This window comes from Pyrus communis, chromosome 16 (assembly GCF_041283825.1).
Source record: "Pyrus communis isolate YQ-2024b chromosome 16, ASM4128382v1, whole genome shotgun sequence".
Taxonomy (NCBI): Eukaryota; Viridiplantae; Streptophyta; class Magnoliopsida; order Rosales; family Rosaceae; genus Pyrus; species Pyrus communis.
Genome location: NC_142580.1, coordinates 6,926,518 through 6,983,350, shown reverse-complemented (window position 1 = coordinate 6,983,350; position 56,833 = coordinate 6,926,518). Strand labels below are relative to the sequence as shown.

Below are 56,833 nucleotides of genomic sequence, written 5' to 3'. Positions count from 1 at the left end.
GAAAGATCGGAGGCAAAAAGGATACGAGAGGAGAACTTACATGCAACGACAAAGCAACGGAGGAAAGCGATCGACCGAATCATATCGCCGGCCCCATGGGCAGTCATCCAATGGCTCCTCCATTATCAGGGAGGATGGTGCCTTGGTGTCCTTGTTACCAACAGCAACAGCGACACATGACGGCGATGGAGTACGAACGACGCAAGGCACATCGGGGTTATTACGTGTACTTGCCGTCGCCGGTGATGATCTATAAACACAGAGCAGCAAATATGAATGATATGTTCCCACCACCTTACGGTCCTTACATGCACGCATGGCCGCATCATCCGCCCAAGAACAAGGGATAACCAACGTCAATCGGTCAACTAAATTTCTTATCATCTCGATTCTCAATCGTGTTATTGTTTTTCGTTTTCTGTTTGAGTTGTTAGGTTGTTTGTTATGTTCCGTTACAAATTTAACAGATTTTTTCTTCTTCTTATAATTATGTTATCAAGTTATTAATTGACTTAAGACTCATTTGAAAGTGCTTTTAAAATGATTAAAAGTACTTTTGGTGAAAATATAGTGAATCTTGAAAAAGCACTTGAAGTTCTTTCTAAAAAAAATTACGTAATTGGTGCTTTTTGCAAGAAGAACTTCACGTGTTTATGGAACCCAAAGATATTTTTTTTTCCGAAAAAGCTTTTTCAGTCATTTTAAAACAACCATTAATATTCAGCAATAAGTAAATTACATTCGTTGGTCTCTCGTCATGCTACAAATAAATCAATGTTAGTGTTTGACAGTTTGAGACTGCTGCTGAAAAATCTGAACCGGCTAAAAGTGTTTTCTGACAATCAAAATCGCTTCTGAGGCTCTCCTGTATCAGTACTAGTAATAACACTACGATTCAAGGAACGAAAGGGAAGTTAGACTGAAGACCCGATCGCTATCGGTATACTATTCTCTTCGGGTTAGATTACACCACATTTTGCTCATTCTGGCAGTTTCGACGTTGCGCTATGAAAGGAGCCTTGCCCCTTGTACATTTCAGAATCCAACTATCAATTTTTGTTCTTACGCTGTGCGCTCTAGCTAGAGTAAGCTTCCGCCATGATTAACAACACGAGAGATGTCCAGCCGTTGAATACGCGTGCGCCTTTTCCCTTGCCGTTCCTCTGATCATATTGTTCCCAGAAGAACCCGGTTTTGTGATAATTTTTCACCACGTTTCTGCAACAGTGGAAACGCGTTTAAATTCAGTGAATATAGCAGGTTAAGCACAAAAAATAAATAGGGCATTACAAGGGTAGAAAACGTCTCACAATACCTAATCAAATTGCCTCTTAATTCATCATAGATAGTTCTCGCTTTTTCTCTGTACGGTCCATCCACTGCAACAATTCAAACAATAAGACGGTTATACATGAAGAAACAAAACTTTGTTCTACATTAGGGGAGGTGTTAAGTTGCGTACCTCGAGAGTAATGATAGAGCGATGAAAGAATCATGTAATTCATGTTCATCCATATTGGACCCCTCCAGTAAGGCGCATCATGCTCTGTGTTGTATTTCATGTACAAGGAACTGTCACGTAAAAGATTAAAGATTTAGTGCTCCTGAATTAACATGGTCTTCAGTAGTCCGAGAAAATTAACTCAACCAAGAGACCAATATGGTTAACATATCTGCATACTTGATCACCTTGTTTTGGCAAGAGAGCGGAGTCCAAAATCTGTCCATAAGATACTCCGATTCGATATAATGTCTAGCTGTTTTTCCAATATCTTTGAATCCTATGATCAAACATGAAAGAGCGGTCTGAATGGTAACATGACAATAATACTAGATAATTGGTAAAATATTCTACCAGATGAAAAAAACTTACAGCCGGTATAATCCTTCCAATGAAGGGGAAGAGACTAACAGGGCCAATGTGAGGAACCAGTCTCAGCTTGGGGCTTTCCAATACCTCCCGTACAAGCTCTCGAGTTGCATAATTGTGTCCTGTCATCGTTTCTTTCCAAACTAAACGAACCTAGTACGATCAAACGAATGCCCAATTTTAGCATGAACTATTGTAACCGAAAAGCAAAAAGGCTATCCAATAGTAGACATTCACAACCAAGAAGAAAAAAGGAATTATATTTACTACATGCAAGTAGCATACCTTTTCTGTATGATTTCCGAAATCAAGATATGTTCCATATGCATCATCATAGTGCATCTGTTCAGCATCAGGAGCATATAAGATATAACTATAAATACAATGAACTGAAAGTCTAAAATAGTAATTCACCATGAAGATGTGGTTGTCGGACATGATAATCCCCACACAAATGTGTCATGGTGAAAATGCCACAATAAACTATAGAAACAATAATGACAAACTAACCTGATTCAGTACTTCAAAATCCGAGAGTAACTTAACTGTAGCACCATATTCCTGCATAATTTTTTCTTTGTTAAGTATTTGATAAATCCAAGTAGTCTCCAGATGCATTTGTTTCCCTTACATACCTTTGCAGACTTATTTTCCTTCTCAAACAGTTCTGCAATGGAATGCAAGCAATCTGCTGCAAGTAGCATCCAGCATCTAAGATCTACATGACGCTCATCCTCACTAGGATGGGAAGCACGTGGATAATCATCCAATCCAGAAGTCAGCGTCTGAAGATGCCATAATACAATCTCGGTTCATTAGCAGTGTCTTTAAACAGGAAGTTTTACTTAATTTGATCCAAATCTGAGCAGCTGAGGTATATGATGACAAAAATAATACCACACTCTTGCAAAGTTAAAACAAAAGCAGAGACTGTTTTTTGTTTAAAATCGAGTTTTTAACAGAGTCCGAAATTCCAAAACAGAACCTTCGGGTTGAGTTCCCTATTTGTTATGTTGTCTCTCCCATGCCAATAGTAGCTGCCCACTTCCTTCCCTGTGTTCATCGAATCATACTCCAAATAAATAAAAGATTTCAAAAGTCAAAAACGAAAGTTGACTTTAGCAAGTTTGTAACACAAACACGTGGCCACAGCCACACACTCCACCACACGCATACAAGCACAAGCACAAATGTGCATGCATATACACATTTCAGACTCATGGTGTTTGATTCCATTTCCCAGAATCGTAACTTATCAAAGATGTGCCCTTGAGTAAATATATCACTCAGTAAAACAACAGACCAACACATGCATAATGGCCCTTGTCCTCCTATAAAGAAAAACCCGTGGCAGAGACTTAAGATTGACAAACCCTTATATACCTGACTGGGTAGTGTTGAACCATTGAAACCATGCTTCTAGACGAACAAAAGCCCGTTCTACGAATGAAGATATCGCATCACTTTCAGCAGCAGTAAACTTGTTTTTCTTTAAGCCGTGAACTAGGTCTGGAAGAAGCAAACTTTCAGACCACATCATAAATAATCTATACATCGAACCACCTAAATCTTCAAGTAAACAATATACATTTTGAGGGGTATGGAAAGAAACTAGGAAGTCAAGTTCAAACATATGTCTCACGACATAATGTTTCTTGAACAACTAAAGTTACTTTTGGGGGTGTGGATAACAAAATAGTCTTTCCTTAGCATAATATCACACAAAACTATATTTCCAATTTTGCACGGACAGAAAGGTTTAATAGAAGGAAAAGAAAAAAAATTCAGTTACCACGCAACGCCAAAAGCAGAGCTGGTGGATTTCCATTTGTTGGAAGCTGAGTAACAAAATCACTTGGGACTTTACTGCAGGTACACCAGAAAAAGCTTACATTCTACTTACACTGACAAAATCTAAGCTGACATATACACATATTTGGACAAGGTCACAAGAATCTTACCTTAGAGCTTCAACACCTAAAATTTGCTCACGTGGAATCCATCCATCAATATTCATCAGATCTAACCAGTGTCCTATGATGTCCAAGGAAATATGTGTATCCCAACGCCTGCTCAACATTAAGGATACATATATGAAAAAGTATCCATTTTCAAGGAAGTAGGCAGATAGTACACTGTCATAAGGTACTTAACTTCATATTTTTATAATTTTTCAGGAAATTACAAGGCGGCAGCTTAACTGAGTAAATTGGAGTAACATGCATATTGAAAAACACAACTCACCAGATCAAAAGTTGATGAAAACCTTCATCCCACAAAAATCCCCTTGGAAAAAAGGGTCGACTTGGAACAGCTGTGTAAAGCTCAGCAGGCCAATATAAGATAGAATTATCATGACTTCCCGGCTGCAAGAGGAAATGGCCAACTGTATGATTTTGTCAGATGTCCACAATGATGTGATTACCAGGCATAATAAATAATTTGGTCACTTTCAATTAACTATTCTGTCAGAAAATAGTTACTGTGATGAAAACCCACTGATATCATATTCTAAAAATATTGTAAACATCATGGTTTTTCATTCCAGCACTAGCTCATATTTGGAAGCAAAAGAGGTGGATTTCACTAACACTAAGTTAAGCAGGAACCATTAGCATGTGTGATCATGCAATTAGTCATATGATGCTTTTTTTACCTAAATTATGGAAATAAAGAGGGAAACTGGAAAATGAAGTATTTTTCTTTAAGAAACAAAATTGTGAAAACAGAGGAAAAGTAAAAAGTTTTAAAAGGAAGACCAGTAGCACATAGAGGTAACCAATAACTTACTAACATATCCCCAGAGACGGCAATTTTTGACTGGCCAAAGAAGTAGCCAATGCCACCCAACAAGTTTGCTATAGCGGCCTTACCAGCAACAATAGATTCAGAATCAAGCTGAAAGCATAGTAACAACGAGTTTAGAAGCCTTTTGTTGTACAATTATATTTAAGCACATTATGTGAAACTTCAATTCTCATGATGCACATAACTATCTCAGTTTTGTTAAATTTTTTAATGTCAGTGTTTGTAACTGCATATGTAGAACATCAGCCTCAACTGTCCTACTGAAATGCAAGACATGCCCACTAATGCCATAAAGGTTTTTCCTTGTGTGGCCAAAAGACAGTAAAGACTCCCACACTCCTATAGATACAACATAAAATTGAAAATGGCGGACAAGCTCATCAGATTAAGCTACCAGGATGGACTGGCTTATTCTTTTTCACCATGTCAACCAAAATCACAAGTATATCAATGAACAATACTCAATGTTTCATGTAATTGTGTGATTACATATTAATATTTCACTTTCAACATGACATTCAAATAGCAGACACAGTTCAATAGTTTGTAACAACATACACTGTCCTAGGAAACTGATTTCCAAAGTACCTTGTCAACCAGATTAAAGCTCTTCTCAAATTTTGTGTCAAATTCTCTTTGTTTCTCCTTCAGTTGATTGGTCAGTGAGGTACCTTGATTATAAAGTAACTAACTAAAAGTTAAGGGCAATAAACATTAACTTGGAAGTCAATCATGAAATCATGAAATGCACACACAGATATTAAAGAGTAGCAGAAAGCAAGATACTGATTTCTGGTTCTTGACAAAGCCCAAATTTGAAGGAATAGCATTAAGACTTGGACGAATAACATTGGGATCAACATTTGAGTTCATGATTGTGAAACATCAATTATTCAGTCCTCATGACCCCTTAATGGAAGCCTGACACAGAGCTCAATTTATTTAATGATTCTCACATTTTCAAGTCTCTTAGATGCTTTTGTGTACTCAGTGGAACCCTCTTGTGCTTCTATCATTGTTACTTATCATGATTATATGGAAGACGAACCTGTAAGGCTGCTGACACGTTCTTCTACTCTTGAACTTTCCAAACGAGTTCCAGATATGAATGCAACATCTGTCCTGAAAGGAGCCCTCGCAGAAATCTGCATAACAATGAGAAACCACAGGACAAGGTAGATGAGAAAGAAAAATCAAGAGTGAAAAATGATGATCAATGATTAGTTAGACTAAAAAAGTAGTACTCTTTACCACCATGTACCTGAAAAACTAGAATATTTGGAGAGTCAACAGATGTATCAGGTAGCTGCAGTCGACCAAACTTCCTTACCTAGAAACATGGAAGCGAAACCAGGCATTCAAGGTAAGAATTGTAGATATTAAAAAGCTGATTTTTATTTCTGGATATATAATAAAATGTGTCATGAAACTCTGATATACTTGTAGTCCAAGATTCTCCTGAACAAGATCTGATAAGTTGTGAATATGAGGCGTCTTAAAACCAGCATAATGAACTTCCAAATTGTCCTGAAAAGAAACACAGAGAAGTAATGGATCAGTATTGGAGCCTTCAACAATGTACAGCAATTGAAAAATGAGTAACAACGCAGATTAGGTGGAACCAGTGACGGACAAGCCATAACTTTGGGGTGTCTGTGACCTAATGCTGGGGGTAAGTTAGGATGGGGTGGGCTGGGTGGGTTTGTTGGGTAAGTTATTAGAGGGTTTTTCATTTTTTCCCCTCATGTTCTAAAGATTTTCCTACTTTGTCCAATTTGTTCCTAATTTTCACATTGGCTCTAGCCTAGCACATGTGAACCTATCTTTGCTCTGTCCCAGGCCGGAACCGACATTGATTTGTCCAAGAGACATGACGTGAAATTTTATCATAAATACTCCAGCTGTAAGAAAGGATATGAATTTTTATCCACAAATTTAACCAGATTATTAATCATTTTTAGCTATTAACACAAATACCACAAAGAGCATGATACTCTGGCAGCATTCAATGGATCCTATCTTAATGAGGTAGACCAAGAATACGTTCATGGAAATATATTTCCTCATCATAATTCATATGACTTTGTCCTTCAAAATAAAAGATATACTTTTTTTATCTGAGTCTCTTCATAACATTACCAGTGATTTTAAATGTAGCTGCCAACTTCCAATGTCCATCCGTGAACCAGATGCAAGGAGAGGGTTCTCATGAATGTCCAAGGTATCTCCACCTAAATTTAGAGTATTTCCATCTTCATCGGCCAAATAGAAAAAGAGATGTGCACTTCTTGAAGCTTCCTCATTCCCTCTAGATCTGGAAGCATGATGAAAAGAGTCAATAGAAGATTCATGTATAAAGAATGCCTGGCCAATTCCATCTATTGTTAGAAACAAAAATGCCACAACTGTGCCCCCGCCTGGGAAGGATCCCAACGCCCAACAGAGAAATTAAAAAAAAACCCTCTACGCATTTTTCTTCATTACATCAGCATACTGGTAAGTATAATCCTCTCACCGTCCAATCAATCATAAATTCACCTCACTTATGCCTATACCCTGTCCATTTAATAAAACAAACATTCCAGAATTAAGCCAGGCTATTTACTTGTGGTTCTGCACATCAATTTGAACTGCCCAATCTCCGCCATAGCCACTGTCTTCACCCTTGGATTTCAAGAAACTTGTTCCCAAGTTCATGTCCTGGTCAACAATGACTTGATGTCCAAAACTGCGCCCATCATGTTGTGCCCAACCATATTTACTCAGATCATCAGAATCTTGGCAAACATGCCGAATGAAATGCCTCCCATCCTTTATACCAATCCACATTAACCCGGCTATCAAAGACCGGGGAGTCCTGCAAGGTGCAACAGCTATTTTTTACCACCACATCATTCGCAAAGTCTAAAATACATAAAAGAAAAAGCAATGCATCCGTCAACATAGTGAAATGCGATAAAGTGCAAGATTGTGGACATCAAGAAACAAATGTTGATCAACAATTTGATCAAGTGCCTAGTTTTAGTGACAAGAGTAACAAACTTACTACCAAAACATAAATTTATGCTCAAAATTCCCGACACAACCTACGATATCAACTAAATGAACATGAATTCTAAACAAACAATTCAAGAAAAGAAATTTAAGATCGGCAATGCAAAAGGCATACCTAGCCCGGATTCCGAGATAGACGTTCGGGCGATATGTTCCCCAATACAAGCTCTCCTTGTGCTCACCTTGAAACTTCCACAACCGGTAAAATGCACAATCAACTCACAGAATTCACACATTACATAGTCTGATAGTCAACGAAGAAAAATCGAATACCTGAGGGAGGTCCATGAGCTTTGGAGCCGGGAAGGGCGTGACGACCCTCGGCGTCTGAGCTTGTTCGGCATGGTTCATGAGGTTGATGATAAAATACAAGACGGCGAAGAAGGCGATCGCGCTGAGCCCTAGCAGGACTTTGAGATCGAGGTTGAAAATTCCGATTGAAGTTTGATTTCTACCTCTGCCTCTGCCTCTGCTACCTCTCTGCGGCCGAAGATTGGGAGTTGGGCGGAGAGGAACAGCGTCTCCGTCAATGCCGTCTCTGGAGGAGCTGACTCTGCTCCGATAGCTTCTTCCAGTTCCGGCCATTTTAGACTTTCACTATCCGTTATCTGTTTCAACTTTCAAGTCTCGACTGACTCAGAGAGAAGTGTGAAAAGTTGTGGGGTGTTGCTAACGGAAATTAATGGGCCCAACTTCTTGGCCCACTAATTTGGGGCCGAAACTCCAAGGGACTTTGAAAACTCGGTCCACAAATTTTCATGTGCATGTTAAAAATACGAAGGTGGCAAAACCCTTTTAGGCGAGGAAGATCGGGATGGCTTGGAAGGTCAAGCTGATGTCGTAGGATTGGAGGAGTGTACCCCAATTTTTTTTATTTCTGATCTGTTTTTTTCACGTACGTGGACAAAATTTGACTGTCATATCAATAAAAATATAAGTAATATATTTACCACGTCATCATTTAACATTCAAACTAATGTTTTGACTAATGAATATATGAAATTGAAATAAAATAATAAGAGATGTATGAGATTGAAATGTTTTGAAAATGTTTATAAGATTGCAATTAACTACAAATCTGAGAGGATAAAATGTAATCGATGAACCATATGTTGATACTTATTGTGCAAGAAAAGCTTAGAATTTCTGGATTCTCTCGTTATAACCATTCACAATTCTTCGTCCTCACCCACAAACCCCATACTAAAATAACTTATACCATACAGATTGAACTTAGAAGTAGCAAAAGAAAAGATTTCAATCTGAACGAGTTTATGCTCGACAAGCATAGCTGCATTTCCTTTCTTCGTGCCTCATCCTGCTTAGGGGCTTTTGGACATCTCATCTATCGGAACCAAAGCTTGATATGTTATAACCCATCAGGGTCAAGTTCTTTACCATGTGGTTGTATTTTGTGGACCAGTACGCAGCTGCTGAAGCAGCCTTCTTTGTCACGCTCTGGACTTTAGGGTAGTGGTCCATCCACAACTTTGAAGATTGGTTTAAGAGATGCTGTTTATATTCGGTAGCTGCAGAATGAACAACCGTGCGTGTGTCCCCAGTTTGAGCATCCTTTGCTAATCTTTGGGTCTGTTCCCATTTTTTCTGGATAAAACTGCGAGCTTGGCTCATAACCTGCTTAGCCAAACTGGGAGGAGCATGCTGATCGAACTTGGTGACTTGATCTACCTGTGTTAATAAATAAAAACATCACTTAGTTCTACAGCTTTTGAATACTATGAAAAAATCTAACGAGATAGAGATCTATCAAGAACCCCAATGGATAATTTTGACAGGTCTATTCGTAATGATTATATAGCATTTCTAATCCCACTTTGTAGTCTATTTCTTCCTCAATCCTTCGGAATTTTAAAGTCCCTCGCACAAACATAGCTTACGTTTTCACCATGTTATCCAAAATATCAAATGATTATAGAACAGTAATTCCGTAACTACTGTAGATATTCCCACTTTCAATGAAAATATATTCGACCAGGTGCATTATACTACGAAGATGATTTCTGAAATACCTTGTTAGACAGATTAAAGCTCTTCTCAAATTTTGTGTTGAATTCTCTTTGTTTTGCCATCAGTTGACTGGTCAGTGAGGTACCTACATATTACAGAGAAAGGAAAAATAAGTTAAGGAAGCCATGGATGATGTCCCAATTGGGAGTCACTTCCATGAAATCGGGTAAATCAAACACAAGAAAAGCAGAAAGTAGGATTGCAATTTGTGGTACTCGAAAAAACCCAAAATTGATGGTAAGGTTATCAATGATTTCTGATTGTGAATCAGCAGTTTCTGATTCAGTCCTAAAGATCCCTTATGGAAAGAGTATAAATTCTTTAATTTGTTTGAAATAATTTTCTCTTTCACATTTACAAGTGTCTCTTGTATACTTTCGTAGACTCATTGGAACCCGTGTGCTTCTATCTCCGTTATCAAGATCAAATGGAAGAGGAACCTGTGAGGCCGCTGACACGTTGTTCTACTCTTGAACTTTCCAAATCAGTTCCGGATATGTATGCAAAATCAGTTTTGAATGGTATCCTTGCGGAAATCTGCATAAGAAATGGGAAACCACAGAAGGAGGTAGATGGGAAGGTACAGTTAATAGATTTCACTAATGATCTATGAAAACTAAGATGTTTCCCCACATAACCAATACTCCACAGGCTTTACCACCATGATTTCATACCTGAAAAATTAGAATATTAGGAGAATCATCGGATATGTCAGGTAGCTGCACTCGACCAAACTTCCTTAGCTAGAAACATGGCAGTGAAACTCCAAGTGGTCAAGGTAGGTAATACCATAAATATTTACGCTGAAAGTTCCTCCTAGATATATAACAAAATAATGGCATGAAAATGTCACATACCTGTGGTCCAATATATTCCTGGAGAAGATCAGATAAATTGTGAATACGAGGCATCTTAAGACCAAAATAATGAACTTCCAAATCATCCTGGAGAGAAAACACAGAGGAAGTATGCCACATATCAGTACTGAAGGCCTTAACAACACACATCAACTTAAAAATGATCAAGGACATGGAGCACGGAACTGACGGTGAAATTGGGCATAGAGATGATAGATACAAGGTGAAATTTTTTTCATAAACACTGGACAGTGAGAGAGAGCATTTGGTTTTGTCCAGAAAACTGACGAATTGGTCAGATTATTCGTTAGTGTTAGCTATAACCTTAAAGTAATTAGTACAGAGACCATGGTACTCTATGGGAGTCCACTTTTATGTCATGGAGGTAGACCAAGTATACTTGGTGGTTCATGGAAACAGATATTTTCCTAGTTTCCACCGTTATATGACATTTTCAATAAATAAATAAATAAATAAAACATTTGAACACTACAATGACGATTCCTTCCTAACATTACCAATGATTTTAAATGTAGCTGCCAACTTCCAACATCTGTACGTAAACCAGATGCAAGGAAATAATTCTTATGAACGCCCAATGTATCTCCACCTAAAGCTAGAGCATTTCCATCTTCATCAACCAAATAAAAAAAAAGATCCGCATTTGTCCGAAATTCCTCATTCCCCTTAGGCCTGTGATTGACGCATGATGGAAAGTGTCAATATAAGATTCATGAATAGTGAGTGACTAAAGCAAATGTTACCGAAAAAAGTAACTTGTGGTTGTTTACTTTCGGCTTTGCACATCAACTCGAACTGCCCAATCTCCTCCATAGCCGCTGTCTTCCCCCTTAGATTGGAAGAAAGTTGTGGCCAAGTTCATGTCATGGTCAACAATGACTTGATGTCCCAAGTTTTGGTCTTTACGATGTTTCCAACTATATATGCTCAGCTCATCAGAATCTTGGCAAACATGGCGCAACAAATATTGCCCGTCCTTCATACCAATCCACATTAATCCGGCAATCAAAGATCGACGAGTCCTGCAAGGGACAACAGTTTATAATGACCCACCACCACCACCACCATTCAGTCATTTGCCACCCACAAAGTCAAAATTAACAGAGCAGCCTAGTTCTATTGCTTGGAGTAACACAATTACTTCCGACTTAAACTTATATGCTCAAATTCGCTGCTGAAATACGCAACGAATCGCAGCCACAAAGACAAACCTGGCACGGATTCCGAGATAAACGCGAGGGCGATACGTTCCCCAATACAAGCTCTCCTTGGTATTCTCCTCATCACCTTCAAAAAACTGCCACACCACCCCAAAATGCAATCTCAGTCTCAATTCCTGACCTCTCAATAAACACACGCAACAATCGAAAATAAAAATTCGAATCGCACAATACCTGAGGGTGAGGGGTTTCCATGAGCTTTGAGGAAGCAGTGAAGGGCGTAAGAACCCTAGGACCTGGAAAACGGTTTAAGAGGTCGAGGATCAAAAGCATGGCGACGAAGAAGGCGAACACGCCAAGCCCTAACGTGCGTTTGAGACCGACGGAGTTGGAAGTTACGACTGAGGTGTGGTGGTTTCTGGTTCTGGAATCTCTGCACGGTGGCATCAATTTGGGAGGCTGTGTCTGACGGAGATCAACGCCGTCGAAGTCATCGTCGTCCTTGGCATGATCTCTGTGGGATTTGGCTCTGCTTCGAGCAATTCCTTCACTTCCTGACATTTTACTTTGCTTGACTCAAAGACTCAAAAGTCTGATTGCATAAGCGTAAGAATTCAGTGTCAGTATGATTGAGTCCGAGTACGTATCCGGGAAACCAATGCTCAAATACCATGGGAATTTGAAAAGGTTACGCTCCAATTTTTACGCACCGTCACTAAGCCACGTGTCCTGTTATATTATAATTTGATTTGGGAAGTGTTATTGGCACTTTAAAAATCTCATTCTACACTCCTCACAAGTGTATTTTTCTTTCATAATATGGAAAGTTTGAAATGTAGAATGAGATTTTTGGAATGCTAATAACAATCCCCTTTTTATTTTATTATTATCATCTTCTTAAGCTAATTGGGCCAGGTCTTCTTTGGCATTGTTGTTCTTTTAAAAAATATTGTTTCTAATGTGATAGAATAATAAATGTTGTAACATAAAGTTGTTTAGTACTTATTAAAATTTTATTGTAAAGTGCTTTTAACAAAAAAAAAAACAATGTGCGAGTGTTTGGTAAATTTTTATATAAATTAATATGAATATGTTGAATGACTAAGAAGGATTGGTATTTAATTTGATAAATAATTGTCAAAGACAATAATGTAGGAGTAAAGATTGTAATCTTAAAAAATGTGGGGGTATACTTGCCTTTGAAAATTTCATTAAATGGACACTAATTATTGTGCTTCTAAAAAAAATTTAGAAGCATGGTAGACCTTACTTCTGCTTTTCTACTATCATTGACAGCAGTTTTTTAAAAAATCACCACTTTTTTTTTTTTACAAAACACATTTGATGCTCCAAATTTTTTAATAAGTTTTTTTTTTAAAAGCACTACAATCTCAAACCAACCCTTAAAATATCAACATATGTGGAAATATGGATGCGCAAATTTTATGAAAATATCGACGGAAATTATGGTCAAGTCTCTTTAACAATGTTGTTTCACTTCACATCACATTATTGCTAGTCTACTGTGAGACTTATCTCACTTCTCTATCCCTTAGTGTATATAATGTCGTTTGTTAAAAAAAAAATGATGATCCGCATTTATTTCTATTGATTACACATCACATGATTTGTAAATTTGTTTTCAAAATTGTTTTACCTAACATTACTCTCGTCTAGATCGAGAAGCCGCACCATACCCTTGTGTGGTTCATACTTCTTTGACTTGTATTGGATTGTTTCAATCCGCTCACATGTACATTGATATACCCCGAACTATTACGTATCTAAAGGCATAATGCTAGAGACACAATGTTTTGGCTACTGCCAGCTCACATGATTTGGACTTGATCACATCACACCACATCACATCTCACTTTCTTTTCATGAATCCAAAACCGGAGATGTTCTACCTGATCCCAAACACGACGTACCCCTCAGCCACATGCTGAATGAGACACTCTCACACCATTTTAGATCGATGACGCTCAAAATTTTCACTAAAATTAAGGGCTTCATAGATCAGGAGTGATCATATTATTCATCTTCTTTATGCAGTACAAGATTCCTGAAACATGTTCTCAACACATACCTATCAACTCACCAAACACCAAGATATATATTCATAGAATTTTGCAAAGTTACTATTCATCCAACCAGTGGCGAAGCCAGGATTTGTCAGGAGGAGGGGCGAACTTTCAAAGGGTAAATGGTCCCAAGAAAATGTAGACAATCAAATCCTTTTATATAGTAGACAATATTAATGTCGTTCTTAATTTATCAATACAAACAAGTTACAATTGTTGACGACGAAGTTTCATGTCATGAAAACATTGCTTAATAGACTCATTATTAATAAAAGCAAAGACATCTATCTCAATATAAACAACCAATATGCTATCACACAATCATCGCAGCCTCGCAACAGAGCCGCAACAAAGTAGCAGCAGTAAGCAGAGGGGCAGAATCTCGCTTCTAGGCTTGATTTCCGTCGCTCCTAGGCTTTATTTCTGGCGTGGGGAGGGACGGCCGCCCCTCCCTGTCCCTCTATAGCTTCGCCTGTGCATCTAACAACAACAACAACAAAGTCTTTTCCCGCTATTCAAATAGTAATTGGACATTCTTGAATCTTTGGAAGCAGAACTCATTGGCATCGGTAGCGTCTCTTCCTCTTACAACAGCTTAGGCTCCGCACCAGTTTAGGCAGACAGCAATATTGTGCAAACTGTGTAACTTTTCTTGTCCTGCTGGGATTCGAATTCGTTTTCGGAATTGTCACACTTCTGAAAACTATGTCCGCTACAGACTCATACGATAAACTTTTATTTGCTGAATTTTGTGGCAGGTCGAAAATGGAAGGTTCGTCTTCTGATCCATCACTGTCGCTCTCATGGAACAATTCAATCAGCTGCTTTTTCGAATCAGTTTTTATTTCATGGATCGGAGTGTTGCTTGCAGATGGGGTAAGATCTGCATAAAATCAAAAAAAATAAAAATAAAAAACAAACGTCGAACTCGACATAACATTTTCTGAGGTGAAAGTAAAAATATTGGTGAATTTTACTTGATCTTAGTTCTTACCACCATTGACACTGAAGAAATCTTCACGATCAGATTCTAACTCTTTCCCACCTACAAAGTAACAAGTATATACTCAAAACAGTAAAATTCGATAAAATCGAAGTTTTCCAGCTACAAGTACATGATAGCCATGAATTTAGCAGGACAAGTTAGTATAGAAATACTTGGTTCTTGAAAACTGCTCACGCGGGGGATCGCGGTACCAATGGAGTTTTCTCGAACAGGGCGTTCAATCAGGATGCATTCTGTCCGGGAATCGCTTGAACATTTGAGATCTGAAGCAGAGTCTTGGGTCTTATGAACTGGAACACAATTTCCCATCTCTTCAAGAAGATGTGGAGGGTTTGTTACATGGTTGGTTTTGTACATTAAGGAAGTGATACAAGGTTTGTTTGGCTCAACTAGAATCTGGTGAACAAGTTTATTGGTCTTGAAAGCTAAGCATTGGCTTATGCAGTCGTTGGGTCCAACCGTGTAAAATCGTTAGCATTTGAGCAACGGTCACTTTCCAATCAATGAAAGCTTTTGTTTACTTGTAGGGCATCGATTGTGGGAGGTGCTAGGTAGTGCTTTCCTAAAGTTTGAGTTCCTTGTGTAGGGAGCTTTCATGCCACGTTAATTGCACGTCCGAGACACACACAAACGGATTCCTTGCATTCGAATCCCACACGGGCTTATTTTGGGTGAATCCGAGCGCCAGAGCGTCTCTTACTTTTCACTTTTACTCAAAGTCTAATAACAGTAAATTGGTCATATATTTCACGTGTAGTTATGTTTTTCTTTACTTTTCACTTTTTCTTCTACATAGGCGAGTTTAGTGATCAAAATTGGGTCAGTTATTGCAAATGACAGAATGATATTCTTGCAGAGTGTCATATAGCGAGAGAAATATGTTTTCTCACTGAATTTTTTTCGTTAAAAGACCACTTTGTTGTAGGGACTACTGGCCATTATTTGCAGTTTACATCACAGATTGTCATTGCTGTGTACATGAACCTGATTATTTCGGTTTCCAGGAACTTGGAATACGATACACAACTTAGAAAAGAAAGTTTTCAAGTCGTATTATAAAGCTCGAGTGGATTGGAGCGTAACACATTGTTCTCGGGTCTTATGGATTGTTCCGAATCCATGGTGAGTTACAGCACAAATCGGTTTAGTGGTTTGTGTTTAAAGGTTGACGATCGACCACAAAACTAGGACAGAATCAAGTAACAGTACTATATACAATTGGCATTTACAAGCCAAGTTTCTTTGGCCTCAAATATGTAGAAGATCCCTTGTGCAAACCTGGCATCGAGACTTGCTGCTGCTGCTTTGATCTCTTTTCCCTCTCCTTCCGCTTGCTTTCTTTCTCTTCCTCCGCTTGAGTCTTCCTCAGGTTCTCCATTTCCTCCTCCATCGCTGTTTTCTCCTCCTTTTGTCTCTTCTTATGCTCCAGCATCGATGTATCTGAATCCTTCACAGAAAAGAACATGGGCCCCAACTCGGCCAACCACTGCGGCTCCACCGCTGTGGCACACTGCATGTACTCCTTTGCCGTCAAAATCAGTTCATGATAAACCACATAATCTGGAGTGCACCCCATACCGTAAAGAGCACTGCTCGGATGTAAATGGCATGGCATCCCGGTCCTGCAGTTCACATACTCCCCAACTCCCTTCAATCTTGCAGAATTGTGGAAGTACGAGGAGCATATGGCTTTTCTCACAAGATCAGTATCGGGCCAACAGGATGTTAGAGGAATTTTTAGCGTCTTCAGGATCTCCAGCAGTTGGGACCTCACCTCTCTAGCCTTTCGTAAGCCTTTAACATGCAAAAAATGATCTCCACACCAGTCCCCCCGATACTGATGTTGTTTCCACTGCTGGTAGACATTATACAGCGTCAAGTGGTCAGATTCTGGAACAGAGAACTTCTCCCTTGCAGCATCGCTCTCCTCTGCCCTATCTTTAGGCCTAAAAAACACTGATGGCACCGAAAGCATAGACACAATTGTCAGAACCTCATCCAAGCATCCAAGCTGGTCACCCATCAATAACATCTTAGCAAGCGGGGGGTCCAATGGGAACTCCACCATTTTCCAGCCTAGTTCAGTTAAGCCTCCGACATTGTTCAGGGCACCTAAGACCCACAATTGGTACATAGAGTTGAGAATATTGTCCTGGGGAGGTGGGTCCATGAAATCAAAGTCTAACAAGTTCTCGACCTTAAGACTCTTGAGCAACAACACCACATTACCAAGGTTAGTCCTCTGAATCTCTGGCACAGGACTAGGCAGTAATTCATTTAGATATGCATTCTCCGTGTACAGCCGATAACATGTCCCAGGCCCAGTTCTACCAGCACGCCCAGCACGCTGGTCAGCAGCTGCACGACTAACAGGAAACACTTGAAGAGCATCCATACCCATTCGAGGATTGTATACCTTCATCTTACCATAGCCTGTATCGATCACGTAATATATTCCATCCACAGTCAAAGAAGTCTCAGCAATGTTGGTGGCTACAATGCATTTACGTGCCCCATCCTCAGCTTTTTGGAATATCTTGGCTTGCAAATCAGCAGGCAACTGTGAATATATAGGGAGTATCAAGAGTTTTGGAACTGCTTTTTTGGAGGACGAGATAAGTTGTTCCATCCGCTCGGCAAGCGCATAACAAGCTGCCTCAATCTCATCTTGGCCTGTCATGAAGATGAGGATATCACCTGGAGGGCTCGTGATGTGAATTGTCATGGCCTGCTTCACTGCACCTTCAACATAATCTTCACATGGGGTTTTGCTGAACAAGATATTTACAGGAAACGTTCTCCCAGGAATGTGAAAAATCGGTACACTGCAACAAAATAAATAGTCATATTAAGCAAGCAGAGCAAGTTGATGCGAACACGATGACAATGGTACAACTTAACTAAAATTACCTCCCAAAGAAATTTGAAAATTTCTGAGCATTTAGAGTTGCAGATGTCACAATGAGCTTAAAATCACGACGTTGGGCCACCACTTTTTTCAAAATTCCAAACAGCACATCTGTGTTTAGTGACCTTTCATGGGCTTCGTCCATGACAACTACACTGCAAAAGCAAAAACCTTGGCAGTAAATAATTTTGTGCTGAAGGTAAATTACCAGTTAAATTCAGAGATAAAGAGCCTTTCCAAAATTTGGAAATTTTCATACCGGTATTTGTCAAGATCAGAATCTCTGAGCGTTTCGCGCAGAAGTACTCCATCAGTCATGTACTGCAAAAGTTTAAAAAGGCAAGATTTAATATAATGATGTAAAGGTTATGACCATAGGTAAGCTGTACTTCTCTATAAAATATGGGCAAATATTGGTTTAAAAAGCAGACAAAAAAAATACCTTTATTATGGTATTTGGCCCAGTCACATCCTCAAAACGAATAGCATAGCCAACTTTATCACCAAGCTCAGTATCCATCTCTTCACTTACTCTTTTTGCAACACTCATGGCTGCTACACGCCTTGGTTGGGTGCAACCCACTATACCATTTACTGTGTATCCATCTTCATAAAGATACTGTCAACAAAATCAACATAATGAATGCCAGGTAATGGAGTACACCATTCATATGCATCCACTCTCGTAAATCCAAAAAATGAGAGAGAATTTGATGATACGATATTTATAAAAGCAAACTTACCTGTGTCAATTGAGTTGTCTTTCCAGAACCAGTTTCTCCAACAACAACAATAACCTGATTTTCTCGAATTACCTATCCAATGGATATTAAATCAGGGTTAGAATATAATGTTTAAATATATGGCCTAACCAAGTGGAAGGGAGAGATCAGTAAACAAAACATCAGCATCACAGGTCACTGAAACTAATTAATAATGACAGTTCGAATTCTCAATGGAAGTGAGAGATCTGCTAGATATTATTTCTTTCCAAACCAAACAAAGCATTAGACACAAACAGATAAACATTATACCTGCAATAACTCATCCCGCACAGAAAATATAGGCAAATATTGTCGTTGCTGTGAGAGTGTTTTTGACAACGCAAAATCACTCACAGCCTCCCCGCTCTTCATATGTTGTGCGAACTTCGCATCTTCTTTGAAATCAATTTCACCATCTTCACCTACTGCAGCAGTATCTGCATCAATCTAGCATTAAAAAAATGAAATGCTTAGTCCCAAACCTTAATAGTGCAAAGCAAAAATCAGAACTTCCTCTCAGAAGTTCAATATACCTGCTCCGCCGTTTTTTCAACACCAAGGATATCACCTAGTTTGGAACCTGCAAGCTCCCAGAAACGTTGACGTGATTTGTTCTGACTTTGCTTCTCATGAATTTCCCTAACCAGAGTAGACCCTTTGCGTGAAATTATGGCCATATCCGATGTGGGATCCTTTATAGGCATTATGGGCTCTGCTTGTTTGGTAAAAACAACCCTGCCGTCCAGGAAAGGAGGCTTTGTATCTGGGATAACATCATAACAGTAGTAGATATTATAGCAAACAGAGATTTCCATCTTCTATTCATAAACAGAAAAGCAAATAGTTCATCAATAAAGTGATATGGCTAGTTATGCAGTTATGCTATTTTCTTACCATGGACAAGAAGAATGACTCTCCGTTCTTCTTCATCATCAAACTCAGTCTGCACCTCGGTACCTCTAACAGCACCAGATCTTAAAAGTTGACGATCCTCCCACTGAGCATTATCAGCAGTGAGTTGAGACAACTTTTTGCTCTGAGCAAGAGACATCTTAGTTCCATCTTTTCGGACCTGAAAAGAAAAACAAGACATATAGTGACCATGACAGAAATACAAGCATAGCCAGTACACTTAGGCCAATATACAATCTGACTTAACATAATAAATGAATAAATTTGGCCACTAAACAAGTTAGACTGAGATAACAAATCAGACAGGTGACAATCAGAGAGATGACTGAAAATTTATTTAAGTACAACTGATATGAGTATTCAATATTCATCATATTTACAAATGTTACTAAATAAATGTTAGAGCATCAATGATTGGTTCTTTTCTATGACTTTGCATCACTCTCGAGTTCACATTCTCAACCAATAGGATATTCACTTACTAGCCTCCTCCATCTTAGGAAGCCATCACAATTAGAAGAATAACGAAGAAACTTCCAGTCCTTTAGTCCACTCTCTTTTTAAATAAAAAGCACTGTGTAATATACTCATTCATCAACAAAAATACGGTTCAGATAAAACTCTGCAAATTAAAGGAAAAAAAAAACAATGAACATACCAGCCTTTTCGCCAACTCTGCTTCCTTCTTTTGAAATGAAGCATCGTTTGCATAAAACAAGGACGAGTCATCAGTCGTATCAAACATTGTGTTTCCTTCTTCTCTATCATACCTGTATAACAAGTTTATATGAGTCAAATGAAGTTCAAAACTAAGCTGCCCTACTAAATCATAACATGAGGTCCAAAAGGGAAATACCATGCAACAACAAAACATTATGTGGGTAGCTACTACTTAAAAGCTGACATGAAATGCAGGGTTGTTCTAATGATAACGCTATTAATATGTTTTACCGTTTAACAAAACAATTGTGAAAATTTGTACAAATGATAAGCAAAATTTAGCACAGTCAAGGCAAAATAATATTGACATATTGGTGCTCTACAGGGGATCTCTTTTCCCAGGAAACGACAATCACATTTGATCATTCCCTAAACTTGCTTTTGAGGACATGATTTAAGGTTCATTGAGTGAAAAAAAAAACTTATCAGAATTAACTTACCATGCACGATCAGAATTGTATTCCATCTCTTGACGCATGCTTTCAGTAATCTCGTATGTGTGTTCTTCGGCCAAATTATCTTCTTCCCCATCCTGCAAACAGGACTATCATGAATCATGGACACAGCCAAAACAGGCAAAAAACCTAATTCAAAAATCTACAAAAATTAACCACAAATTCACAAAGAAAACATACCTTGAATGATTGTGAACTTTCTGAAGAAAAAGTAAGTTGATGGGACCTCACACCATATTTCGAACTTGAAGATTTGACTGAGTATCCAGAAGCACGTATTGGAGCTGGAGAGGGAGAGACATGATCCCAAGGAGAAGCAGCAGAACCTGTTGTAATTCTAACCTGGTTAAATCTAAAAATGAAGATAAAATGAAACCATCTCTATCATAAAGGAAAAATAAATCCAAATTTGTTCTTCTCCAATAAGGTTGATGTTTAAAGATCATACCAGGTGTATGGCCACCTAACCATGGGGAAACTAGTCGTGCATCAGGTGAGGCACCAAGCAGCATAGGTGCCGGTGATGGTTGATGTCGCCTACTGGTATTAGAGTAGTTATCACGTCGTGGTGACTCCTCCCATTCCCATCTCCCATCATCCCAGTCAGATCTGCCTGCAACATTTGCAAATATGGCATTAGAGACAGCAATATCCATGTAGTTACATAACTTAAGCTATATCTTATTATATAAGCTACCTCCCACATGTACCTGTGACAAATAATAAATAAAAGAAGCATATGAGAACTCATTATTCTACAGTTTCCAATAATAAGTATAAGGAACCCAATTGTAAGCTCCAAGTATAGGTTCCTTGAAAGGAAAACCTACATAAAAGTTTCCGTACATAAGAGGGATACACTATTAACAAATAAAAATTTTGAAAGTGTAAATTCTGCAATTGTGGCCTCAATGGGCTTTCTTATAATTTGGATATGCTATTTTGGGGTTAATCTATTAGGAATAGGGTTGCATAGTTATGGTTCATTTCCATGTCTGTTCTCCTTTATTAAAAGAATCAACTAATTTAACAGAAGAAAAGAAGAAGACAGTGCATACCAGGTGTCCTCTTTGAATCTTCATATCTACTCCGCTTTCTTCCATATTCTCCACTATATTCTTGTTCATATCGGCTACCTTCCCTTCCACGATAATAATCGCTACCATTACTACTATATCTTTGTCTTTCACTCCTACTACCATCCTGATACTCTCTTCTCTCACTACCACGGTTATCCCTGTCGTATCTACTCTTGTAATCTCTTCTCTCATTTCCACGATCATCCCTGTCATACTTAGGGGTCCGAGACCTGACGCTGTGGGAACTTCCACCAGGAGACGAAACCTTCAATTAAGATGCACAGTAAGAAGCATGTCAGAATTTATTTAAGAAAAGCATACACAACAGAGGAAATAGCATGTCACAAGTGCGAAATTCTAACATAAACCTCCCAAGAAAACAACAGAGTGGAGCAGAAGATAGATAACTTATATAATCAAATTGACCAATCAAAAGCACTTTGAGTTCTCATTTACAATTTTCCTCCTACATATCATTCATATGAGCAGAGTTAAATATAAGATGCTCTTGCCTCCTACATCTCTCCTTCACAACATAAGAAGAAAAAAAATGCCTAGGTCAATTCAGCTTTTTTTAATGCCACTCTCATGAGATTCTTCATTTTCTTAAATCTAGCACTGCAGTGCTAGTACTGGCCATGTAATCATGGTTCTTATCATATAGAGAATCACAAGTCAGCTTCTAAGTACTAAATAAACAATTTGGTAATGTCTTTAACCCTAAAGGCCAAATTCCTGTATGAGCAATTTCTTGAACAAGTATAAATATCACTTGTGATCTAATTTCTAAACAATGACATTAAAACAGAAAGACAAAGAGTGCTAGAAGTATGCTTACATCTCCACGCAGATGTTCCCTAGAGTAGCGATTCTCATGCATATCATCAATTTTTCCTTCTTCTGTTACAGTACTTTCTGCAACACAAGGATTACAAAGTGCCTTTTAAGTTAAGAAACATATACTTAGAGAAAAGCAGATGGGACGGAGTAAGATACTACAAGAAAAGTGTACCTGTGCGTGGTGTCTCACTCCCAGATACTTCCCGATATCGCCTCCTAGAGTGACTTCGTATAGCAGTGGGTTCATCGGTACCTTTTTCATCCGAAATTACAGACTCTGATTTTTCGTCTTCCTCCATTGATGAGACAACATTAGCACCTCTTTCTCTTGGGGTCTTGAATCCACCGTTGACCTTAGACCCTTCCCGTTTGGCAATAGCAAGGACATCTAACCCTGTTCCATCATAAATCAAAATTAGAAGGAAGGCCCCTAACAATACTACAACTTGCATTGGAGGGAGGCAGGGCACTGATTCCACAAAATTTCATAAACATAACAAAACACATGAACAAGGATAGAAACTCGAAAGTACGGAACAAGTTAAAGACGAAATCTTACCCAGGAGAGATTTCCTCTCTGGAGGTCTAAAAACAACTCTATCCTTCCCAGGTACAAATAATCCCCCATCGCTATTCGCCTCAGGTTCCAACGTCGCTGTTGTCTTATCCAGGTCAATAGGTTCGGTGTGACCTCGTTTCTACACATTAACATCACAAAAATTAGGGAATAAAATGTTAGTAAATACAAAAATGACTCTATTTTCTAGCTAAATCCCACGAATCGGAAACTAACCTCCATGATAATCAGCCGAACTAACACTAAAATCGAACCCGCCGAGCAATGAGGGCACCTGCAAATACAGCAACAGTGAAATCAGAAACAAATTTCAAGTCGTAAGGCACATAAAAACAAGATTTTGCAATTTCAAATCCCCGGAAAATTTTAATACCAATGGCGAATGATTCCAGAATGCGAACTGAACTGAATTCGAACAAAACCCTAGAAATTTCTAGCTTCGAATTCGGACGCCGTGAATCGAGTCGTTCCCCAATTGAAGTTTTGGAGAGGGGAGAGAGAGAGAGAGAGAAAGGGGCGTACGTACCTGTGGAAGAAGAGGCCTGCGAGAGTAGTGTTCCGTCGGAGTTTTTGGAGGGGTTTCAATCTGTAGTTTTAAAGAAGAAGACAACTGGCGGCGACTCCACCGACTTTCGTTTCAGGTTCTACTCGTCCCGGAACTCCCTACGGTTTTTTTTTCTTTTTTACGTGCGAGACAAAACGGGTGCCTATTTTTCGTTTATTTTTTATTTTTAAATTTATTTTTCATATTTTTCGAGATGTGGGTTTCCGGGTTTGGTTTGGTTTTGGTTTGCGAGAAGGATCCAATCTCCAGTCCGAAGTTTAAATCCATGGGCCTCCAAAATGATTTCAGACTTTTTTTGACTTTTTTTTTGTCAAGGGATTTTCTGTGACGTACAATTGGATCCTGACTTTCAAATACTTTTTTCTGTAATTTAAATGATTTGTCAAAAGTTTAACTTTCGTCCACGATATACGTCCATGTGAGATGGATAAACTAGTGAATTGAACCATACTACTTAGTAGATCAGATACAAATTACTTAATTTCGACAAGCAACGGTTTTAATTTAAACATAAGAAATTAAGGTTGATGTTTCTATGCATAAGAAATTAAGGTTGATGTTTCTATGTAAATGGTGGTTATAAAGACTGGAGTTCGATCGAAATATTTGCCAACTGAGCTAAATGTGGCTTTTTTCTCCACCGGTAATGTATATAGGGGACTTACTAGTGCCTTCCAACAATCACAAGATCGCCACTAAGAAGAGAAAGGCTCCCCACACAAATGATTGTGTCGAAGAAACGTGGTAAACTATATATTTGATATGTGTCTTCCGACAAGCATATAACTGATACTTCTTGCAGGAAGTAATTCAAGTGTTTTTATAACTCAAATATATTTCCTCTAAAAATGCTTTTAGTTATTTGTAAAGCACTTCCATACGAGTTTTTATTGTTTCGTACACTTTGCAATAAGAAAGGGTGCCATGAATGATTTCTTGCAAACATCCTTGTCACAGACCACCAGCCACCCCTGCGATGAACTCACACCATTGAGCGCATTCAAAGCCTTCAAACACTTTCTTCATCGTGTAAACCTTTCTCCGCAAGGCTAAAGATGCAGAACTGATCAGTAGTACTACTAGTACCTCTTCGTGGCCACGGTGCATCAGCCATGGGGATTGTGGAGGCAACGCCAACGCCACGGCTGCAGAGGCATATAACTTTGCAGCGGTTTCCCAAGATGTACAAACAGCTTTAAAGCGATGGACATCGACGAAATTAGTTGAATCAAGGATTTTCAAGATCAACTCGGACAGTTCAAGTTGGAGCTCAGGCCACTTATTACTGTTTGGTAGAGACGTTCTAGTAGTACTAGTCGTCTCGTTGGTGCAATGGTCCCCTCCTTTTGGTGCAAGGATAAAGAGTTTTGTATCAGCCATTACTCCAACATATTATACAGTCCACAGGTTCGGATTCAATCGGTTCGGTTTTTCACCAAAATTGAAAGTCGAACCTAAAGTATTGCTCGGCTTGTTTTTTTCCGATTCGGTTTAGGTTTGGTTTGGTTTTAATGTATTACAAAGCAAAATTCATTTGTACATTAAAACCACAACAAATTAGGAGCTGAGTTTTTGTAGTTTCCGTATAGAATTAGGAGGAAGTTTGTACGCGCAGTGGGTTGGAAGAGGATAACCTACCCTACGAGTAGGAAAATAGTTTAAACTCGTAATACAATGAGTTAAAAAGAAAAATTCTAACCACTAAGACAATTCACCACTTACTATCTTAATCTAATATTTTAGGTTGAATCAAATCATGTGGTGAACAAGGAAAACAAGATGACGGTAGGAAAAATTGAATTAAGAATTTGTGAACGTCCATTATACAACGCATAAATTGAGAGGGGGGGGGGGGAATGGAGAAAAGTTGCATTATTATTACAAGCAAACTAGAAATTGGCAGAAACTAGACATTTCAAATTACAAAATGTAGCCAATTCTTAATTATCATTTTTACACAAAAGGAAAACAAAATAATGTGTAATAAAATTATGCTATGGGGATTTGCTTGACTTCCAAAAATTAAATGGGGTTCTTCATCAACAAATTGATTCTTCAAAATAAACCTACCACAACCTATCAAAATCCACCATCTGACAAAAACTAAATCTTCAAATTCATCAGGTGAACGTCGAACTTCATGACTATATTCAGAGAAATAATTTCCGCACTCATGTTTTCACCTTCTGCATTCCTCTTGTTTTTGTCCCTTGATTATCCATTAACTTATATTAAACAATATAGAAGCTCAAAAAATAGGAAGGAGTGCAGCGGAATGAAAAAGGATGTGCGGAAATTATCTCCCAACTGTGTATACGTATCGATCCTCACGTTCCAATCCTTTCAAGATTTTCAGAGACGGATTTCATCCTTGGCCTAACCTCAGGGTCCGGCTCAGTGCATGCAAGGGCTACATGGAAAGCTGCTAGTACCTCCTTTTTGGCATGCACTTCCTGTAGCAACACAGGGTCTACCATATCCGACAAAGGGTTTTCATCCTCAAATCCTTTCCTCACCCACCTCACTAGGTCTGGGATCTCGACCGAAGTTGACGTGGTCGGAGAGAGCTCCGGGGACTTCCCTGTGAGCAATTCAAGCAACACAACTCCGAACGAGTACACGTCCCATTTTTGGGTGAGTTTGCTTCCCGTGACACGGGCCTCCGGGGCACGGTAATTGTTTGTTCGCTCTGTTTGTACTGGTTTCATGTAAGGCAAAGCCCCGCCCATGAAGCCACCCGAGGAGGGGTTGTTTCCTGTGATTTCGATAAGTCTGTTGAGTCCGAAATCTGAAATGTAGGCTTGAGATTCGTTGTCAAGAAGAATGTTGGAGGGTTTAATGTCACCGTGGACAAACTTTCTGGGGCTGCATTCGTGCAGGTAGGCGAGGCCTCGGGCTGTTCCCTTGGCGATCTTTAGCCTTGTTGTCCACGAGAGGCTTGATGATGACTGACCGTTTCTCCCTGCACATTTTTAATTCAAAATTTTCAGTTTCAATAGCTTTTAAGTAAAGGAATTGTATAACAATTGCAGAACAGGGAAATGCAGAAGAATTGCATTAGAATCGACGTTATCCACTCGAATTATGACATGGTAGTTGTAGTGGCTCCATGCCACCAAGGAAACTTGAAAACAAAGGCAGATGACACAGGAATTAAAATCTACCCTTTACGTTTCCCCTGCACAAACACAGATTCACTTCTCTGCTTCCAAAGTTCCAATTTCATTAACATCGAACAAATATTTGATCAACGTAGGAAAATTGTTTCCGCACGTTCTTTTTTACTTTCTGTACACCCTGTCTTAATTTCAGCCCTTGATTCTCTTTTGACGTTCAATTGAGTAGCTTAAACAGAAGGGTGTCCAAAAAGCTACAAATGGATGCGGAAATCATTTCCCGTTGAAGTATACTTACAACCAGCGGGGCCAAAAAGCTGTGATGGTGTGCACCAAATATGATATGATTATCCTGACCTACCATGTAGTTAATTGTGTTGAGCTCTCCAAAATGCGCAAGCCCCACATCACGAGAGATTTTTCAGTGTGATCGACACACAAAGTGGTACATCATATGTCACCATATAAATGGTAGGATATGTGTGTTAAAAAATTAATAACTTCAAAAATAAAATTTTCCATCACTTGCATAAAAACACGTGGTGTACCACCCGTGTTCCCGTCACAATCAAAAAATTTTCCCACATCACAGCATGATCACAGTCAGAGTCATTTTCCAAACAACATGGGTACAACTATTTGCCCACATACTAAAAACAATGTAATATCTAAGCATGTCATTTTCTTGCCAAGTTGGCAAATATTCCCACAATTTTCAACATATTTGCTCTTCCCAGAACCTCCGTCTTCATATAAAGAACGGATGTGCATCGAGAACATATGTTTTGCTATGATTTGTAACTTCTATTGTAAAGAATGACTATCCGTTTTATAGTTGAACTACAAATTTAATAAGAGACAGACGTCCGTTTCATAGTCGGACTACAAGTTTTAATGATAAGGGTGGACAAACATAATGCAAAATCATCATTTGTGTACCAGGCAGGATGATAATTTGCTGCCTAATAATTAAAGGAAGTTTTAATGAAAAGTCCGCGGTACTGTTCATTTTAACAAAAAACCATATTTTTACACTAAAAAATCAAACATGGTGCTATTTACTTTACCCTTCATTTTGTCCTTCTCGTTAAAACTCAAAGTTTTCAAGTCATTTTTATTAGTTTTCCTTTAATTAAAACCTGCAACTTTAATTTGAGAGTTTTAACAAAAAGCCCGCGGTACTGTTTACTTTAACGAAAAAACACATTTTTACACTAAAAAGAACCTAGTACTATTCGTTTTACCCTTTATTTTGTCCTTCTCGTTTAAATTTAAAGTTTTCAAATCATTTTCATTAGTTTTCTTATAATAAAACCTGCAACTTTTAAAGTCCAACCGGTCCAGGCGGAACAGGCCCCGTACCAATTAAATTAAAACTTCTAAACCACCCCTTAAGCTAGTCGTGGCCCAGCTGCCTTATATGTCCTTCACTATAACAAAGGAGAGCAAACTTGCATGGCTTAAAGGCCAATTAAAAATAAAACATTTTAATTTTGTTCCAATTAATTATAAGGTAGTGCTATTTATATTCTCTTTTACTTCTTACGCACCCTTATTAATTTTTGTCCATTAATATCTTTCAATTCATTTGATCTGACGGTAGAAAATTGAGAGGGTGTGTGAGAGTAAAAATAAGTGTGGAGATAACACCACCTTTAATTATATTGCTATATTTTGCCTAATTTCTTTCGTATGGCTTAAAGATCCCTCCTATAATCAATTTCTAGTTCCGTCACTAACAACATCCAAATTATAGCATTTTTTTAACAAGTAATGTTATCTACACTAAGGAAGATGAGTTTGACCTAATCTTACCAGAACTACTAATAATGTGATTCAAATTCATCTTTGTTGATAATCAAATTTAAACTTTTCACTTATAAATGAAAAAAAATATCACTAATAAATGAAAAGGCGCAAACCAAAAATATGACACATCCACGCTCACAAAACGACATAATAACGTAATTCACAACTGCATATTAAAAAAAAAGAGAAAAAGAAAAAGGAAAAAAACTTACCGCGAAGTGCAGAGGCCAAGTTACCGTGAGAAATGAAGTCACTGATGAGAAGCTTCTCGTCGGGCGCCCAATAGTACGCCCTCAGCTTCACCACATTCGGATGCTTCACCCGCCCGATCGCCTGAATCTCCGCCGCGAACTCCTTATACCGCTGATCACCGCCCTCCCCCAACCTCCTCACCGCCACCGGGATTCCATTCCCGAGCACCACTTTGTACACAATCCCCAATCCGCTCTTCCCCAGCACGTAAGCCGATGCTCTCAACAGCTCGTCGAGCTCAAACGTGAAACCCTTGTCGATCGCAACGAGATCCCCCTCCCCTTTCCCCCTCTCTCCCTTTTCCGGGTCGCCGGAATCCGAATCCTCGTTCCCGAACCCGCCGTTGATGCAAGCGCAAGAACAGAGCTGGCAGAGATTACAGAGGTGGCGCTTCTCGTTGCCGCCAAAATTGCTCTTTCCGGTACAACTGCATCCGTCCTCGTCGTCCTTCTTTTTCCAGTAAATGTAAACGACGACTAATCCGATAAAAGCCACTCCGGCGGCGTCCGCCACCGAGATTAGGACAATCAGACCCGGACTCAATCCCTTTCCCGGACTTTTTTCCGATCCCGGTCCCGAATTCGGACTATCCGCGGAGCTCTGGCCCGGATTTTTACAAGCTTTCTGAAGCGGAAACCCGCAGAGCAGAGGATTGTTCAGAAACGCGGTGGGACCCTGGTTCGAAAACGAACCGGTTTGAGGAATCTCGCCGCTGAAATTATTGTTTCGGAGATCAAAGCTCACCGTGACAGGCAATTCGCCGAGGGATTTCGGAATCTTTCCCGATAAGTGATTGAACGATAAGTTGAGCGTGCCGGAGAGAGACTTCAACTTGCCGAAATCGTCCGGCACCGATCCGGTTAACTCGTTGGAGGAGAGGTCCAATTGGATTAGATTCTCCATGTCAGACCAAATTCCCGCCGGAATTTCGCCTTCGAATCGGTTTCTCGCGAGGATCAGCCGCTGTAATTGGTGGCAGTTCTTCCAGTAGTCCTTCTGGAGCGGACCGGAGAGGGAGTTGTTGGAGAGGTCGATGTTCTGGAGGCGCGGGGGGTTGCATGTCGACGGCGGGAGAGGACCAGAGAGGTTGTTACCATAGAGGAAGAGGCTGTGGAGTGAGGTGGCGTTGAAGAGTTGGGAAGGGATTGAGCCATGGAAGTTGTTGCTGTGGAGGTTAAGGCGGCGAAGGTATACTAATGTTCCAAGTTCGGAGGGAATGTATCCGCGGAGGTTCTTTCCGGAGAGAGCGATTCCAACAACACGGGGGTCGGAAAAGCCGGTGATGTTCATGCAGGAAATGCCTGTCCAGCGGCAGGGGGTGGGATCAGTGTCGAGCCAGTCGGAGAAGGCGGAGCCGTCGGAGGACTGGTCGACGGCGGATTTGAGGGAGAGGAGGGAAAGGCCGTCGGGGGTGAGCGAGAGTGTGGTGTCGACGAGGAAGAGGAGGAAGATGAGGGCGGAGAATATGGAAGGTTCCATAATTTGGGCGGAGAAATGGGAGGAGATGGAGATTTGTGGGTTTAATTGAAGTTCATATTGTTGTTGTTGTTGTTGTTGTTTAGAGAGAGAGAGAGAGAGAGAGGGTAGTTGGAGGTGTGGGTGAGGCGGTGCTGCGGGTATTTATGAGAAAGAGACCGGAGGAAGGAGGAGATTTGATTGGCGGGGTCCACTTCCCGCCAAAAGGAGAGAGGGAGGAGGAGGGGAGTAGAAGAGAAGCAAAGGAGAAGGAAGTGGTGGCATTTTACAGTGTTCTTATTATTTTAAGGCACATGATGGTGATGTTGTAGTGTAGGTTGGTACAGGTCTAATACGCGTATGATTAACATTTCCTCATTTTCTACTCTTATTGTTGGCGATCAAAATGATGAATTAGATCAATTTTAAAATCTATTTCGGTTAGAAAGCCGAACTGTTATTGTTTAGTGTCATTTAAGAAATTTAGTCCCATTCTTAATTATTTTTTATGGTTAAATTAATAGAGTAGGTGGTGTATTGTATGCTTAATTAGCACATATGTTTTTGGGATGATCGTCTGCGAAGAATCGTTTGTTTATAAAATCCAATCACTTTGTTTTTTGTACGGACAACCGAATCGAATCTGTTTGAACATATTTACTATACGTATGGAAATTATTGGAACTTAACTAAATGGATAAGTAAAAATAATATTGTCACACGCAGTCAGTCACAGTCACAGACTCACAGAGTCTTGTGTCGCGGTTTCATTGGCCAAAATACACAGCAAGAGGCAGCGTCAGCAAACAACAAATGAAGCAGGCAAAGGCAATACTTGCTGATAAGGAAAGGATCTTCGACTCAATGTCTGACTTATGTTTGACCCAAGAAGAAAAAAAATCTCATAGCCCCCTTGAATTGTCGGTTTGTACAACGTACTACTATGGGTCATTCCAACAGAAGTAGTGTTTGTATAGCCAAAATTCCGTGGCGTATATGAGGTTCGAGATTGGTAAAAGTAATGTGCTCGCTCGTAAAATAATGTTTAGCAAAAATTCGTGACTCGAATTAATAAGGAATTAAGGGTAATCAAACATATGCGTTGACCAAAGAGTAATATTAAGGGGATTCTTTAAAATAAAATTTCTCACAAATTGTCAAAAAATCTATAAAAAGTTTCATTTTTTAAAGAGTGTCCTTTACATTTTTCTTGATCAAATTAACGAAGGCAATTAATCACTTCGTATACTTGTACCCTTTTAGGAGTAAGTACGGAGGGAGCAAATTGAATTGGTAATTGGTGAAAAGTAAAAGTAAAATTTAATTATTATTTAGTGGAATTTGCACAATGATTATATCTCACTAGTAATCATCAAAACATGCTTAGAAGCTAACAAAACAGAGAGAGAGAGAGAGAGAGAGAGAGAGAGAGAGAGAGAGAGAGAGAGAGAGAGAGAGAGAGATAACGTCCGTCCAGTCTTGGGTGGAAATTGAAATAATAATTGTATTTTTAATGGGAATAATGATGTATTTATCATATGAATCATTTTACTTTTTTTGAAATGAACAATTAATATACTTATCCACTAATTTATTGGCTATTTAAATGGTAGGATTCTTTGTGAAGTTTTGAGAAAAAAAAAATACGATATTTTACTAATTAAACATCAGAGTACTTAGAAATTAAATTTAAGTTATTGCAATAATTATGATGATTCAAGACAATAAGTAGAATTCAAGCATTTCATTAAAAGTCGAGCTCGCTAATAACCACAAAATTACAAAGATGTAAAATCTCTTGTCAAGTCATGACTCAAAGCATCACTAACGCGGGATGCAAAAATTTCTTTTTTTTTAAGAACTGGCATCCATTAAAACCAAGGTCGAAGCTGTTGGAAATGTGCCCTAAAACCAATCATATGATGATACTTTACGGACATTTCAAACTAATGTAGTTTGATGTAAAGGGCAAAGATTATTGTTTGAGCCGTCTCATATAAATGTTATATGCTTAAACGATAAGTCCAAGGAATATGTGATTGGAAGAATGCGATCTAAAGAAGCTAGATTCATGAGACCATTCTTTCGTTGACACATCCTAAACGTTCCTGATCATAGGATTGTCAATTGGGCATTGACAGTCCGTTAAGATCAGTACGTGCTATGTCTTCTCTCAGGGAGAGTGACTAGTCTCGAGTCATTGGTGTGTGTGACATCAAGACAAGTACGTAGGTGCTCAATAGAGAATGAGTTCACTGAACACGATCAACGAAGAGTTCTCATATTCATGTCACATGAGAACTCATGGTTGGGATAATGCAAATTAGTCCTTTGACCTGAGGCATCACAGTTGTCTTGTGGTTAGGTCCTTAATCTTTGATTATGTCAAAGTCACTCCATCAGGAGGGTGTCCACGGCATCGTTGGGGTTAAGCCACTTAGCCATGGAGGCAAGTGAATGCGCAACAAGGGATCTCTAACCTTCAAACTGTTTGAGGGAGAATACTCTATGATATGATTTAGAATCTCTGGCCAGAGTATGAATGAGATGTTGGAATGCGTTCCAGATCACATTCAAGGTAATCATATAAGCACAAGACTCACATTGGATAGTAGACATGAATAAACTATCAAACCAAACAATGTGGTCAAGAGTATTGTATTAGAGAAAGACCGTATTGCATTTGTAATCCTAAAACTGAATAGGTTCTCCACCTCTTCTGATTAGCTTGGGTAACCATGACATGCTGCTAGGCGTCAACCATGGTTTGTGGAAGCCCTAAAAGTGTATTATCACTAACGGGAGAATTGAAAGTAAGTTTCAATTCACAATCGATTTGAAAGAGTTTGAATCGCCCACTGCCTCGCTAAAAGGAACCTAATGGATCGTACACCGTGTAAGGTAAAGATTGAAGATTCAACAGAGATGAGTAAGAATAATTAAATGGTTTAATTATTTATGGCAAGGATTAATTAATATGTTAATTAACCAAACGAATAAGTTCGTTAAAGACCTCGGGATAGTTTTGGACCTTAAGGCCCAATGGGCTTCGAACGTCAAGTCCATTGACTTAAGTTGTATGACAACTTAATGAATAATGATTCACAAAGGCCCAAATAGCCCAATAAATCCCCTTAAATTCGGCCATTTAGAGGAGGGTAGTGAACTTGGCTTAATTGCAAGTTTGCCACTCCATTGTGAGGTGGTATAAAGACATCTTTATAGCCATTTCATCCTTAGGGTTTTTCTAAGGAGAAAAGATGAAAACAAACTCTCCTTTCTCTCTAAAATGGCCGGCCACCTTGAGGAAAAACATCTAGCAATCTTACTTCCTCAAGGTCACTCATTTCTTCTCCAATCTTACCTTGGTGTGGAGACTTAGAGGTTCTCAATTTTGGGAACTTGGAGAAACCTTTTCATTCATCCAAATCCATGGATCTAAGATGCAAGGAATGAAGGCCCTCTCTTTGGGTGATTAGCCTTTGCTTATGCAAAGAGGAATCTACAAAGGTATTGATTTCTCAACTCACTTTATTTTGAGTTGAGTCTTGGTTCACCTATCTACTAGGCTTTGAAGTTCATGGGTTAAGTTTTGTTTTTGAGTGCATATAAACATGATTCCGCCTTTTAATTGTTAATTGCATGTTGTTGATGTTGCTCAAATGAACTTGTTTTTCACAAATTTTCCTTCAATTGGTATCAAGAGCCTAGGTCTAGTAGTTGGTGAATCCTTTTGGGTTTTGTAGTTCATAGTTTGTGATTTGAATGTTGTAATTGTTACAAGCTTTATTCTTGCTTTTTTGAATGTAAATTTTGTTAGAAAATTTGCCATCTCAAATGTTGTAGATGTAGTTCATATGAGCATGAATTTTGGAGCTAAAATTTGGTGCCATGTTTTTGGGGAAATTCGGCCAAATCCAAATGGTGGATTTTTGGGTTCTTGTTTGACTTGTTAAAAGTGTTTTAAAGTGACTTTTGGAACCCCTATGTACCCTAGTATGGTTGTATGTTATTTCCCTTAAGTTTGAGTGGTTTTGGTATGTTTTTGGGTGAAGAATGTTCATGGAGTTCTTATGGGTTTTCATGGATGTTCTTCATTGTTCTTGATATGTTCTTGCCAAGAACAAAAGGTTTGGTGTTTTGATTCAAAGTTTTGATTTATTTCATAAAGTTTTTGTTTTGAAATATTTCTTATGTTTAAATATATTAGATATTTATTTTGAAAGATTAAAGAAATTTTAGTGGGTAGGTGTGTAATGATTTATTCCATTTCACCCACCCCACTTACAAAAACTTTGAAATTTTTTTTTAATACTTTGCTTCAAAACCGGCCACCCTACTCAATTAGGGTCCTTGTGGGGCTTTTATGCAATTACATAAAGTTTTGATACTTTTGTGTATTTGTAATTTGACCCAAAAGTTTACGTTTTTACGTAAAGGTCCAAAATCACTAAAAGGACAAATTGTTTTGCTCCTTTAATGAAGTTTTAGCTTTTGTGGAAATTTTTGGGTTCTAGTTGTAATTACATGAAGTAGTGGACTTTTGTGTTTTTACAAAGTGACCCCAAAAGTTTAAGTTTTTGCAAAATGACCCAAACAAGTTGAGGTCATTGTTTTTGGCCCAAATTAGGTAGAGAACAAAATTGTTTTGTCTCTTTAAATGAGAATTGGATTTTCATTTCATTTAGCTCCATTTAAATCAATTCTATGGATACAAAAACCAAATGAAAATGTTGCATTCAAGTTTAATTAGTTAAAGCGTTAATTAATTAAAGAAAGGGTGATTATGAACCTAAGCCTACTATAATTGAGCTATGTGAAAGGCCGTTTCAAATTTGTTTGAACCATGGGAATGTGTAGATTAAATTTTGGTTGTAATTTGATATGATCAATTGTTGTAAAAGAGCATAAGCTCTTCTTTACTTTAAAGTAATTTGATTTGATCAATTGTTGTAAAAGAGCATAAGCTCTTATTTACTTTGAAGTACTCCTTTCTTGTTTTATTCGATATGCATGAAATTGGAGTAGTTGGGTCCAACGCCCAATAAGACAACACGCCTTAATGTGATTAAACGCGTAACTAAAATCAATCACCATCCCTAGACCGAGATTCAACACAAGGCTCGTGTTGGATCTAATCAAAGGTTCATAGTCATCCTAAGGCCCTAAGGCAACTATATAGTCCATCAATGAATGCAAATCTTATGTTAGTAGTACCATATAGTCTTGCTTTAAAAACCGTTTTAAAAGCATAGTGAGAGTATTATATACTACTAAATCAATCATATGGACCAATAGTTGTAATAGGACCAAAATGTTTTAATTGGATTAAAATGTATGTTTATATGTGATGAGACCTAAAACCCTCAACAAACCATTATTAAGTTGATAAGCGAGAGATGCTTTGAATATCTCTTCGTGGCCTTCCACCGTGGTAGGCTCCAATCGTTTGTGACTTGTACACCGGCTTCACCCTATCATGGGGGAGTACAAAGTGCATGCTTACACTCAGGAGGAGTCTATACGCATATGATGAGGTGAGTGTAGGCAACGAGGATGGCCAACATCATATCATTGTGAGGCTATTCTTGAACCCCTTCATGAACTAAGCATGGTGGGAATAACTTAACTAAGTGCAATGGCGCCGATATCATATCATTGTGAGGCAACATTCTCTAGAGGCCAAATAAGATGGGTTCTTACATTAGATGTAAATGAGTAAGCGTACTCTCTCATTATTATTTTTGCTAGCCAACATCATATCATTGTGAGGTGGGCTTGGTAATAGTGAGCCTCCCATACCCTACTAAGAGTTTCCTCCAAAACTCTCGAATTCCGATGAGGGATATGGAATTTGCCAAAAATAGTGGGTGGTGCTATTTTGATTTAAAGACCCGGATCAAATAGCTTAAAATCAATCAATTTATATTCGTTATGTATTTGTTTACCAATATATTTGCAAACGCTATCCAAAACTTGACAAAGAAAAGCCGAATGCTTTAATTTCCGGACTTAGTTCTACAATCCCATAGATTGTCTTTAATGGCTTGTAGATGTAACTAAGTAGTCTCATCCTCACAATCTTCCTATTGATAATGTATCAATGGAAGAACATGTTAGATAAGTCTATCATAAAGAGGACAACGCAAACACTAGTGCTTGTTTCTTTGTTACATGAACAAGGAACTTAAGAAGAAAGCACAAGGGCATGGACACTTTATGTGCCATGATTCTTCACTTACAAATTGTTGTATGAAGAAATGAGAGTTGCCTTGAACAACTCTTGAAAGTTTGTTATTATGTTTAGAACATAATGGTTGGTTGACAAAAATAGTCCATTTATATGGACTTATGATGATTTTGAATCATTGAGTGTTGAAGTGTTAAACCACTTAACGAGACGGAAACTAGGCAAGGACTTCACCTTTGTGTCCCTATCCTAATGGTTCACTTAGTTTATTGTAAACTATATAGTGAACAATAACCGCACGCTCTCCAAATCGTTTGATGTGTATAACACATTTGAAATAAGTTTCAAGAGAGATAGTGGGAGTTTAGGGACCATGACTATTGTAGTCAAAAGGGAAGTCAAATGAAGAAAGCAAAAATAACTCCAAGGGAACAAACTTTCTTTATGAAAGGATGGACATTGGAAGGGGTATTTGCAAGAAATGTCTTGCAAGTGTCAAGAACGCACCTTTCGAAGGTATTGTAAAATGTTCTTGAATAGTTCAAAACAGTTGGTTCTTCTACTTGAATGTTTGATTCTGTATTAGTAACTATGTTTTACAATTGTTGTAAAAGTGTGCTAATAAAAAGTAGAAGATTAATGAGAGAAGAGAAAGTACTTCACATTCCAAACGTGAATCGAATATAGATCTCTGCGAAAGCGGATTGTACTTACTTCCTCATATGAACTACCAAAGAAATTGGAAAAACCAAAGATTGTCTTTATGTTCCAATTTTAAGGAAATTAATTGTCTCTATAGTAGAGATGATATGGTAGTATTAACTGTTTAGAATACGATGATGCTTAAAACCCAAAAGGTTGCAAGGTAGTGACTAATCCCAACTGAGTTGTGATACCTCTAAAACATAAGTTACGAGTTGGTCATAGATGGATGCTTTGGATCGTTAGATCCAGATCCAATACCTTCTTGTTAAAATTGTATAGAGGCGAAATGTTCGAATCTTTATTCTTTTGGAAAGAAGAAAGAATCACAAAGTTGTTGAGGTTAATTCACTAAGATATTAGTGGCACTTGTCCACAACATAATACTACTCATGTTGTATGACATTCACCGAAGATCACTCTCGGTTGGACTATAGTTTATTTTGAATAAACACAAGTCCGAATACTTTGCAAAAGGTTTCAAAGAATTCAAGAAATGTAAGTTGATGAGTAAGACGTCTAAAGTATTTACCTCCTTGGATTTGATCCAAGGAAAGATAACACTTTAGATGAGTTTCCTTGAAAGATATCAAGGAAAATGGCATCATAAGATAATGAATTTCTCCATTAGGAGAAGAACGAACTTGAATAAAATTTAGTTCGTTGGATGTTATCTATTACCCATATATAGGATATATATACTTCTAAAACAATATGATTGTCAATTAGAAGATCTTCCAAAATTTTCATAACTCCATAAGATGTAGTTGGAAAGAAAGACAAATCTTAAACATGTTAAGATTTGGGGTTGTGTGCTAATAAGCAATATTTGTTTGATATGATCAACAAATATAACAACCTAGTTCCTACACCACAAGCTCCAAGGTAGTCGAGAAGGATTTATAAATCGTCTCAAGACATATAAGTTGTAGAGATCCATCCATCATGAATCTCAGCAAGTTAGTGGGAGCTATAAGCATCTTATGAGAAAAAGGATCAAATCGTTTGATTTCTCATAAAGATGTAAATGAATCTTTTGTTTACTAGGTTTACAAAAGATTAGTGGGAGTTAATCATATTCCTAAATTTGAATATATATACATGATATATATTAATTTTGAAAATGAAAGGAATTCTTCATCGTTAAAGTTATGACTTTAAACATTCTATAATAGAATGTATATGGGAGACATAGTCTATATACATGGGATGGAAATCTATAATGATAGATTTCAAGATATAATTGGATTATATCAATCCCTAAAATAGACAAGAGATGCTAGGAAGTTTCTCATATGATGATAAACTTCAATTAGAATGACAATTCTAGTGAGACTAGGAAGTTGTTCTTCTCAAAGGGAATGTACCCTTTGACTCCCAAAGAAATAATGCGTAAATAGAATCCTTTATGCAGAACGGTGATTTATGTATTTCATATTGTATGAAAACATTGATATAAGTTGTACCTAGAACGGTACAAGATGATATCAGTGCAAGCCCAGGATCAGAACCATGGCAACTGTCAAGTGAATCCTTAGGTATTTAAGAAATACTAAGGATGGATTCCTCAAAGAATGAGGAAGAATTAGAGTAATGTAATGGAAGCGTAAATGTATTAGATTATGAATCTAATCCATCATAGAATATCTCTTCATTATGAATGAAGTGATAATGAGATATCTCTTTATTATGACTAAAGAGATATTTGGATGGAAACGTTAAAAGTAATGACTTTAATGTATTCCATCATGTATGCAAAATATATTGCCATATAGAAGCTTACAACATTGTTGTTTGGATGGGAAAGTTCATTTATGAACTCTCCATTCGGTTCCAACCAGAAAGTGTATGACACTAATGGGGCAATAGCTCAAGCCAGGGAATCAAGGTCTCATCAAGGTCCGAACTCAAATGAGAGACTGAACCACATGATTGAGAATCATGTATAATGGTGACGTCGTTATTCTCAAGGTTGCTTCTATGGATAACATATAGATATCCATTGTTTAGGCCTACTACTCAGCCATTTATGAAATGAATTACAGAAGAGGTATCATCACTGATGACTAAGCTGATTGGCTCTAGTGCAAGTGGGAGATTGTTGGAAATGTGCCCTAAAACCAATCATATGATGATACTTTACGGACATTTCAAACTAATGTAGTTTGATGTAAAGGGCAAAGATTATTGTTTGAGCCGTCTCATATAAATGTTATATGCTTAAACGATAAGTCCAAGGAATATGTGATCGGAAGAATGCGATCTAAAGAAGCTAGATTCATGAGACCATTCTTTCGTTGACACATCCTAAACGTTCCTGATCATAGGATTGTCAATTGGGCATTGACAGTCCGTTAAGATCAGTACGTGCTATGTCTTCTCTCAGGGAGAGTGACTAGTCTCGAGTCATTGGTGTGTGTGACATCAAGACAAGTACGTAGGTGCTCAATAGAGAATGAGTTCACTGAACACGATCAACGAAGAGTTCTCATATTCATGTCACATGAGAACTCATGGTTGGGATAATGCAAATTAGTCCTTTGACCTGAGGCATCACAGTTGTCTTGTGGTTAGGTCCTTAATCTTTGATTATGTCAAAGTCACTCCATCAGGAGGGTGTCCACGGCATCGTTGGGGTTAAGCCACTTAGCCATGGAGGCAAGTGAATGCGCAACAAGGGATCTCTAACCTTCAAACTGTTTGAGGGAGAATACTCTATGATATGATTTAGAATCTCTGGCCAGAGTATGAATGAGATGTTGGAATGCGTTCCAGATCACATTCAAGGTAATCATATAAGCACAAGACTCACATTGGATAGTAGACATGAATAAACTATCAAACCAAACAATGTGGTCAAGAGTATTGTATTAGAGAAAGACCGTATTGCATTTGTAATCCTAAAACTGAATAGGTTCTCCACCTCTTCTGATTAGCTTGGGTAACCATGACATGCTGCTAGGCGTCAACCATGGTTTGTGGAAGCCCTAAAAGTGTATTATCACTAACGGGAGAATTGAAAGTAAGTTTCAATTCACAATCGATTTGAAAGAGTTTGAATCGCCCACTGCCTCGCTAAAAGGAACCTAATGGATCGTACACCGTGTAAGGTAAAGATTGAAGATTCAACAGAGATGAGTAAGAATAATTAAATGGTTTAATTATTTATGGCAAGGATTAATTAATATGTTAATTAACCAAACGAATAAGTTCGTTAAAGACCTCGGGATAGTTTTGGACCTTAAGGCCCAATGGGCTTCGAACGTCAAGTCCATTGACTTAAGTTGTATGACAACTTAATGAATAATGATTCACAAAGGCCCAAATAGCCCAATAAATCCCCTTAAATTCGGCCATTTAGAGGAGGGTAGTGAACTTGGCTTAATTGCAAGTTTGCCACTCCATTGTGAGGTGGTATAAAGACATCTTTATAGCCATTTCATCCTTAGGGTTTTTCTAAGGAGAAAAGATGAAAACAAACTCTCCTTTCTCTCTAAAATGGCCGGCCACCTTGAGGAAAAACATCTAGCAATCTTACTTCCTCAAGGTCACTCATTTCTTCTCCAATCTTACCTTGGTGTGGAGACTTAGAGGTTCTCAATTTTGGGAACTTGGAGAAACCTTTTCATTCATCCAAATCCATGGATCTAAGATGCAAGGAATGAAGGCCCTCTCTTTGGGTGATTAGCCTTTGCTTATGCAAAGAGGAATCTACAAAGGTATTGATTTCTCAACTCACTTTATTTTGAGTTGAGTCTTGGTTCACCTATCTACTAGGCTTTGAAGTTCATGGGTTAAGTTTTGTTTTTGAGTGCATATAAACATGATTCCGCCTTTTAATTGTTAATTGCATGTTGTTGATGTTGCTCAAATGAACTTGTTTTTCACAAATTTTCCTTCAGAAGCCACAACACAACAGAAGCTCATCGAGAGCAAGCAACAAAGGAAACCACAACAACAAGCAAAGGAGGAGGATCAACACAACTGACCCAGCCCAAAGCCGCGGCCTCCCCCTCCCCAGCTAAAACAAAAATTAATGGGGGCAAGATAACCCATCCTTGTTCAATACATGGACCAGCGAAGATGGGGGAAGATTTACCCAAATTACATCGCACATCTCCGGATTACTTCTCGACGCCAACACATGCGCCGCCAAATTGGCCGATCTCGGAACCCAAGACCAGCGACAGTCCTGAAAGTGCCCCCTAAGACGCAAAGCCTTTGAAATAATGGGGAAAGCTTCCCAGCTGCCCCGCGAATAACCCTGAGTTAAACTAAGGATATTCTCCTTTGAGTCGGACTCCACAATGATGCAATCCAACTCCAACGCTTTGGCCAACTCACACCCAAGCAGAATCGCAGCAGCCACATTAGGCGCCCCAACCTGTCCACGTTTAGCAGCCACAAACTTCCCCTCATAATCCCTGATCACCACACCAGCAAAACCGCTTTTAGAATTAGCCTCCCAACTCGCATCCACGTTCACCTTCATGAAAGGCTGGCTCGGGGGACCCCAGCAGGCAGGAGGACTAGAGTGAGAAAGATCCCTCTGAGGCCGACTTGCAGAAGCATCAGTCGCCTCCAAAAACCCATTCACCGATGTCAAGATTGCCATGATGACTCGATTAGGATTAATACCCGTTATAAAAAACAAAGCTACACCGGGTTTTCCAGATGTGCCAGCAAGTAAAAGCCACATACGTCAAAATCCTAGCAATCTCTTCCTTTGAGCCCAAGTTAGACCCAAGGAAAGAAAAAACCCAGGCAGGGAGGTTCGATATGTTTGCTCTATTCACCCGATAATTCAACGGGCCACCAAACCAAATCGGTTCAACCCACGGGCACAGAAGGAGCATATGTTCTACAGATTCATCCTGATCTAAGCAAATTGGGCAACACGAGGAAGGAGAACAACAACGTTTGAATAAATTCTCCATCGTGGCCAACACGCGATTCAAAGCCCTCCACATAAAATTCTGAACCTTCGGATGAGTCTTCAACTGCCAAATACATCTCCATACTTTGTTCGGGATTACTGAGGAAGACGAGGAGGCCCTGCCAATCATAAAGCTCGAGCTAGCATGCTTCCAATGATATCCAGATCTCACATAGTACACCCCATTCCTGGTAGCCGGCCAAATTATCCTATCTTCCTGAAGCCTATCTCCTATGGATGTATCCAGAATGGCTTCGTAGTCCTCCAAAGAAATAAAAGGCTTAATGGCCTCAATATTCCAAGTTCCGGTCACTTCATTAATCATTGTATTCACCCGCATATTCCGAGACACTCTCACATCTCCAATAGCCGTAGGTTTCCCAGCAGTGATAGTCGGCACCCATCTATCTTGCCACAACCTGATACTTCTACCATTCATTATCTGCCAATGAGCTCCTCTCAGAAGAATCTCATGCCCCACCAGAAGACTGGACCAGCCCCAAGACGCTCTTCCCCCCAAAGTAGCTTCCAGGAAAGAGCAGTGAGGAAAATATCGGGCCTTAAGAAGCTGCGCCCATAGCGAGTTTGGATTATGAATCAATCTCCAACACTGTTTAGCAAGCAAAGCATCATTAAAATCTTGAAAATTCTGGAACCCTATACCTCCTTCCTGTTTCGGGTACCCCAAAATACCCCGAGAAACCCAGTGGATGCTCTTCTCCCCCCCCCTTTTCTTTCCCCACCAAAACTCAGCAATTAAGGTGTCAAAATTCGTACACAGTGTAGTAGGGAACTTAAAGAGATGCATGGGATAGGCAGGGATTGCTTGAATCACAACCTTAATCATTATTTCTTTTCTTGCTTGTGAGAGGGTGCATTGTTTCCAGCCCTGAACTTTTTCCAGAATTCTGCCCTTCACAAAAGCAAGCCCCTGCTTTTTTGATCGACCCCGGAAAGAAGGGAGACCAAGGTACTTCCCCGGATCCTCCGCCAAAGGCATACCAACGATGTGACTTAGCTCAACTGACAAGCTTCTAGGCATATTTGCCCCAAAGAAAATACACGACTTCTGATAATTCACCTGTTGACCAGAAGCATTACAATAAGCATCTCAGATCTTCATCAGACTATCACAGTTTTGTTTATCAGCGCGCATAAAAATCAGAGTATCATCCGCAAAAAACAAGTGAGAAATAGTCGGGCACCCATAGTTCAGCTGGATTCCTGAAAGCAGCCTCCTTTCCACCGCTTGTTGAATTAGCCTTGCCAATACCTCACCAACAAGGATGAATAGGTACGGAGATAGAGGGTCTCCCTGACGGATTCCCCTAGTTGGGATGAAATGCTTCCCTGGCTGCCCATTCAGAATTATAGCAAATTCCACTATTTTGACACATCCCATAACCAGGTTCCTCCATTGGGGACAGAAACCCAACTTTTCCATGACTGCCTCAAGGAAATCCCATTCAACCCGATCGTAGGCCTTATGCATATCAAGCTTCACTCCCATCTCAAACTTACTCCTAGCCTTTCGGAGTTTCAGAAAATGGAACATCTCATGAGCAATCCCAATGTTATCTTGAATTTGTCTCCCCGTCACAAAAGCGCTTTGCGTAGAGGAAATAATCTTTGATAGAAGAGGCTTGAGACGATTCGCGAGAATTTTAGAGACAATCTTGTAGGAATAGTTGCACAAGCTAATAGGTCTGAATTGTCCGACCGTGTCCGGATTTGTGATCTTCGGCACCAACACAATGTGTGTCGAATTAAGCCGTTGCAGAGCCAAAACCCCCTGCATAAAATCTTGCACAATTCCATTCACATCATCCATAAGGGAGTTCCAGTATGAGTGGTAGAAAATCCCTTGGAATCCATCAAGACCCGGGCTTTCATTCCTCCCATTTGTAAGGCTGCCGTCTGGATTTCCTCCATTGTTACCGGTTTTATCAAGCCGGAATTCATCTCATCACTCACCTTACGTTGTATACAATCCAATGTCCTTCCCCACTCTCTAGGGCCAGATGTGGAGAAAAGATTTATAAAGTGATCTTCAATATACTTCTGAACCTCGCTCTGATTATCAATCCAACCTCCATTCCCATCTTTAATCTTTACTACTTTATTTCTCCTTCTCCGTTGAAGCGTGGATTGATGGAAAAAGGCCGTATTCGCATCACCCTCCTGGAGCCACTTCACCCTCGATCGCTGTTGCCAAAATTGCTCCTCAATCTCCCCCAATCTGTCAATAAGCGCCGAAACCATCTTGATTTCCTCCCAATTCTTACGCCAATTATGTTGAAGAACCCCCAGCCTGTTGATAAGGCCGTCAAGTTCTCGCCCTCTCGATTTAAATTCTTGCTGGCTCCACTTGATTAACTTTACTCGACAATCATTCATTTTTTTCTGCCATCTCATAATTACATCACCACTGCATTGTTGCCTCCAACAGCGGTCCACTATTTCCTTACACCTCTCTTCTTTGGCCCAGTAAGCTTCAAAGCGAAAGAGCTTCTTCGTTTTCTTAACCCGAGGTTGATATTGAATAATTAGAGGGCAGTGGTCCGACCCAATAACAGTTTCATGAATAACCATAGTATTTGGCCAACTGTCTTGCCACTGCCAGTTAGCCAAACCCCTGTTCAACCGCTCATCGACAAGTTGCCCATTTCTCATGCCTCTCCAAGTAAAGCAAGGCCCATTAAAATCCAGGTCCATAAGCTTCGTGCCATTTAAGAATTCCTCCAGGTACCTAGGTCGGTTATAGTTCAAACTTGCTCCTCCTGATTTCTCATGCTCCCAAAGGATCTCATTGAAATCACCTCCGCAAAGCCACGGAATATTGGTCGGTTTAAACCATTCTTTCATCCACCTCCAAAATTCCACCTTTTCATTCCTATATGCCGTACCGTATACCCAAGTAACCCGAGCCCGTCTATCCGAGTCCACATAATTGATAATTGCATCAATAATGTGTTTGGAAGTATAACCAATCGTTACCTCTACAGAATCATCCCACCACATACTAAGACCCCCAGCTCTCCCAATGGGGGAAACATGAAACCCCTTTCGATACCCCATTCGCCTTCTTACTCCATCTACTCTATTATCTCTCATCTTTGTTTCAGCGAGAAAAATCATAGCAGGCTTATGCTTTCTAATGAGCCCATAAAGAGCCCGAACTACCGTGTCCGACCCTAGCCCACGGCAGTTCCATATGAGGTGTGTCATAGCTCTCTTGCGGCTGTTGAGGGCCAGCCGCCACCACCCTGTGTTCCTTTGAGCTCCCATTGTGTTGTCGACTCAAGTGTCTTCGTCTCAGCATGTTCTTCAATAAGATCCCACTTCTCTTCTAAATGACTCGCTTCTGTTGTCGTTTTCCTGGATAGAAGTAATTCCAAATTTTTTCCTTCAGCACTTCCCTCCCCTAGCTTATTTCTTTTCAAAGAATAATGATTTGTTTCCAGACTACCCCTCTTTGCTCCGCTGCTCCACCCTTCATCCGATCTCCAGTGTTGCCCACTAATCTCAATCCTCGGCAAGGCTCATCTCGGTCGCAGTTCAGGCCTAGAAGACGATGCCGTTGTCTCTGATTCAAGCGTGTTGCCCAAATTCGACAAACCTTCATTAATTTTGAGAGTATGTCCACCTGTTCCCCTGTTTTGGCTTTGAATAGTTTCTCCCATCTCCTGTATCCCTTGGACTCGGGTTGCTTGGGGGAGGAAATGTGGGTTAGGTATATTAAATATTGTAGTGGGTTGAGGCCCCAAACACCCTATTCCCATAAACACTTGATGGGCCACGTGAGCCATGTTTCCATCTATCACCCACTTTTGAGGGAACCCATCCTGACCCTCCTTTCTATTCTTCATCCTATGCCACGTTTTCTGACTTCTCCTTGGACTGTGTGCCTCCGCCTGGCTTGTTGTCCCCCTTACTGGCCCTCCCACTTCCAGACGACCAGTGGCCTCCGTGGGCACTACGCGCCGATGCATATTGTTCTGGTCCCCTCCTCTGATGGCTCCAGCAGGTCTCCTCTCTCCCAACTTAACCACCAGCGGTTTTGGCTTAGCTATTTCATCTCTAATAGGACCCGTTTTCGTCCATTATCCATACCCCGCTGTGGAGCTCTGCCCAATCTCAAAAGAACACTCGTTATTTGCATGTCCTATCCTCCCACATTTGTAACAAAAATCTTGAAGTCTTTCGTATCGAAATTCAATCCACGAATCCGTGTTACTCTCCCTCGGTATCTAGCATCCTTTAGCTAAAGGATTTTTTGTATTAATGATCACCCGTACCCTGAGGAAACCCCGAGCCTTTGCAGGATCCTCAATCTCCACTAACTCTCCAATCTCTTTGGCCAGTCGTCTCACATTTGTTTCTGTACACAAACATAGAGGCACCCCCCGGATTTGAACCCAGAAAGGAACCATCTCCATAGGGATTTCCTCTATCGCTAGCTCTAGTGGCCACCTTTTAATAGAAAAATTCTGCTTCATAACCGCCCATGGTACCTGACTCAAAATCCGCTCAGCCGAGTTTTCATCCTTCACTGTGATTATAAAAGTGTTTCCATGAGCCCATTTGACTTCGAATTCCCCCATTTCCTTCCACGCAGCTCTCAGGATGTTCCTGACTCCCCATTTATTTAACACTTTGTCGGTTAAGGCAGTCCCCACCAGCTTTATCCCTCGTTCCATAGTCGTTATCTCCATTGACTTCTCCAGGTGGACCACCAGTTCTTCCACCTCCTGATTCACCATTATCCAGCTGCTATCTATGTCTCCTTTGTCCTGGAAATCGGCGCTTCTACAGTTTGCTTTTGTATACTCAGTATTCACCTTGGACCACCAATTGTAATTTCTTGCCTCTGGCGTGTTGCTTGTTTGCCTTTTTTCTATCTGAACAGCAAGAAGAAATACCACAGAGAGGATTGTAACTTTTGGGCCTCCGTGCCTTCCCAGATGATTTTTACTCCTGCTCCAGAGATCAGATTTAACAGTAGGTAGTCTGCCTTTAATTTCATTAACTTTGTTAGGTGACATCCTATAATAATTACCCCCAACCCCCTCCACCAAGGGTGGGTTGAAGATCCACATCACCCCTCACCCACACCCCAAAGCACCAAAAAACCTGGAGAGCCAAACCCCAACCAAAGGGAAAACTCCCAATCCCACCTGGTTAAACTCCAGTCACCCCACCGTAGACAACACAAAGAAAAGATTAGAATTGAAAACAGTAAACCACTACACTCCCACACGGAGAGAAGGGACACTCACCACGGAGGGCTCTCACAACGGAGAGAATTAAGAAAAAGTTGGTGCATTTTTCCCCAGATGCAAAAATGTCTTTGGATAGACAATGTATATTTCTTTTCAGAAAGTAAATGAAATTTCAAAATTCATTTTTCGCATTAGAATAATACTCCAATTTATATATTTTTATAAAATATAAAATGAGACGTAAAAAGATGCTCAAGACCCAAAACAGTAATTAAATTTACACACAAAGAAAGCATACATTTTGTATTCGCTTTTTCTTACTTGGATTAAGATTCTATCAATTAGCAATGCGACATTAAAATATACATTCACCCGCCACTTAGTACAAAAATCTAATGATATTTTTCTTCACTTACAAATGATAAGTCTTAAGTTCAATTCTCACCAAAATCGAATTTGAATCACATTATTGCTAACCCATTGTGAGACTAAGCCCATCCCCATCCCTCTTAGGGCTAGTTTGGTATTGTTGTGCTTTGAAAAAAAAAACTATTTTTCTGTGATGTGGAAATAAGCAGCTATGAAATAAAGTAGTAATGTGTTTGGTAAACTATAGTTGTAAAAGTACTTTTGGCAAAAAAAAAGAGGCAATGTTATAGTGTTTGGTAAATCTTTATGTAAAACAACTGTGACTGTGTAAAATGACCAAAAGGGCATAGTACTAAATCAATTGTTAAACAAGCTTTGTTGTTTTAAAAAATATTCGTATCTTAATTTAAATCTATTCTAAATACTAATTAGTACCACAAATTACTTAAAAATATCAAAATCTTTTAAACTGAATATGATAAGATCTTCACTACTAATTTTTTGCTATTTCAGCTAGCCAAATGACAAAAACTCCAATAACTAATCAATTTATCGTAAGCATCTCCAACAATAATGGTTATTTTAACATAAAAATTTGAACAATTTATTATTTAAAATCCCCATATTTTTTTATGTTTTATTATCATAATTAAAAGGGAACCATCCCACTATCTTTCCAGAAGCACCTCTCAAACTCTCTTTCTCTCACGTGTCTCTCTTTCCTTTCCCTTTATCATCGTTTCCGCCTTCTTCCCATTTCACATTTTCTTTCTCAATCTTCCTTTCTCCATGTGATCTCTTTCTATCTCAATTGAAATCCTAAAAAATTTTCCTTTGTGCTGGATGGTTCATTGGCGGGTTAGGTTGCAGGCTTGAAACTAGGTCGATAATGGAGGAGGATGGGCCTAGGATAGCTTTGCTTGGTCTAAAAGCTCAAGGTCCGCCGCTCCAAGGTCTTGAAGTACAACCTCATGATCTTGAACGACCTAAAAAAAAATATCCAGTCTCAGCATGGAAGGTGAGTGTTCGAGCTTCGAATTGTTGGTAATTCCATCTGGGGTTTTTGTTAGTTTAATTGGGTTGTGGGGATATTACCATCAGAGGTAGACGAGATATCACCATCGAGAAAGGCATCTAGCACCACCGTGGACAAAGGGTGTAATCTTGCTCGCTGCATCACCGCTTCGACTCCAACTGGTTCCGAAATAGCTCACCAAAAATAATGGAAGATGATAAAAACATGTTTGATTGTAAATTATTTAATTGCTTAAGGTCATTTTGGGTACGTGAAAGTTTCATTAAAGGCTCAACGCCTCTTGGAAATGAGGTTTGCGCAGAAATTGAAAAGCTGGATTTTGCTGCCTTGAACTTTTAGCTTTTTTAACTTAAAACTGTGAAAAAATGTTGGTTATAAGATGTTACCAAACGCTGGATTAAGATTCTATCAAGTAGCAAGGTCTAACTTGAAGCTTTTTATTATATATATTATATTTTATATATTATATTATGTAACTTATCATAACACACACACACACCGACGCACACACACTAACACACACACTGAATTATTATGTTTATATTACCGATATTACTGATATTATCCTGATATATTGACGAAAATAAGGTGCATACGTGTGAAAATATCCCCCTCTCAAAAAAACGATATTATCGACAAAATATCATCGATAATATCGATATTTAAGACCATGTCAAGTAGTAGTGATGACATCGTGCAACATTAAAATATACATTCACCTACCACTTAGTACTACAACCTAATGATATTTCTCTTCACTTGCAAATGATAAGTCTTGAGTTCAATTATCGTCAAAGATAAATTTGAATCATATTATTGCTAACTTCATAATGGGCTAAGTCCATCACCCTTCCCCTTAAAATAAATAATATCATTTGTTTTAAAAAAAAAAATAAAAAATACACCCACCTATAGGCAACAACCAAATATACATATTCATAATTATTATACTTGCATGCTTTGGGCTTAAGGGATCAGATTGATTTGGTATGAAATAATCAACGTTGGTTGTTCAACATGTTCATGAGAATGGTGGGGCCCAATCCCCGCAAATAAAATTTGTTCTCGTTGATGCACTTCTCATGTGGGAGAAATTATAGAGTGATACCGTATCTCCGGGATTAATTGAATCCGAAACTTTAAGCATCAGTAACAGCAGATAAAATGAAAATGGAGAGAAATATATCACAAAGTTGTAATGGGTTCATCACTGTGCAGCTACTTCAACCATCTCCTGCTCCACAGCCCCTGGGACCACAGGGTAGTACGAGTAGTGAAGCTCCCCCACGTCATCTCCCGAAAGCTTCTTCCATCCATTTGCTCCCACATGATATACTGATTAATAAAAATAAAGGAAAACTAATGAAAAAAACTTGAAAACTCTAAGTTTTAATCAAAAGGACAAAAAGATGTTGTAAGTGAATAGTACTACTATGAGTGATTTTTTAGTGTAAAAATGTTATTTTCGTTAAAAATGAACAGTACCAGAAATGTTTTGTTAAAACTCCCTCAAAATAATTCCATAAAAAATAGAAGTCATGTATATGTATGTGCAGAAAATAAAACCCGAGAGAGATTTTTACCACTCGCAACACCGCCGCTGGCTCCATCACGGAATGTTGCATGATATATTGCTCTTCTAGCCAACTCAGCAGCTTCTTCTACAGACATATCATATCGGTACCTAACATAAGCAACTTGAGTTAGTAGAATGACGGGTGCAGAAATAACTGTACAGTAAGATAATGCTTACATACAAATAAAACTCCGCTATACTAAGTAGCTAGAACTCAGTATGCACAACGTAAGATAATGCTTGTGATTCTTATCTGTAACCAAATCCTATGCATTGTTACTCTCGTGTTCAATTAATAAAGACAACTAGAGAAGACATTGCAGAAATAATGGTTCAACACTATTGCAACGATAGACGAAAAAAAACTAGGGGAGTGAAAGTACGCACCCATTATCCAGAACACCATAAGCATAAGGTGAGCCCGAACCAACAGAAAACCTCATTCCTTTCAAACGGCCTCCCTCACTGTCTACATAATACAGTCCAGGACCCTGCACTCAAAACGAGGATACACATTACATGAGTATAAATGACATCAAAAACTAATGTGACAGGATTTGTATCTCATTTACCGTTTCGTCCCAGCCTGCGATCATGGTCCCAACTGAGAGACCCATACCACGATAAGAGTAAAGAATGTTTGCCAGCAGCTTTGATGCTCCTGTAACTGAAATCCTCCGCTTATTTGCCAACTCATGCAACCGACACTGAGCCATAACAAAAGATTGGTTGTTGGTAACCAATAACCATATACTAAGTCAAAATAAATAGCACAATTGTCATTGTGAACGTCAATATGGCACCACTCCTATAAAATTTCATCAGATAAAGATTCTTAAGTATATTTGTCATCCACGTATACAGCACCAAAAAAGTATAAATCCAGCCCTTCTAATTGAATCATAGCTGACAAGTCTAAAGTTTTTAAACTGCAAATTAACAAAATAGAATAGATGCACTACCTTAATCCCCAGATTCCTATGCCAAAACTGGCAGTCAGCAGCTCCTCCAGCCATTGTACCAAGCATGTAAGGATTGATTTCAATAATCTTCTTCACAGATTGTGATGCTGAAAAGATAAGAAACAAGATGGTAAATGTGAACCCATGCATAGCTGATACTCTCTAGGACACCTAAGCTATTATGATTAAGAATATGTCAATGCGATGAATAGAGCGCTTAATCAAAATCACTCTAAAATGTGAACAATGTAAACCGGTATGCAGACATAACCGATACGAGGCAGGAAACCTAAACTAATAGAATATGCCAATCCGAATAATACTTAATCAAAATCACTCTAAAATGTGAACAATGTATACCAGTATGCAGCCATAACAGACATGCTCTAGGACACCTAAACTAACACGATAAGGAAATGTGAACACAGTGAACAGAGCACTTAATCAAAACAACACTAAACTGTGAACAATCTACACCGGTATGCAGACGTAAGAGATACTCTCTAGCACTCCTAAACTAATAGAATATAATACGATTAATGGAGCACTTAATCAAAATCATTCGGAAACGTAAAATAAATACATTTGAACAAACACTAAATAGTTTAAGCATCATTACAAATTACCCCTACAAACTTCTTGGTACAAAGCATACAACTATCTCATATATGCAAGCAATAGGAAAAAAGTAATAAAACATCTTACAGATATATCCGCCCATGCTGGCCCGAGAATCGGCAGCAACCATGACTCCATCCTTGAAGATGAACGCAAGTGTGGTTGTCCCCTTAGCCGGCTTCACCATCTGAATAGCTTCCTTCTGAAATCCATCAAACTGAAACAGCAGGAAAAAAAGGAAAAAAAAAAAAACCCACATATTCAGCCAAATTCTACCACACAGAGACTAAAAACTACGGAAAGAGAGCGTAAAATGAACATCTAAGTACCCCTTAGCCATACTTAGATCCATCTCGTACTGCAAATTAACCACAAATTTAGATAGATAGACATGTGAGTACAAACATAACTTAACCACAGAGAGTAAGAAGAGGGCCCGAAAATCAAAGTATAAAGCGTGAAAACGAGGTAATAACTATGAACCAGGAAGTTCTAAAAATATATTCAGCAACTAATCAAATACAAAACAGTACATCTTACATCCTCAACTAATCAAATACAAAAACAGTACAACTTCGATCATTGAACAACAAGAAAACAATAACATCATCGAAAGAAAACGACGGCAGCAAGAAAATGTCCACTACCACCCAGCACAGTCGTAGAGATCATCATATCGAGTAAATTATCATAAAATTTGCTGAGAAACCATAAATCAAAACCTCCATCAGAAATACCATAATCCACTTCACAGATCAAAGATCAATTAATTAAATATCAGATACCCCAGTCAATCATAATTAACAAAACAGAAGAAATTTGAACACCCAGTTCATGAAATCAGAGGAAGAAAATAAAATTCCAGATTATCACAAGAAATACAGGCAACTAGACAACACCCACTTTGCAAATCTCTCATAAAAAAACTCACATCATTCGTCGTCGGAACCTCGAACGACGGAGGAGCCGAAACGCCGTCAAGAAACCCACTGCTCTCGCCGAACAGCGGCGCGTGTGACTCAAGACCGCTAGTGTCAAGCCTCATAGCTCTTAAAATCCTCTGAGGAGCACAACATTAGACGAAAAATTAAAATCGCACATAAATTTGTGATCGTCTTCCAGAATAAACCCTAGAAATCGAAAAATGGTGCAATCTGTGTCAAATTTCGTACGTTCGGTAATGAACATCGAAAAAAAATTGGGAGAAATTAGGGATTGTGAAAGTACCTTGAGAGGTTGATGATCGTGCAGACGAAGACCAAAGAGGAAGAAGCGAGAGTGAGATCGAGCTAAAAAGATACTGGTAGGAATGCTGCTTATTTGTATTGGGTTTTGGTTTTCTTGTGCATGAGGAAAAGAAAACTAACGATTTGGGGTCGATGATGGGCTTTAAGTTGGGCCGATAAAATAGGCCCATGTCGGATTATTCGTCTGGCGTGACCACCTCAATAAGATTCCTTTTTTTTTTTTCACAGCCGCTTAAATTATAACGAGAGAGGATCATCGCCTGATCCTCCAATCACAATCATTTATCGTATTTTATGTAGTCAATTTTTGTTAGGTATTATTTATATTCTATTTTAAATATAAAAAAATTACAATAATTTATGACCGCATGATGTACAATAAACAGATGTAATTGGAGGATCCGAATTATAACATCTCCAATTTACTAAGACAAAAGAAAAATGTTGTAACCTGTTACCTCCCATTGCCCTTCATTTATCATATTTATTTTAAATTTAAAAAAAAATGTATTCAAGCGTAGTTACATCTTGAGCTCCATATGGGTCAAATTCTAATTAGATTAGCCTTGATCTATATCTGGCTTCATTTATAATTGAATTAACAAATTCGATACTTGTCTGGATTATCGAATTTGACTTATCAATCTAGATCCAATTAGCATCAAATTCAGATAGCCTCGTTCATTTTTTATTTTTTCTATCTTTAATTAAGAAATTCATATAAAATCATAAGAAAATAGAATACAAGTGTATTTTTATTGCATGAAAAATTAATCTACCAGCACATAAGTATAAATAATTAGAAAAATTAAATAATATATTAAATTTGGTGAAGCCCGAAAACATATTTTAGATTAAGTTTGTACCAAGTATTTTAGATCATATGCTGCAATTAGTGGCGTAACCATGAATTTACCTTAATGGGGCCACAAACAAGAAGCTTTCGAAAAATAATATACTTTGGTTTTATTTATAATTGGTAACTACATGTTCTCATATTTTAGAACGTCTTATCATAACATCATTATCAATAGAATCAAATACATTTTTTATTGTATATGGCTAAGTAATCATTAAACCATTGATTTCCATTCATTTTTCATTGTACATAATCAAGTCATCATTCAACCAATGATTTTCCATATGATGTGAATTCTTTACAATATTGATCACTGACAAACCTCTCTCTATTTTGGAAAGGTTGTTTTGGTATGTTTGAATTAAAAAAATAAAAATAAATGGTGTCTCTATTTTGTTTGCCTTAGCTATTATAGGGGTTATATAAAAATTCAAAGGGAAGACATTTGAAGTTATTGGGGTCAGTGGCAGCTAATGCCCCCATGTTGGCTTCGCCACCAGCAACAATTGAAAATGAATCTGAATCGTTTGTTTGTATTAAATAATTTAGAACATTCTAGCCAACACCTTTTTGTCCTTCATGCAGTGACTCTGTTAGAATCGAGGAACGATGTTCACATGCATGATCTCTTTACTTACGAACGTCATACAACACTCCACATCCTCACAAGGGATCATGATTAGGGATGGGCAACGGTTATGGCGGGCGGGTAACCATGGTTATTTACCCATAACAGTTTAAGTTTTTACCCACATAACCGTTTACCCGTTGGATATTTACATAAACGGGTATACTCATGCTCATAACCATTTATAAACGGTTAACCATACCCATAACCGCATACCTGTTTACCTTTTTTTTTTTTTTTTTTTTTACCCGTCTACCTTTTTTTTTAACAACTTGAAAATTAAAAAGAAATTTGTCATAATTTTTTTTCTTCTAACTATTAAATACCGTTATAAGTACATTTAACATGTATTTTTATATTAACGGCAATATTATTTATGAATATATGCGATGTCTCATAATTATTTGACGGTCAATCTATTACAAGAATCATGCATGGTTGTAGGTTAATTAATATTCTTGTGTGTGTGTGTGTGTGTGTAAGAAGCCTTTAAATGAAGGGATCCCCATTTTTCAAAAAAAAAATGGGGATATCCTCTTAACCGTTAGATTTTGCTTTAATGAAATCATGTGGTCGAGATTCTATAGCCTGTGATTTAATCTCAGCCACAGAATTTCATTAAAGTCAAATCTAATGGTCAAGAGGGTATTCCCATTTTTTTTTTAAAAATGAGGATCCCTTCCCTTAAAGGGCCTGTGTGTGTGTGTGTGTGTATATATATGTATGTGTGTGTGTGTGTGTGTGTGTGTGTGTAAGTACGCATTAGTCTGCTAATAGGCTAATTTGATAAATATTTGGATTTTTATTTAGAAACATATGTTCATTGATCCAAGCCATTTAATCGATTTCTAATTTTGGGGTCAAATATTTATTGAAAACTCGAGGCCAATTAAATATATATAGGTATGCATCATCTAATAATAACATGTTTCTAAATGCTTAGAGTAATCATTATCTTGAATTGGTCAAAGCTACAAAAGACTCCAAAACAAAACTGTCGAACACTAATGCTTAATTTTTTTATTTTTTTTTTTATTTTTTTAGTTTTACATATATAAACGGTTAAATGGGTACCCTTTATAACCAAATATATCTCACTGAGGATCCTCCAAACCAAGCTCATCGAGCCTTTGAAATTTTATCCAACGGCTACAATTATTATTATTTTTAGAGGGGCCCCCTGTTTCTAGCCGTTAGATAAAATTTCAACAGCCCGATGGCTTGGTCAGGAGGATCCTCACCCTTTGCTTATGAGAGGATCCTGATCCGCATGTTTTGATATGGGTCTAATGTATTGCACAGTCATAGGTAGGGTCTAATAAGTAGAGCAATTAAAGTGTTCATAATTTGAAAACAAAATTGCACCGACTGTCGTTGAATGTTTTATCATGACTCTTCCAGAATTAACATGGAACTTTAAGTTACACATCAAATCTCATCATTTCATAAAAAAAACTCTCATCATTTTTAGTGTAAAATATATTGTTGTATTAAAAATTAAAAAAAGTTACTCATCAAATCTCGTTGTTTCATCAAAAACTCTATCTGACTCCTATTTTGAATTTTCCTTGTGATTCCTGCAGATTAGTATCCAAATTTGAATTTGAATTCACACAAAGCTATGAGAACTACAAGTAATTTTATATGTTTTCGTTAAGTCGTTTACAACAGTAAACTTCATTTTTGCTGGTATTTGTTACATGATTCTAGTCTACATGATTTGCGAGCATTATACATTGATTGTCTTATATAAGTAATTGCTCAAGAGGCTTTTGACATTGATTGTGTTAGCTTTGGGGGTTTTTAACATTACCAAGATGGAGGACTACATCTTACTGTTAGAATCATGTAAAATTACTTATTCCACAATGATAGGTAGTTACAATACGATAGGTAGTTTAGCTTGTACAAGTACTTATATGGCAGGTAGTTCAGACTGTAAAAGTACTTATATAATAGGTAGTTTAGATTATAAAATATCAGTTGAAATCTAAGTTTATGCTGACTAATATTATAATATAATAGGTAGTTTAGCTTGTACAAGTACTTATATGACATGTAGTTTAGATTGTAAAAGTACTTATATGATATATAGTTTAGATTGTAAAAAATCAGCTGAAATCTAGGTTTATGTTGACTAATAGGATG

General features: G+C 38.5%; 7 protein-coding genes across 9 annotated transcripts; all 7 read right to left on the bottom strand.

Moving 5' to 3' along the window:
* Positions 1-799: 799 nt before the first annotated feature.
* Positions 800-8,496, bottom strand: LOC137731048 (mannosyl-oligosaccharide glucosidase GCS1). 2 transcript variants are annotated; one of them, XR_011068237.2, is made up of 22 exons: positions 8,006-8,382; positions 7,848-7,921; positions 7,284-7,535; positions 6,818-6,992; positions 6,119-6,205; positions 5,940-6,008; positions 5,727-5,823; positions 5,267-5,349; positions 4,661-4,768; positions 4,115-4,236; positions 3,832-3,939; positions 3,663-3,736; positions 3,254-3,379; positions 2,856-2,923; positions 2,506-2,655; positions 2,381-2,431; positions 2,156-2,212; positions 1,874-2,023; positions 1,682-1,781; positions 1,463-1,572; positions 1,316-1,379; positions 800-1,218 (listed from the first exon to the last, which is right to left on the bottom strand). XR_011068237.2 is itself a non-coding variant. In XM_068470104.2 (22 exons), the coding sequence occupies exons 1-22, from the start codon at positions 8,315-8,317 to the stop codon at positions 1,077-1,079; spliced, it is 2,571 nt and encodes an 856-aa protein (XP_068326205.2). In that variant the 5' UTR covers positions 8,318-8,496; the 3' UTR covers positions 800-1,076. The 2 variants fall into 2 exon arrangements, 1 of the variants encoding a protein (XP_068326205.2); XM_068470104.2 differs by having other exon boundaries at positions 1,690-1,781; positions 8,006-8,496.
* A 276-nt stretch (positions 8,497-8,772) lies between these two features.
* Positions 8,773-12,515, bottom strand: LOC137731921 (mannosyl-oligosaccharide glucosidase GCS1). Its single transcript, XM_068471183.2, has 9 exons — positions 12,033-12,515; positions 11,850-11,935; positions 11,409-11,660; positions 11,136-11,310; positions 10,618-10,704; positions 10,435-10,503; positions 10,201-10,297; positions 9,763-9,845; positions 8,773-9,421 (listed from the first exon to the last, which is right to left on the bottom strand). Exons 1-9 carry the CDS (start codon positions 12,357-12,359, stop codon positions 9,074-9,076), a joined length of 1,524 nt encoding a protein of 507 aa, XP_068327284.2. The 5' UTR covers positions 12,360-12,515; the 3' UTR covers positions 8,773-9,073.
* A 1,504-nt stretch (positions 12,516-14,019) lies between these two features.
* LOC137730533 (uncharacterized) lies at positions 14,020-15,370 on the bottom strand. Its single transcript, XM_068469523.2, has 3 exons — positions 15,041-15,370; positions 14,877-14,927; positions 14,020-14,765 (listed from the first exon to the last, which is right to left on the bottom strand). The coding sequence occupies exons 1-3, from the start codon at positions 15,243-15,245 to the stop codon at positions 14,440-14,442; spliced, it is 582 nt and encodes a 193-aa protein (XP_068325624.2). The 5' UTR covers positions 15,246-15,370; the 3' UTR covers positions 14,020-14,439.
* Positions 15,371-15,915: 545 nt separating this feature from the next.
* Positions 15,916-23,852, bottom strand: EMB3011 (RNA helicase family protein). Its single transcript, XM_068469976.2, has 18 exons — positions 23,670-23,852; positions 23,360-23,417; positions 23,126-23,264; positions 22,739-22,960; positions 22,565-22,641; positions 21,706-21,991; positions 21,096-21,260; positions 20,828-20,973; positions 20,633-20,724; positions 20,131-20,242; positions 19,455-19,632; positions 19,094-19,323; positions 18,831-19,007; positions 18,540-18,611; positions 18,239-18,415; positions 18,056-18,117; positions 17,799-17,951; positions 15,916-17,713 (listed from the first exon to the last, which is right to left on the bottom strand). The coding sequence occupies exons 2-18, from the start codon at positions 23,363-23,365 to the stop codon at positions 16,114-16,116; spliced, it is 3,894 nt and encodes a 1,297-aa protein (XP_068326077.2). The 5' UTR covers positions 23,366-23,417; positions 23,670-23,852; the 3' UTR covers positions 15,916-16,113.
* Positions 23,853-25,515: 1,663 nt separating this feature from the next.
* LOC137732474 (receptor protein kinase-like protein ZAR1) lies at positions 25,516-30,723 on the bottom strand. The gene is made up of 2 exons (XM_068471786.2): positions 28,846-30,723; positions 25,516-26,670 (listed from the first exon to the last, which is right to left on the bottom strand). The coding sequence occupies exons 1-2, from the start codon at positions 30,362-30,364 to the stop codon at positions 26,036-26,038; spliced, it is 2,154 nt and encodes a 717-aa protein (XP_068327887.2). The 5' UTR covers positions 30,365-30,723; the 3' UTR covers positions 25,516-26,035.
* An 11,378-nt stretch (positions 30,724-42,101) lies between these two features.
* Positions 42,102-45,456, bottom strand: LOC148689893 (uncharacterized). The gene is made up of 4 exons (XM_088687867.1): positions 44,143-45,456; positions 43,442-43,960; positions 42,341-43,249; positions 42,102-42,287 (listed from the first exon to the last, which is right to left on the bottom strand). The coding sequence occupies exons 1-4, from the start codon at positions 45,454-45,456 to the stop codon at positions 42,102-42,104; spliced, it is 2,928 nt and encodes a 975-aa protein (XP_088543993.1).
* Positions 45,457-49,754: 4,298 nt separating this feature from the next.
* Positions 49,755-53,305, bottom strand: LOC137731387 (proteasome subunit beta type-5). 2 transcript variants are annotated; one of them, XM_068470498.2, is made up of 8 exons: positions 53,179-53,305; positions 52,883-53,081; positions 52,039-52,168; positions 51,334-51,440; positions 50,944-51,078; positions 50,759-50,862; positions 50,379-50,479; positions 49,755-50,130 (listed from the first exon to the last, which is right to left on the bottom strand). In XM_068470498.2, exons 2-8 carry the CDS (start codon positions 52,994-52,996, stop codon positions 50,003-50,005), a joined length of 819 nt encoding a protein of 272 aa, XP_068326599.2. In that variant the 5' UTR covers positions 52,997-53,081; positions 53,179-53,305; the 3' UTR covers positions 49,755-50,002. The 2 variants fall into 2 exon arrangements, with proteins under 2 accessions (XP_068326599.2, XP_068326598.2); XM_068470497.2 differs by having other exon boundaries at positions 52,883-53,011; positions 53,179-53,291.
* Between the last annotated feature and the right edge of the window lie 3,528 nt (positions 53,306-56,833).

What these genes read in the sequence shown, in the direction of transcription:
- LOC137730533 (XM_068469523.2), bottom strand. Translation starts at nt 15,245, where the DNA reads ATGTACAAAACCAACCATGTAACAAACCCTCCACATCTTCTTGAAGAG. An exon ending in GAGCAGTTTTCAAGAACCAA is followed by an intron (nt 14,928 to 15,040) that starts GTATTTCTATAC and finishes GTTACTTTGTAG; the next exon opens with GTGGGAAAGAGTTAGAATCT. An exon ending in TTTCTTCAGTGTCAATGGTG is followed by an intron (nt 14,766 to 14,876) that starts GTAAGAACTAAG and finishes GATTTTATGCAG; the next exon opens with ATCTTACCCCATCTGCAAGC.
- LOC137731387 (XM_068470498.2), bottom strand. Translation starts at nt 52,996, where the DNA reads ATGAGGCTTGACACTAGCGGTCTTGAGTCACACGCGCCGCTGTTCGGC. An exon ending in AGGTTCCGACGACGAATGAT is followed by an intron (nt 52,169 to 52,882) that starts GTGAGTTTTTTT and finishes CTGCTGTTTCAG; the next exon opens with TTTGATGGATTTCAGAAGGA. An exon ending in CAGCGGCGGTGTTGCGAGTG is followed by an intron (nt 50,131 to 50,378) that starts GTAAAAATCTCT and finishes TTTATTAATCAG; the next exon opens with TATATCATGTGGGAGCAAAT.
- EMB3011 (XM_068469976.2), bottom strand. An exon ending in GAGTGAGACACCACGCACAG is followed by an intron (nt 22,642 to 22,738) that starts GTACACTTTTCT and finishes CTTGTGTTGCAG; the next exon opens with AAAGTACTGTAACAGAAGAA. An exon ending in GTTAGGTGGCCATACACCTG is followed by an intron (nt 20,974 to 21,095) that starts GTATGATCTTTA and finishes GAATTACAACAG; the next exon opens with GTTCTGCTGCTTCTCCTTGG.
- LOC137731921 (XM_068471183.2), bottom strand. Translation starts at nt 12,359, where the DNA reads ATGTCAGGAAGTGAAGGAATTGCTCGAAGCAGAGCCAAATCCCACAGA. An exon ending in AGCTACATTTAAAATCATTG is followed by an intron (nt 10,705 to 11,135) that starts GTAATGTTAGGA and finishes TTTTCTCTCCAG; the next exon opens with GATGATTTGGAAGTTCATTA. An exon ending in CTAATATTCTAATTTTTCAG is followed by an intron (nt 10,298 to 10,434) that starts GTATGAAATCAT and finishes TTTCTTATGCAG; the next exon opens with ATTTCCGCAAGGATACCATT.
- LOC137731048 (XM_068470104.2), bottom strand. Translation starts at nt 8,317, where the DNA reads ATGGCCGGAACTGGAAGAAGCTATCGGAGCAGAGTCAGCTCCTCCAGA. An exon ending in AGCTACATTTAAAATCACTG is followed by an intron (nt 6,206 to 6,817) that starts GTAATGTTATGA and finishes GTTTCTTTTCAG; the next exon opens with GACAATTTGGAAGTTCATTA. An exon ending in TTAAGAGGCAATTTGATTAG is followed by an intron (nt 1,219 to 1,315) that starts GTATTGTGAGAC and finishes CCACTGTTGCAG; the next exon opens with AAACGTGGTGAAAAATTATC.
- LOC148689893 (XM_088687867.1), bottom strand. Translation starts at nt 45,456, where the DNA reads ATGGGAGCTCAAAGGAACACAGGGTGGTGGCGGCTGGCCCTCAACAGC. An exon ending in TGGATTGTATACAACGTAAG is followed by an intron (nt 43,961 to 44,142) that starts GTGAGTGATGAG and finishes GATTTTATGCAG; the next exon opens with GGGGTTTTGGCTCTGCAACG. An exon ending in CCAGGAATGGGGTGTACTAT is followed by an intron (nt 42,288 to 42,340) that starts GTGAGATCTGGA and finishes TATGATTGGCAG; the next exon opens with GGCCTCCTCGTCTTCCTCAG.
- LOC137732474 (XM_068471786.2), bottom strand. Translation starts at nt 30,364, where the DNA reads ATGGAACCTTCCATATTCTCCGCCCTCATCTTCCTCCTCTTCCTCGTC. An exon ending in CTTGGCCTCTGCACTTCGCG is followed by an intron (nt 26,671 to 28,845) that starts GTAAGTTTTTTT and finishes AAAAATGTGCAG; the next exon opens with GGAGAAACGGTCAGTCATCA.